The sequence below is a fragment of the Hermetia illucens genome, chromosome 2 (assembly GCF_905115235.1).
Source record: "Hermetia illucens chromosome 2, iHerIll2.2.curated.20191125, whole genome shotgun sequence".
NCBI lineage: Eukaryota > Metazoa > Arthropoda > Insecta > Diptera > Stratiomyidae > Hermetia > Hermetia illucens.
The window spans coordinates 10,097,064-10,158,083 of NC_051850.1; the positions used below are offsets into that span (position 1 = coordinate 10,097,064).

At 44.8% G+C, this 61,020-nt stretch overlaps 3 protein-coding genes across 3 annotated transcripts; all 3 read left to right on the forward strand.

The window, feature by feature from the left end:
* Positions 1 to 6,164: 6,164 nt before the first annotated feature.
* On the forward strand, positions 6,165 to 7,737 carry LOC119648120 (protein obstructor-E-like). Its single transcript, XM_038049642.1, has 4 exons — positions 6,165 to 6,321; positions 6,381 to 6,852; positions 6,966 to 7,074; positions 7,352 to 7,737. The coding sequence occupies exons 1-4, from the start codon at positions 6,315 to 6,317 to the stop codon at positions 7,607 to 7,609; spliced, it is 846 nt and encodes a 281-aa protein (XP_037905570.1). The 5' UTR covers positions 6,165 to 6,314; the 3' UTR covers positions 7,610 to 7,737.
* A 7,106-nt stretch (positions 7,738 to 14,843) lies between these two features.
* On the forward strand, positions 14,844 to 15,362 carry LOC119648123. The gene is made up of 2 exons (XM_038049645.1): positions 14,844 to 15,133; positions 15,203 to 15,362. The coding sequence occupies exons 1-2, from the start codon at positions 14,879 to 14,881 to the stop codon at positions 15,275 to 15,277; spliced, it is 330 nt and encodes a 109-aa protein (XP_037905573.1). The 5' UTR covers positions 14,844 to 14,878; the 3' UTR covers positions 15,278 to 15,362.
* A 14,489-nt stretch (positions 15,363 to 29,851) lies between these two features.
* LOC119648117 (probable zinc transporter protein DDB_G0283629) lies at positions 29,852 to 58,214 on the forward strand. Its single transcript, XM_038049639.1, has 3 exons — positions 29,852 to 31,232; positions 48,274 to 48,864; positions 56,500 to 58,214. Exons 2-3 carry the CDS (start codon positions 48,290 to 48,292, stop codon positions 57,152 to 57,154), a joined length of 1,230 nt encoding a protein of 409 aa, XP_037905567.1. The 5' UTR covers positions 29,852 to 31,232; positions 48,274 to 48,289; the 3' UTR covers positions 57,155 to 58,214.
* Positions 58,215 to 61,020: the final 2,806 nt, after the last annotated feature.

The following is a 61,020-nucleotide window of genomic DNA, read 5'->3' on the forward strand; positions in this document are numbered from 1 at the left end:
GTCTAGAAAGTATCTATCAATGTTTCCACTGAAAATTGGGAAGTTCATACATACTCGTAACTACCAACCTTTAAGGGTAGTTGAACTATCTTCAGTGGAATTCTTGATTGCAAAATATCGATCACGCCACAAGTCCAACGCAACAGCTTCGTCTCCGTTACTGCAAGTCGCAGTTCATTGTCTTTTATAGTCGGCCAACACTAAGAACCATAGAGAGCGACAGGACGGACGACATTGTGGTAAATTTTATATTTGAGACATTCGTTGATACGTCGATCACAAAGAAGGCCAGTTGTGGAATGCCACATCATCCAGGTTGCGTTAATGCGTGAAGCGATTTCATAACGTAGTTCTCCATTGGCTGACAGCATTGACTCAAGGTATTTAAATCGCTCAGTTCTGGGCAGGTCACTGCCGCTGACAATAATTGTGCCTGTTTCATGGGAATCGGTCGTCAAAAATTCAATTTTATTAAGATTCAATCTGAGTCTCATCTTTATCTTGTGGATACGTCTTGCCGAGGATGGTAGGTACCTCCCTATACATATGCATCCTCTATTCTTCTTCTTCTTTGGCACTATAGTCCGAAGTCGGTTATTGGCCTCTCCTCTTTAAACTGAAACTGCGAAAGCAAATTTGACTCAAATACCCGTCATGGGGAGTAAACAAGATGACAGCATCGGGTGGTTTTATAACTTCATGAAGAGACACCGTGTTTATCCCTGCGCACTCCGGAAGAAACCAGTTTGGGGAGAACCACAAGTTTCAACAGAACGTACAACGTTGACGAGACAGGAATCACAACAGTGCAAAAACCAGACAGAGCAGTTGCATGAAAAGGATTCAACCAAAGACGACATATATCCTCAGCTGAAAGAGGATGTCTAGTGACTCTCGCAGCATGCATTTCCGCGGGAGATGCTACGATTCCACCTATTTTACCCCAACAGACATGCGCTCTATCTATCAATTTAGCCACTCATATATCACAAGTGGCATCTTGATAGGTTGATTAAGTGTAGGTATGGGTTCATCTAGTATCAACAGATCCTTAGCTATGTTAGCTTTCAACGAGAGCTACCTGTCTGGACTACTGAGCTTGCGAAACCCATGCGTGTGGAATAGTACTTCTCTCTGAAAAAATTCAAAGTCAACACTGGAGAGATAGCGCCAGCCAGGGCGTTCCTCTACTCACAGCTCGAGTCAAGCTACTTTCTAGGTCAAATTGGACTATCCTGGTGGGTCGTATGGATACTATCCATTCCATAATACACCACTCGAATCCAATTCTGATTGAAGTCTCAAAGGCCGGATGGAAGTCAGGCTATACTGCTTGTAGTGCAGCGGCCACTCAACGGTCCTAAAAACCTCGTGAAGAGCAGTTCTTGTGGATTTGTCTTTGAAACAGGGATGCTGAGATGTGAAAATGGCTGACTCCTCCATGATCGCCTTCAAATGGATAACCATCGAATCTTATAGCCCAGCTAACTTTATCATCGGTAATTACCGGCTTGACAATCACACAAGACTCAACATACCCTCCAAGCAAGGTTCTCCCTGACAGTCCTCCCCGCTAGCAGGAGAAGTCCATAAAAACTAGCTGCAGAGTGTCACAAGACTATACCGTCCAGGAGCCTTCCGTGTTTTTAGGAAAGGAAAGGTCCTATTTTCCTTTGCTAGAACTTTACTGAGACTCACAGACTCCTACAATATTCTGGCAATAGTCCAGTAACCACCACTTCTTGGCAGTCTTGATGACTTACTTGCATGTCTGCCAGTCTGTAGCCTATAACAGATTTGGAGATCTCCCTGTTGAGCTTCCTGAGATTGGACAAATCTTGATTCTACCGCGGTAGCAATATCTATTTGCGGTATTTTGCAGGTACTCGACGATTTTGAATACCTTTTCCTGAGCTCCCATCTTTGACTCCAGTTCGTCTGTTGTGCAAATGTTGCCATTGCGAACACTGGAAAGTTTTTTCTCGATAATTTGATAAAACTTCTTCAATCTGACAAATCCTCTTTGAGTTCATCTTCCTAGACTATTTGAAAAGTAAAAGACCTTTACAGCAAGGTTCGGACTGGCGCTTATCATTCCGCTAATCAACAGACTATGGAAGGCCTCCGGTTACTGACTTTTGAGTAGAACTCCAGTGAACTTCTGCTTCTTCGCTGGTTTTCTTAACCGACATTCTCGCCAGCCTTTGTTCCTTTGGGGGACCCTCGGCGTCGACGCTTTTAGGATAGGAGTTTCGTGGTTCTGCCGACCCCATGAGTGATTCAGGATATACCTACCTTAACTAGCCCTGTCGCTAAGGTAAGAGTGTTAACTGAAACTGAAGGTGGCCAAGGAATTGAATCCACCAGAGGACAATCTTTCACTTAGCTACGCAACTCTCGACTATTCCCGTTAGCCTGAGGTCCGATTATTACCTTTTCCAATACATATATAGTGAAGGTGTCACGAGGCAGGTTATTGCAGTTTACTTGCGATTTATTGCGGGTTTTCAAGGGTGACCCATTCAGTTGGCGAACGCCAAAGAACCTATTTCCCCTCCGGGGTCCTCAATGATCCTTAACGGGTCGCTTACGATAATAGGAGTGACGTCCCCGAGGTGACCAGGCAAATAGTTTTGACCCCCTCGCTGGCATAATACCTGCGTCCTACGTAGTAGCCTCGGGAAAGTTTCTTGGTGAAGAGCGAACTGCTAACGACTGATACACGCCGGGACACACTCGAAGTCGCCGGAGCCATCGACAACTCCTTGTGGACGTCAATGGTGTAATGTGAGTTTAGCTCTGCCAAGATGGTAGTTGTGACATGTATCAGCAGCCAGCCCCTTCAGGACCCTAGTCGGGTAGTGTACACTTTCACTATAATGCAAATCAAAGCTGATTTATTGCTCATCTGTGAGCAGTACCAAAACAAGGAGGGGTCCTTGCCCAAGGCCGAGGGGACGGCTTTGTATGTTCGATATTCGATGTTTAAGGATAACGTTTTTCAGTATCTATTTTACGCCGAATGAGACGATGCGGATCTTCGACGCAGGCTTCATGCTCTTGAGGAGACTATCTTGGGCACAAAGGGGCGGATCCTGGTCGAGGGTGAGTGAGGCATACCTCACCCAAACTCCAGACGGAAACGAATTCCCGAAATAGCGGCGAGAACAGGACTGGTAGTTTTAAACACCGGATTCACCCCAACGTTCCGACCCAAAAGTTGCAGTGGAAGCACTTCAGACGTAACCTTCACGTAAGAATCACTGATGCCGCTGGTGACCATAGTGGGCGGGCGGTGAGTTCTGGAAGACTTCTCGGCAAGCGACCATCAATACATTGCCTTGGAAGTGGTTGACGCAAACTCTCCGTGTGCGCCACCCCGGCGCTCTTTCTGTGCATGGAACGTTGTAAAGGTGAGCACCGGGAGGTTTGTCCTAACCCTTGGAACAGGTGGGGCCGCACTGGAAAGTATTCCTGGGGGTGCTGACGCTGCAACTGACACTGTCATAAATTCAGTTATCGGCGGAAATTGCAGAGCTTCGGAAGGAGTATTACAGATTCCGCCGCTTGACACAACGTCAAACCACCGGGAGGAGGCATATTCCATAACGACAGAGTACAGATCAGCCAAAAGAAGACCCGGCAGCGCAATAAAAAAGAGCAAAGTTCGCTGCTCACAGGATTTGGTCGACGAGGTGAATGGGGAACCGTGGGGACTCGGTTGCAAACATGAAAAATCGGGGCTCTGCGGAAGCCCTGTTTACTTGAAGCCAAGCAGATGAACCGCATTGTCCGCCGCATTCAACGCCTGCCCGAAAGAGGGCATTTTTCCTTCTCGTTGGGAGGTGGCGAGGCTTGCGCTGATCAGCAAATAGAAAGGCTACCCTAAGTTGCCGTCTTCATACCGACACTGCTAGAAAAGTGCTCGAAAAGCTCATCAGAAGTAAACTCGCTGAAGCAATACGCATTGCCCGAGGTTTATCTCCACAGAGTAGGAAGATCCACAGTTGATGCTGTCTTGTAAGTCGTGGATACCGTTCATCGAACGGAGGCACATAGCCACCGGTTTCGACTGGTGGTGCTCCTCGTAACGCTTGACGTCAGAAACGCCTTTAATTCCTTAAGATGGAAAGACATTCTAGATACACTAGACAATTTTTGCCACGTGCCGAACTGTCTCTTAGGCATATTGACGGACAATCTGGCGCCCTGCTCTATGAAACGCTAGAGGGTCAGAGGAGGATGGAAGTCGTGTCGGGGGTAACACAGGGATCCATCCTAGGGCCGGACCTCTGGAACGCTACTTATGATAGTTTACTTAAACTGACATGCCAGAAGAGTGGCGCCTGGTCAGTCATGCAAGTGATGCCACTGTTGAACAGCGCAAAGCAGACTTGATATATTGATGCAACGGGTAAGCGGATGAATGACTGCTCGTGGCTTCAACCTTGTAAAAAATCAAAGTAGTCATCCTGACTGAAAAAAAAATTCCGACCATGCGTTCCATATCGTTCGGCAAGTCGATAATGGAGTCAAAATCAACGGTAAGGTACCTTGGACTCTTGACTCAAAGATGAGCTTTTTTGAGCAAATCAAAGCAGAAGCAAACAAATCTGGAGCTGGAGTTTTGGCGTTAAGCAGACTAATGGCAAATATTGGGGATCCTACGCCTGATGAGTACAACGCAGTCTGTTCTCCTCCACCGTGCAGAGGTATGGGCTGACGCTCTTGGCAAGGAGGTATATCGTAAGCGTCTCACACAAGTACAGAGACGGGGAGTTCTGCCGGTGGGGTCTGCGTACCGCACTCTCCCTGAACCGGCAGTGATGGTGATTGCGGGAGGGATCCCCGCTGTCCTTCTTGCTAAGGAACATCAAGCCATTTACAAGCGTAAGTAAGAAGAGCTAAAGGCGGTGGTTGGTCGTGAAGAACGGCAACGCACCCTAAATGAGTGGCAACTCTCTCGGTAAAATGAAACTAGAGGCAGACGGACTGCTTGGCTCATTGGTAACTTTGGTGCGTGGCTGAATCAGAAGCATGGTGAGACTGACTATTTCTTTACCCAGTTCTTAGGTGGGCAAGGAGGTGTTTGGTCTTACCTGCACAAGATTGGAAAGGCACGATCTTCGGATTCCGTGTTTGGCAATGGAGATATGGACGACGCCCATCATATATTTTTTGTGAAGGTGGGATGGGATTCGTCAACAGTTCCATTGTAACACGGGAGATTCTCTCCAAACAACATTGTCGATGAGATGCTTAGGAGCGCTGGGAGGTGGAGCTGTGTTGCCCATTACGATCAGGTCCTTCTGGTTGCAAAGAATGTAAAGCTCGATCGGTGGAGGAACCCGATGGCGGGGGTTCCGTGAACGGACAATTCCCCTCATCTTCTCCCCTCCCGTTGGCCAAAACAGTTCCCTGATTTGAATGCTCCGCAAGGCAGGAGAGCTCCGAGACTAACCCGAAGAAACGTGACAAACGGTTCCAGGCTAGCTCTCTGACGATGGGGAGCTGTTTTGTTGTTAGTCCGGTAGTGCGTACGATCACGGGAGTCCACTCTGTGCGTAAATGCATTCACTTACCCCTCCAAAAGAAATGAACCTATTTGGGAGGACAGGGTACTGGAACAATAAAGTCTATCTAATTATTTGAGAGTATCGAAGGGAGTTACTTGATGGATTGAGTTTAGCTCTAAAGCTTTGGACAAGCACGTGGGGAGTAGAGCGGTAAACTTTTACGAAATGGTTAGCTATGAAGTTGCTTTTTCAAAAGGGGACATTATCTGTAGAAGGATGCTATGACGGCTTGCAGTTCTGCCGAATTCCGGGGTGTTTGTATTAGCTCCCTATAAGAAAGGTACCCCCCAAGCTCCGGTCATACTACTCGTAACACCCCTGGATTGTCGGATTTAAGAAGGTCCCGTTGAGTTTTTCCAATACAAAAAAAAAAACCCAAAAGTACAATCAAACCCCAAAGAATCTTATGAAATTTCTCAACAAAGAAAACACAAGCGGTTCGGGTGCCCTTAAAATAATTAATTTAATTGAATTGTCTAAACTCAGTTTCCAAGAATGAGTTGTTTTGTTTTTTTTTGGTTTGGCAGTAAGTGATATTTGCAGTAGCTAGCTATTATCTATCAGAATATACCGAGCCATATAAAGATGCCGAAGACAACCTTCCCGTAGTATACAATCTTTGATAAGAGTTTCTCAATATAAAAACCTTGAGCTTGGACCTGATTGTTGAGTAGAGAGAAAGCGCTGGTTCGCGATATTAGTACACCTAGTTAGTACCGTACAGCGTCATCGTAAGCCATGAGAAGTATAAAACCTTTTAATCCCTTAAACCCTTTAGATTTTCAGCACGAACTCCAATTGCAGATACCCTTCTGTCCGTTTGCGCCCTCATACTCTTGGCAGGGTCTATTGAAGCCCAAGTGGTCAACGTTTGCTATGGCGCTCAGGACGGCCTTTTCATCCCAGACTATACCAATTGTTCGAATTACTATGCCTGCGTAAATCAGATCGGCTACTTGCAAACTTGTCCATCTGGCTATTCCTTTGACAGCAAGGCTCAGGCTTGCAATTACGCCACTGTGGTAACCTGCTCAACTTGCCCAAGTCCCGCAAGTGGTTTACAATTTATAGCTGTTCCAAATGTTTGTGATAAATATGTTATTTGCGCTGGTGGTTCGGCATTCATGCAAACATGCATGGATGGTCTGGAATATAACAACGAGACGACACAATGTGACTTTTCTAGAAATGTTAAGTGTAACCCACCACCAGCATCATGTCCATCAAGTACCAGCGACGTGTTGACTTTTGTTCCAAATGGCGGAGAATGCACCAGGTTGGTATTCTTTACCTTTATCGTCAATCAGGAAGAGACAGGATCACTTCAATCGAAAGTCTCGGGACCACAAACCCCAACGATACTCTCACGAAAATATCTTTTCTTTTCAGATACACAATTTGCTACAAAGGAACTGGCTACATTCAGCAATGTTCTAGCGGACTCGTCTTCAGTCCAACCCAAAATGCCTGCGTTCTTGCGTCATCATACACATGCCCCGTAAGCTCTAGAAGTTCTCATTTGAAAAGACATGCCAATCATCCGAAAGGACGAAGCCTCAAAAAACCCCATCCTAGATGTCCATTCTATGAGTACTTCTACGAATACCATTACGATTGGGACTATTTCCAACCGTGGTAGCACCGCTTTCATCCCACATATCCATCCAGAATCATGTACACGCCAACTTACCACATGCCCATTGTAGATCAATAAATCAACCCTTAGTTTTTAAAGCATGGATGCAACTTAATTACCCAACTCTCCTAACTTACAGACATCCACTTCTAGCACAGCTGCATCACGAAATAACAGCCCTTTCATTAGACCTGCACTTGAAGAAATTGAGCTGAATCCTTCTGCAGGATGCCCAGCTGCCGGGACGAAATTCCTACCCCATGTTCGCAGCTGTTCCAAGTACATCTTCTGCGTAAACGGAAAGGCTGCTCTGCTAACGTGTGCCAGTGGACTGCATTTCGATAGGAACGCCGAGGCTTGCCGACCAGTTAAAGATGCCAATTGTCAAGTGGCTTAATAAATTTGATAAAGGAGACGAATACGATTTACCCAGACTGTGAAGTAGGAAGAGTTTTCTGCATAAATTTAAAACTATCTAATAAATGTTGGCAATTGGAATCCTCTAATAGTTTAATAAAAACGTATTGACCAGAATGGTGCCAAGGCTTTTAAATTATGTACACAAATTCGAACATGCTTTGGGGTGGGGTTAACACGGTCACCATTGACGTCCAAATAGGATATACCGCGTCAACCACACCCATAACCCGTCTCCGCCGCTTCGATAAAATGTGTTCCAACTCCCTACAAAACTTTTCGAGAATGTTGCAGTCTTCTTGCACTCTTCTGGGCCTTGTGTTTCTGGGAGAACTGAACAATGAAATTGTCGTCCTTTCCTAATATGTAACACCTCCACTATCACTCAAATCGTCATCCTAAAAAGCATATAAGAACATCCCGAAAGCTTGATCAACAGAAAACACCTGCTGCTGATTTCTGTTCTGGATCCTCCAGTACCGGCCACCTTAACACCTTTCGAATCATATGTGAAATAGTGTAACTACTGCTTCACCTGCTCTTCATGGATTTCTAGAAGCGTTTGGACCACGTCAATAGGGAGTACATCTGGAATACTCCACGCAGGAGAGCAAACAGGAGAGACTAACAGTTTTCCTCATCCCTCGAATTGTATTTTTTACCGATACTTCTTCTTCTTGTTATTGGTGATGTCATTCATACTATCTTAGTTAAAAGTTGTGGACGAGTTCTGTGCTCCTTTGACCTCAACATCTCCGGAACTACATTCTTCGGTCTAGCGCTTGATTCAGATTCATTTGCTTCCTCAAGGACCTTGAGTAATTAAACATCGCTTGCTGTGGACCCTCCGCTATGTCCCCACATTCAGGGCAATTGTGCATCATCCAAACCAAAGCGCTGCAGATACTGCCTGTACCAACTACCAACGTGCCTTATGAACAACTGGGTAATGTGGTAGCTGTTCACTCCGTGCTTCCGCTTAATACATACCCTAATATTGCAAATGAATCTGCGCGTCCCACAACCTCTCATCCCCATGGTATAACACGCTGATATCTTTCGTCAGAAGGTGAACTGGAATCAAGCCCGCCACTACCAATACTTCCTCACCTGTTGTAATTCCAAAAGCGGTATAAACCCTCACCTGCTTTTTTCTCGTCGTCCATGTGAAGCACAATAGATCGCCACACTCTGGCTAGAAGCAACCTCCGACAGGGTTCCGGCCGCCGTAAGATTTTTGCAAATGCCGCAGAGCTGACAATCGTAGTTTCTTCTAGGACCAGGAAGAACAAGTAACCCATTATACATGACATTGCACAGAACCCTGCGCGTTTTTGCCAGATTCACCACCATAATTATTGCATTCACGGTATAGTGGACGAGCCGAAATCCATGTTGGTGCTTTGACAAGCCATTGCTTCTTTCGACGATAGATAACAGTCTGTTGTGGGTGAGCCTTTCTGACATCTTCCCTCTTGTATCTAACAGGCACATCGGGTACATTGCCAAATCTCCAGATAGCTTATTTTGGTTAGGAGACAACACCAACTTTTTCCAGTAAACAACTGTATGTTAGCGAATAGGTAGGGTTTAATCTCCATTGCTAACTTTCAAGCCCTCTTAGGGATGCCGTCCAAACCCGTGGCCTTATTGTTGCCGATTTTACCACACGTTCCCCACAGCTTCTCCTCAGTTACTGGAGATGTCACGCACTCGTTGAGCTGGACCGTCGTTTGCCTTTCGCTGTTTTGGTGGTGAGAAAACAAAATGGCAACAATCTCTTTCAGAAGGCGCATGCAAGTCAACTGAAGTGATCTTCGCAGCCCGTTCGGGATCACTTCAAGGGCTTACATCAGCATGCTCACACGAATGGCCTATTTTCAACGCTCTGCAATTGTCGGTGTGTCCTCTTTCGATCGCTACTGGATGTTTCCCTAAGCCTCTGGTAAACCCCCATTGCCCGCCATCATGCTACCCGAAAAAATGCGATTTCGTTGTTTCATCAGTGCAGTTGGAGTTGTCCCCTTCGGGACATTGTAGCATTGGATGCTTCCATCAGACGATTTAGGTGAATTTTTTCCTAGGCGTACGATCCAGTGATATGTCGGGGTTGAGCAACGCAAAAATTGTACCCCTAAAAAGCTTTCGCCGTACACGAGGACAATCAACCTTCAAGCAAAATTCGCCCTTGACTTTTATGCGGATTGGTTGATAATTACTGATACACTGACTTGCCAAACAACACTAATGACTAAAGCGCCGCTTTAGAATAAAGGCCTCTCTCTGAAAGTACATATGGTCCTAACATTCGCGAGTATCACGTTTAGCTCCCTGTATGCTTCGAGCAGAACACGCCCTCTCACATTCTTTGTAAGGCTGCCCCATTCAAAAACCTCTGCTATGATTTTCGGTCAACGTCATCCCGCGTCCAGAATCAGAGCACTCAGTATCTACTCATACTCGGCAAGTGTAGCGCTCGGTGGAGCTGCTATGCTATATCCGGGGGTCCCTATCATTTTTGCTGACCCATGATTTTCTGGAAGGCTTGGAGGTTGGACTCGGAGTGGATGTGATGTTAAATAAGTCAACCCGCTAGAGTTGCACCTTTGGTGAGGGTCCCGTAAGGGCGCATTCCTCCAGAAATCTTCCGTCTAGTTCGCCAGAAAAACCCCGTCTCTTCGGAGGCGAAATTTCCAATGACACAAGTAGTAGACACAAGGTAACCTGTCCGCAATGTGCCTATGGTCCACATCCTCCTTCTCTTTGCACAGTAAACAATTTAAATCCACAATCCTTACTAATATGGCCTTCCGCTCTACATCTCCTGCATTACTTCGACCTGTCATTCGAATTAGTAATATGCCTTTTTAATGTGATTAAAGCGGGGGCATCTAAAGTACCGCTTCAGTTCCACCTGCTTCCTCCTACCTCAACTTGTAAGCTGATAATTACAGCTTGTATTCCACCGTAAGTTTTCCTTAACGTTTTCACCGCTAATTCTTCTAATTCGATAAAGACGAACTACTTTTTCATGGTGATCTCAACCATGTATATCCTTGCAGGCTATAGTACTCTCGCGCTCACTAGTCCTTATGTCGGCCTCTGTTGTTCGCGATTATATCCTTGGATTTCTTGAACTCCAACTCAGGCCTAGAACCGTGTTATGCGGTTCAAATTACATTCCAAACTGTTGAGTTTGAAGTCTGCCTTCAATCTCCTAAGAAATGCTTATGCATGCTCCTTCACCTCGTTTGGAGTTTATGATAACGTCTGAGCTTATGTTCCAGGTGCTACCTTTTTTCAGGTTTCCATATCCTCCCTTTGGGCAATTTGGGTATTTAACAATTTCACAAGACTAAAGCTGCATACCCTCCATGCAAGGTTTTGACTCACAGTCCTCCTCGCTGGCGGGGAAGTGCGTCTAAACTAGCAGCTCCAAATTCTCACCGGAGATTCCTTCAAGAGCCTTCTGATTTCTTAGGAAAAGATGGGCTCCTAGTTCCCTTGTCAAAAGTCTTAGTGAGTCTCGCAAATTTGCTTGACAACCACCCAGCTAGAACCGCTTCTTGGCATTCTTGATGGCCGTCTTTTAACTTAGTACCTGCTGCAATGTTGATGACCTCCCTGGTCCGCTTCCTGAGCCTGCTTATTGCTGTTTTTAGCAGATCACTAGACAACGAAGACAATGGCTTTTTCGAGAGGCTCCACTTTTGACTCTACTTCGTCTAATATACCTATGTAATTACTTCAAGTACCAGAGAGTTTGTTCTTGCTGACTTTACCAAACTTCCCCCAGTCGACCCTTTTGGTTAGAGTTTGAGAGCTCTACAGCGAGATTTACACTGAAAGGTATCCAACTGTGATCTGAGAAAGAGCTCTGGCCAGATATTCTCCAGTTCTCAACTCTGTTTTCTGTTATTAAAATGATATCAAGAACCTTCCACAAGCACCACAGTTCTCGGGGCTTGAAAAATGAAAGTTTGGTTTACTGCCCGTGTTACACAACGATAGGTTTGTGTTGATAATAAAGTCAAAGAGAAACTCTCCTCTTTGGCTTCCAAGCTACCTCCAAGTGTATGTCTCGCATTAGTGTCGCAGCCTATCAACAGGTTGACCTTCTTTACTGTGATAGTAGGCGTCAAATGTTGCAGTTTTTCTGGTGGAGTTGATCGGTGGTGAGCCATGTAAGCCTGTTTTCCGTTCCCGCCTGTTCCAGTTTGACCACCGTTAAGCCCCTAAAATTCCGGTCCGGATACAGGAAAGCGTGCGAACTCTTCCTCCTGAGGATACAAGCTTTAGGTATCCCGATCAGTATTTCTTGTGGAACAAATTGTAATATCTCTTGTGGAATAAATTGCAATATTCACTCTAGAGGCCTTAGATGTCGTCGATGTCTTCCGCTCAGAACAGAGTAGCGGTGGTGTACTTGGAATTGTAGGGAGATCATAACTCCTCGGAGCGTTGATTTTGATCTCTTCGGGCAGCTCGTTGGCAACGACAAATAGATCTAGTTCATCGTTATGTTTCACTTTTATGTTCTTGACTCCGAACTACACTTCGTATTTACGCGGACTGCAGTAGGTTCGCTGTTCATTGAGATCCTTGATCACCACCTAAACAGAAGGATTGAACGAGCTTATCCCCCTATTTATATGAATCTTCGGAAACCAGATAATAATAACCGGCCTCCTAGAAATCTCATCGTATGAAAGAAAACGTCCCTGGAGATTGGATCCTCACATATGTACTATCACAAGGAATCCGGGGAGAAACTGAGAGAAATCACACAAAGGATATATCCCACTGGTTCCCTTGCAGTCCAGAAGATACTCGATAAGCATGCGTTTTCTGTTGAATTCTACTAAAATCGTCTGGCATTTAGCGCGCTGTTTTTCATACCGCTCGTCGACAGGTCAGGCATCCCTATACACAATCTTGATCAGTTGGTTGTTGAACAGAACTCCCGCGGACCTTCTTCGCATCTTCCCTGGCTTCCAGTGACCATCATTCTTATAGACTCTTGTTCCATGAAGGACCGCGACATCGACGATTTAAAGCTAGGAGTAGTATGGCTGAAACTCACGATGTCCAGTTCGACGACAGTGGTATCTAAACTAGAAACCACAATTCCGTCCGGTCTTACTTGAAACTGAAAATTCCCAACATATTCGGAGGCTGCATATTAAAAACCAAACTGCCCATTGGCGGAGTCCTATTAGCACCTTTTCTAGTATAATAAGGACCATCCCGGGACCACCGCCAGATCCGCTTGCCCTTAAAACATGAGCAGTAGGCAAACAGATGCTCTCCAGCTAGGGAAACCTACTCCCAGCAGGGACCGACACACTCTTGCCGCGTCCGAAAACCAGTTTCTGCCGCCGCCGTGGGCGATGATAAACACCGTATAGTCGTTACAAAACACCCAGAATGCCCTAGGTGACGATGATTCCAAACGGACAAGTTGTGCGATATTCTTGCGGTTCGAGAAAAATACTGGAATGATTTCTTTCGGCCGCCAAGTTTTTGACGGGTCCTGAATTGAGTTTCCCATTGAAATAATTAAATTTTGAAGGGATAATAGGGGGTCCGCTTAATTTTCAATCCGGGCCAAGATTTTCTCTCTACGGTACTCGCTCTTTATTAAGTTCCTTGACGATAAAATGTGGTTATGTTATATTAACCCAACAATAAGTAAGCTATTTTCCATTTTTCAGATTTTTTTGTATTTAAATAGATATCTTTTCAGTCACATAAAAATCGTCCTTAAATTGTTGAAATAGCATAACTTCCCTCTCCAACATCCATAATAGTAAGAGGGATACTCTCCCAATAGGTTCTGTGTGTTAGAATGAGATACTACGATAGAGCTTTTAAGCTTTCATGCTATCTCGCCCGCTCCGTCTCTTTCGCACTGTGAGCTTTCGGGTGTGGGCCTTGAGTAAGGGGTGTACCTTTGGTGGGGGCTTGGGGTGTGTGTCTTTGGTAGGGGCTTTGCGCCTTGGGCCTTGGCCTTAGGTGGTGTTTTGTGTGGGGGTGTGTGCTTTTGGCGGGGATAAGTACTTTTGCTGTGTGTCTTGGATGATACCGAGTTATGTTTTGGTTGTTTCTGGGATATGAAGCTTCAATGGGAGTCTTGGGAGATGTCAAGCTGTTTTTGGTGCGTTTCTGAGGTAGCGATCTTTTTCAAGTGTTTTCGGGGAGTGTCTAGTTTAATTTGGTGTCTTTATAGGGGGTATCGATCTTCTTGGTGTGCTTTTTGGGGTTTATTAAGCTCGTTTGATGTATTTGTCTGGGTATCGGTTTTTGTGGTGAGTGATATCCCCAAACGCTCTGTATTAGTAATTGTGGTCAGTTTGCGCTATTGGGCTAACATTTAACTGTATTGTACATTACCTGAACAGCGAATGCAAAGCATTATTGACAACGACAATTGGTGAATCAGCTTTATCGTACAATTCCTCTTTCCCATCTTTTGCTTTAATAAGTTGTACTTTTAGTCGAAGATATATGCTAGACAGATCGCGGTATGTATTGCCATGACCTAACGACACAAATTCTAAAATGGTAGTGTTATCTATCCATTATTAGATAAGTGCCAAAATAGGAAAATTTGGTGGAAGTCGTGTTCCATATAAGAGAGTGACTCACAACAAAAAACTAGCGAAGAAGATGGGGAATCATCGAGTGATGATATTTTTCCATGAGCATGGATCTTCCTCATTTATTGACCACAACCACATGATTGCTGACCCCAATGTTCAACGCAATATATCCGAAATAATAGGACCTTCATATTAGTTGAACTCCTGGTGTCCTTGTAGTGAGCTCGATACTCGAGCAATCTGCAAGCAATTGTAGAGCGGTGAAAAGTTAGAATAACCGAACGCTTTATCTGGCAAAAAATTGACAGAACCCTTGACTGCTCTATACAGCTACCAGGCTTTCCCAACTTTCATTAATATTTAAATTGATTTTGCTTAATCATTCATTTTACTTATTCCATTAAGTATTGAATGAAGAAGCGCTTGATTCATAAAATATTTTTTTATATGAGATAAAACAGCTTAAATCATTATTATTTGATTCAGATCGAGATAATCATAATAAATATCGAAGTCACAGATATTTGTATCCAAAATGAGGGGAAGCTTTATTTAATCAGCTGGTATTCATTTACCTTTCCCGAATATTAATTTTTACTATAAATACCAGCCATACTGTGTCCACAAGGCCAGTATTCTCCGGTGAAATGGCAGCCAGATTCCATTCCAGTTGTTTAGTACTTTTGATTTTTATCTCAGTCCTTGCACTTTCCCAGGCTGGACGTCACCAGGCTGGACGCTACCAGGCTGGGCGTTCCCGATACTCAGTGTGTCCAAAATGGGAAACAAAAGGGACAGTTTTGCTACCTCACCGGGACTGTAGAAAGTTTTATATTTGCGACCGTGGACAGAGGGTGCAAATGGAGTGCAAACGTGGACTCCATTTCAATCCTCGATACCAGGTGATGGAGACAAAAAAAAGATATTTTGTTAATTGCTAAACTGTATTGGAATTTTGTTAATTTTTTTAGGTATGTGACTATCCCAGTCAGGCAGGATGTGTTCAGAAATACAGAAAATACGCAAGGCGGCTAATTTGTAAATAAATTCAAGAATTTCATTTCAAATATGGACTCATCTCCCGATAATATTTGATGTAATCTTTCAAATAAATTAATAATCCATTATCAATCGCTGCGAGCTAATCCCTTACCGGAATATTTGAATATATCTCCTCAATTTACTCTACAAAAAAAAAACAATAAATTTTATGTAAATGCAGGATGGAGAAGGTCCTGTGGGCTTGACGTGAATACCTGGCATGTAGGCATAATCCCAGGAACCTCTTTGGACACGAATTAATTTGGCAACCACAATCAGAGCCCCGCCGTGATTGGCACCAGGTTTGTACCAAGTGAAGACTCTGCATTTATACCAGTAGATGTGATACCCATCTAGTAGCTCTATCACAACTAAGACGCTTGAGCCCAAAAGGAGCTTTGCTCTCAATATGGGTCCAATCACAACCACGATGAAAATCCCACAAGGGGGCCTACCACGAATAACCGGACCGACAATACATCACCCAGGAATTTGCCTGCAGTATATGCTCTCAGAAGACCATTGCGGTTCTCATGATACCAGCTAACCTCTGATGAGGCTCCGTGGCAAAAGGGAAATGGCTCTGAGTCGCTTGCACCCTCAGGTCCTATCGTTCTCTTCAAGTACGTAGGGACGGCAAGAGGAGCAGCCCCTGAAAAGGCTGGAATGGAAAGTCTAGTTATGTTAGGAATAAGTAAGAGGAAAATTTAAATGGGGTTAATAATGGCCTAGACAGTGCCTTCCTTGTGAGGTTCTTATTAAGCCTTTCCTCCAATATTTCGAACTATTCGTAAAAAATGAATGGGTCGAAAATTTGAAAATGGAAGTTATAAGTTAATGAAGGGCTATCCAGATACCCTTCTACGAAATTCGGCACGCGATGTTTAAGCGAAAGCATCAAAGACCTCGTTGGAGATGTACTTCGGACCTTCCTCATTTCTAAGCATGCCCGTACAGTGAGGAGGTGAAGGCTTGACTTGAAACATAGGCTCTCCATGTGTCCTCTGGAAACCTTAGGTCAGTTAATCCGAAAGTGGTCAAAGATCTCGTCAACTGGTTGTGGCACAAAACTTTGACCATTTGCGAGGTTGCTTTGTTAAATTAGATGATGGATTTCAAGGACCTAAAGGCGCTGTTTACTCGGCTTAATGCCGTGTTGACATGCGGAATATTAAACAGAAATCGAAATACCTAGATAAACACCTTATGCAATGGTAGGGATGAAAGTTGAATTGATACTAAAGGGCAGGCTCTTGGTATTAGAAGTTTAAAGCCAAGGTTCCGCCTGGTAAAGTGCCAGTAAAGTGCGCCAAACTAGGACAATCCTAACCGCACAAAATATCTTTCATGGACGTTTAGACGATAAGGTCATCAACATATTGAAGGATCTTGATTGAGTTGTGCCGGAAAAATGGCTTAAAGTTATTCGCTATAAATAGAGCAAAAGGGGTTGAAAAAAGTACGGAACCTTTCGGGATTCCAGCACGATATAAGTCGTGAGGACATCTAAGAAAGAGAGGATTAGCTTCCATAGGTGGGAATAGAAATCAAGGATCCAGCTTGTAGACGAGTCCATATTGCTATACGGACACGACAGACTTCTTGGTGGCTTGCGATTAATTCCATTTCTGGCCGTTCGTCCTCGTCTTATCTTTAGCAAAGTTAGGGCATTTGACAGCTGGCTGCATGCAGTCGCATATGATGCAGCGATACTGACGGTAGCAGTCAGTGCTGCATGTCCGACACATTAGCACTTTTCAAACAGCCACAAAAAGGATCAAAGTACGGTTTATCGCCTGAATGGAAGGAGATGTCGATTTCGAAAGAAGCGTTAAATAATCTAGAGGATCATTGTTTTCTCCTTTTTTGAAGGCGTCAGGGGTTTGGAAGGGTTTAATGAAAAGCACGCTAGGGGTATCTTAGGCTTATAGGCTCGATATGCGGTGTGGAGTAAGAGTGCTCCAGGCCAGGAAAGATCGTTTACTCCTTTTCACCGTTTTATGGATACATCGATACAGTCTCCACGGGACAAGCATTAAAATGAACACGAACATCCCTGACGAGCATGGTTCGAACCCGAAACAATAAGAGCGTAAGGCTGACCCTCATGCAACCCCACCATTTCACCATCAAGCCACGAAGTATTGATGGTATCGTTTCCTCCGAGTGGAGAATATACGTATTTCTGGGCACTGCTTTGTCTACTTCTTCACGAGATGGTCATTGCTCGCGGACCCCTGTTTTTGAGAAGTATTTGGTGATTGAAGTTTCCCGCCTTCCGAATCAAGAAGTCCTTAATAAGGGGCCAGGGTGGTAATGGCGGTATCCTTGCGCCATTGTGGCTGTTGTAAGGATGTGAAGTCAGTGATAGAGCGAAGGTTGTTTGGATTGTTGTCTCCAAATAAGCAATCCTTGCTTGTAATCCACGGATCTTACGCACTTTGATCGGAAGGCGAAAGTGGCAGTGGGTAGGTTACACATTAAAAAGAGACAACAATCGCGACTACGCCAAGCAGAGGAATCCACTCTCCTAAGATGGTGGGGCGCCCCAAGGGCACTTGGCGCAGAACTTTAGAGGAGGAGTACCTGCATCTCGGGAAGTCGTGGGGGAAATTGAAAGGCATTTCAATTAACCGCGTAACGATGGGTAATGGGTGTGGTCGACGAAACGAACGACGGTCGATAAATAACGAAATAACTCCTGAATACCTACTGCGCCCCTACTTGGCTGTTAGGACCTCCCAGTATAATTTCGGTATTATACCTGGGGCAGGCTTCGACGATTCATTACCTCGTAAAAAGTATCCATCTCCAACTTGGCAATCCCCTCTATAAGGGGGTTAACTTTAACGAGGCTTATATTCCGAAATTTGTCTGACATAGTGCATAGCTGTCCACTCAAGTTTCTAAAATCGAAATCAGCAGGTTTCATTTTTCGGCTGACTAGGAAACACAGACAAATCACGTGGTTTACTGGATAGCCACGATGGTGTTGATTGATCAGGCGTTTCCCAGGTTTTGTGTTCCATCATGGGTACCAGTCAATGTTCTTGTCCGTTCATTACGCCGTTGATGATGATGATGACGGTATCATTTATAAAAATTAGTTTTATTTTTTAGCCTAGTTACATATTGTCCTCGGAGAGGGGTAACTTACACTTAAAACTAAGGAAGGAGACAGAGCGAAAGGACCCAAGCTGTAAGGGGTTCTAGGACCGGCATAATCTCGGGATTGGGAAGTGAAAGTTGATGTCGAACTCTGCGCATATGGTTTCAAAAATCCCCACACTAAGTGTACTAAGAGAGGCAACGCGGAAAATAATATCGGGGCTGGCAAAGGAGTCCATCAGGCTATTACAGGGTTTGAAAAGGGTACAAATATCAAGGAAGATTTTTCATTGGAGATGCAGAACCGTGACGAATAGTCCATAAAGGGAAGGTCGTTTTTGAAAAAGATGGTCTTGAAAGGAGGTCATTAGTGAAAGGAGTTGTTCGCCAAGAGATCAAGGAAAGGATGTTGGAGAGTGCTTAAGCAAATAGAATATGCAGTGGCATTTACTGGCATTTAATGTCAACTTGTTAATCGACAAGACCAATGATCAAAATTGAACTGCAAGAGAGCACAATCCAACGACGAGACGAAACAGAGGCAACAATTTAAGGTCATCCCCGTAAAGCAAACACGGACAGGTCAGGGTAGAGGGGAGGTCATTGATAAAATATAAGAATAGGAGAGGGGCCAAGTATAGAACCTTGGGAACACCAGAAGAAGAAGATGAGTAACCATGCAAAAAAAAACCTGCAGAAACGTTACGAGAGGTAGGAGGAAAGCCAAGAGACGATTGATGGGAGAAGTTGACTAGAGGGAGTTTGACGAGGAGAATATTGTGCTCAACGGTATCAAAGGCTTTTGGGAAATCGGTATAAAGAGCGTGTACCGCCTATCGTTAAGGCATTTAGCAAAGAAGGTTTGAAGCAATAGATCGATGCTTCACGAAAACATGCTGTTCTTTCACAATGAGTAGAGCGAAGTGCCTGGTCAGCAAGCCGTTAACGTACCGCTCGAGGATTTTGTAGCAAGAGAGGTGGGGATAATAGAGGCCTCTTTCCAAAGATGATAAATGTTTGTTCTTCGATGCTTTTGTTGAAGATTATACACAGAAGGCGGGAAGCGGGTGCTTTACAGTTAACAAGGAAGAAGTTAGGAAGCCCATCGAGAGCAGGTTCGACATTGTTGTAAAGATTACCAATGAGGAATTCAACTAAGGAAGACGTAAGGACAGGAAAGGCCAGAGATCCGGAGCAGTGTGCATCTGGAAGAAGTGTAGAAGGTTGAGGTAGTAAACACGGAAGAGAAGTAAAAACAGAGAAGGGCGCCGGATTGTCGTGGAGAGGTGACAGTGAAGTCAGTGAAATTGATGGAAGGGAAAGATTGAGTAGGCGTACGGGAATAACGAGTGTGGGACCAAAACGGTGTCAAGTTAGTTTAGGGCAACGGCGGCCTTGACGCTCAGCATGAATTTGACCGTAATGCGCATAGCCTTAAAATAAACTACACTAAGGCTGAGTTGAAAACGTCAAAATTGGCTTTTCGGAAGTTGAGCTTAACAGATTTACGCGCAGTTTTGAAGTTTGAACGAAAAAGATCCGTTTAAAATTCAAATGGGGACTGTTGAGCGTTACCTTTGAAATTTGTGAATGTACAAGGAAATAGAGAGAGTTGGCGCTCGGAGAGGTGGAAAAGGAAGAAATCAATACTGCGGCCCAGAGGATTTTAGGTAGTGTTGAAATTCAGGGCAGAACAAGTATTCATGAAAGAAGAGAGTAGAAGGGAAAAGTGGAATAGGTTGTTGGGACTACTTGGAAGACAAGGATGTGAGGTGAAAATAGTGAGATTAAAATCTCTTCAGAGGAAGAAAAGGTGGGAAGGGAATTTGGCAGTAAGGAGTTCCGACAAGCTGTCAAACAATTCTTTATAGAGGTGAGAAGAGCAAGCACATGGGACGTATATTCAAGATACAGTGAAGGCTAGAGAGTTGGGTGGAGAGGCATGTAAGGCACTTTCATAAGGTGAACCAAAGGAGGAAGAAACGGGTACGGCACGGAGTTGATCTTTTGTGGCAATTAGGACCCCACCACCAGTGAACTTACGTAATGCAGCCCGGTCTCTATGCCAGCGGAAAATGAAATACACTTCGGCGAGCCCTGAATTCAACAAATTATCATCAAGCCAAGTTTCAGAGATACCAATTACATGATGCTCTGAGCCAGCGTGGATAACTTGAAGGCCGCTAGTTTGGTTCTTCAGCCCCCAACATTTTGATAAAATAGGCGGTCAATGAACACAGATCCAGATAAATTGATCGGTGAAGCAGGCTGCCCTGACATTTACTCGCATACGTTTGTATGGCTTATTGAACACACTTCCAGACCATTCCTGCGGATAAGTGACTTTAAAAGAAGCTATTCCTGGGTCGGAGTTGCTGTCCTCTACCAGTTTGACATATGACAGTGGTGAAATTGAGCCAACCTTGGTTTTTGTGTACTCCAATACCTTGTTCGTGGAAGTGGCGAACGTGAGCCTGCAGGGAAATAATTGTTTTGGTAAGAAGGCCACCAATAACTCGGGACGGCGTTTAGAGCAGCGATGGAAAGTGGAGCTTTGTCGGCGGCGAGAAGGATGTTAAAAGTTTGGGCAACTGTGTTACGATTCGTAACAAGAAGAGGAGATTGCGGTTATTGTCCCATTGAAGCATCAGTGATTTTTTCCGAATAGCTCCGGTGGTCTTTTGCATACCAGGCTGTGTTGTTGATGAATATGAAGGCGGACCGTTACCTCTATATGGGGACATAGGACTCATGTGGCTGTATGCACATACGTTACTGTCACTAGGCCGATATTCACTTGGGCATCCATAGTGCAGTCGATTAAATTGAGGCAATAGCTTCACTACAAAGAACCATATGTGTGGATATCACCAGAAGCATGAACGCTATATATGACGCGACTCTAGATGAACTACTCCATTTGCAACTGCAGATATATAGAGCATTATAATGAGATCAGCTCATAGACCATATCATTTAGGTCTGTGAGGAAACAGCGGATGTAAGGGACACAGAGGTTTGGAAGAGATATTGGAAGAACTAAGTACGGTTCTTGTAATACCTTTTAATTCTGGGATAACAAACCTCTGTTTTGTAGAAGATATAAGACCTAAAGTACTCATGCCAAGTGGCAGAGGAACAAAGGTCTATCTCTGGGCTTTTCTAGAAGATAATATACAACGATCTTTCAGGATCAAGTACATGTGATCATAAGAATGACAACCTTGGTTGAAAGGCAACCGCGTAACGATATGAAGCAGCAATAAAGCAGTCTTCAGGGCGTTGAGCAGTCTTACCTATGAATAGGGATTATCTTTTTACAATAGTTTTTTTTTTTTTTTTGTACTTTAAATGGAAGTGATTGCTTCTCGGTCGTTGGTACAAAGAATTTTTATTAACTGTATTCTTTATAAAAAGTTAATTTAGCAACTTAAAAATAAAATTGTTTATAACTGCTACATTATAAACTTATAGTCTCAGGATATTTCCATGGTCTACCAACTGTGTTTCTGTAGTTCAACTCACTTAACATTGCATCACCTACTCCTCTCTTTATTTTTTTGACTTTAAGTCAAACCACTGCACAACAATTAACGCAAAGTGAACCGCGATTTATCCATGGAAGAGGATACCCACAAGCCTGAAACAAAAAAAATACTTCAAGATTAAGGAAACTGATCCAGGTCAAACTGTCCTTCATAATTTTTGGCAAATTTCGATCGAAATCCAACCGTTCCTTTCCTCATTTCATAAAAAGAAGAATTCGCAATTAGAAAGCAAACAACTGGTTCCCGAAGCACGGTGAATTTTGAGGGGATTAAAGAAATATTTGACCAAGAAAGGGAAAGTGTTATATTTTTCAACCCCGGATTAATAACCAACTCTGAATGTTATTAATGGGAGAAAGTAGTTACCTGAAGTTGAGGATTAAAGTAGTGATTCCTTGGACACTGCATTTCCCTCAATATTCCGTAGTAACAAATATAATATTTGCGGCAATCAGGATGTGGCAGGCGGATCAATGTTTTTGTCTCCCGGCATATAGGACGAATGATGGTCCGATTTTGACAAGTTGCGGGCTGTAATGTCACCACAACTAGGATCACAAGGACGTAGTAGCGAATCACCGCCATTTGGATCTAAACTAAAGGAGATAGGACCAGTGGGCTTGGTATTTATAGTGTCAGACAGTTGTAGCTAATCCAACTGATAATGAACACTTCCATAAAATCCATGATTCAAATCCGGTCACGCATATAATTTTTAGCTACAGTTTGCACTATTCTTTAATTGTTATGGGCTGTGATTAGACAGTATCTATTATACTCCAGATAATTACTTTAGATTCATCTAACAATCGGGTACATTCCTCGTCTATCTCTTACATTGAGAAACACTGAACTGGCCCACCCAGCAGATGCACTTGTTAGAAATCCAAGAATAATAATCGCAAATTTTTACAAAATGAAACAAATGTTCTGTAACAAAACTCGTTTCAGCAGAAATACACTGTAATTAGTGATAAGGCTTCATTGATAACGACATTGACATTCAGATTTCTTTCACAAAGAGCGATATGTTTCCAAGCAAATGCATCCATGATGGTGGCTTGTTGGAGATGAGACGATGATGCAATTCTACACAATATCCGCTTTTCATTGTCGCATTTGTTAGTTAATTAAGGGCTCTTCCAACCCCACGAACAAAACTTTTTCAAACACTGCTTCAATGAAACGCCCCGAGACCTTACAAAAACATCTACCTGCATGGATTGTATTCAGGCCTGACGTGAGGGAGGAGGAAAGGGGTAATTCCCCTCGGACCGGCGGGGGGGGGGGGGTGGATTTTCTCTCTAAGATCCTACTCACGAATAAATACTTCACGCAAAAGGATATCGATCGCTCCGTTCAATACAGAAGTTGTGAAGTTGTAGGGATAAAGGATATATTATCGAAGGATGAGACCCGATTTTAAATTCATGGCAACGATCGTTGTTTATATCCGAGTCAAGTCAGTCCGCGTCTCCATTTGGTAGCCCCGGATAACTGCCATGGGGTGGTCGGTACTGAAGACGCCAATCCGGGATGGCTCGGACTTCTTACTTGTCAAACGGTTTGGAATAGGTTGCCCATGAGCTCACAACTCTTACTATACACCAGACTTCTAGGGAAGAGCTCTCAATCCAACATTACAGCTGCCTCTTTCCCGATAACAACCTTATCAGGGCTGCAAGTACATTCAAAACTACGTCGCTATTAAGTTGGCAGTATAAATTCAGTGGAGATGAAATCCTAACTAACGCCTGAACCCGGCTTTAACACTAATTCCTACGTATATTTCCCCTGCCGCAGGGCCCTCCTCTATTCGAGGATTTCTCAGACAGGTTATCAAATGTGCTAATCGTTTTATTCCTCTCTCTTCCTTTCATCCTCTGTGTATACTTGACCCTTCCGACACTCTCCAACTACTCCCGTCTTTCCTTCTCTCTCCAGTAACTCCACCAACCCTTCCCTTCCTTTATCCACTTTCATGGACACCTGTGCCGGGCTCCAATTTAACGTTTCCAAGAAAAATACAAATCCACTATTGATCTTGTCCTCTCTAACCTCCCTGTGCTTTGCATTTTCCAATCCCTTCCAGACGCATATGCTCAGATCGCCCGACTCCATTTTCCTATCGCATGCAAGCCTTCCAAGTTTAACTTTCGGAAGACAAACTTCGAAGGTCTAAACTCAGCCATGGCCACAGGTAAATGGCCTCCTACCCTCTTCCCATTAACGTGTGACCAACCGCTTAGCACCTTCAATACCATTTTAATAGGCATTTTTCCATCTTACTAACTCCCTGCGCTCTGACCCTATCTGGTACACCGCTGAAGTTAACAAAAATCAACTCACTGCTTGGAAATAGTTTCTACCCTCTGGAATCTATGCTGAGTTCCTTTTTTTTGAAAACTTCGCGTTCTTCGGGGAAATCCTTAATACTTAAGTCCAGGAAGGAATATTTGGCTGGTGTTGAAGACTCATTGGGTCTCGAAAACCTCAAATCATTCTGGTCCGACATTCGTAACTCCCCCAGTCCCGCCCACCTACCTACTGCTTCCATTAAATACTCTGGCTCCTCCACTAACTCCCCCCTCCCCTTCAACTATCTTGCAATTTACTCTGCCGTTACTTTTCCTCAGTCTACGTTCTCTTTCCTCCCTTCTCTTCTCTCCCGCTCTTGATACAGCTTTCACCGCAACTCCTACCATTCCGCTTCTTACCTTTCTCCTTGTCGAGTATCTCGTTGACACACTTGACGCCAATGATACGACGATCTACCGAACCTCCTTTTGCTTAAAACTGGTCAGTCCATCTCCCTTCCCCTCTCCAACAAGAACCTCAAAGAGAAAAATTTTCCTAACTTGTCGAAAGAGGCTCTTATCATCCCCATTCCTAAAAGTGGCGATCACATCATGCTGTGAAATACCGTCCCATTTCGCTCCTCCCCTCCTGTTTCATAATCATAGAAAGATATGTCAGCAACTGGTTATCCTCCCATTTTGGCAACCTCATAGTGAATGAGCAACACGGCTTTGTTAAGCGTATATCCACTGCCTCCAATCTGCTCTATTTCAACAATGTGTGACCAACTGCCTAAATTCCCGGCAGGAAGTGCATAATATCCGCACTGGCTTTTCTAAAACCTTCACTACTGTAAATCAGAAGTAACTTCTGTCCAAATTCTCCTCTCTCAGCATGCCAATATCAGTTGTTTCATGCCTCGCCTCTTCCTCTTCACCTTTCCGAACGATCCTGCCGCGTCTTTTTTGATGGCACCCGTTCCTTCTCCCCCTCCTCTGGCGTCCCACAGAGATCTGTTCTGGACCCTTTATTGTTTTTATTATTACCACCGACCTTCCCTCCTCCTTACTTAACCCTACTTTCTTTATGCCGACGATCTTAAGCTGTTTTCCACTATACCATCACCTATGGACAATGTCTCCCTCCAATCAGGTTTAGCGCTAAACGTCGAAGAGTGTCACTCTATGTTCTACTCGCTCAAATTCTAACACACTCCTTTTTCATACTCTCTTGACGGATGGTAGGTAGGCAGGTATTAGTGGCCGCTCCGAGGAGCACAGTTAGCGCTTTGGTGTGCCGTTTTGATGCCACAAACTCCTAAGACCGGGACTGTTGTTATGGAAGTAGGGAGGCAGAGCCTAGCCGGCTCGGATCTTCAGAGCCAGCCCGTAACATTCACGAAAGAAAGCAGCTCTCCCACCTGGCAGCCAGAAATCTCTCTGAGGTCCCCAAAGAATGGTTTACCCAGTGTCCGTAGCCTGACTCTAACTAGAGCTCTTGCCAATCCCTGGCCGGAAAAAAGATTGAAAAACTCGCCAACCAATCGGACACGATAGTCGTCGCACTGGGGAGGATGAATCTCATCTAAAAGACAACGGCAGGGTAAGACAGGCTACTCCAAAAGTGCGGGGCGAACTTACGGAAAATGAAGGCTGATACCGTCGTCCAACGAAAAATCTCTATGGGTGTCAAAAATTGCGTAATGGAGACAAATTCTTGAACCTCATCGCACAGCAACATAACTCCTGGAGGACCACCGAAGAGTATCTAAGGGAAAAGCAAATTGCTGGCCCAGCCTATAATGGCCGCTAGTACCATTACTGCTAGCTTCGATAGCTCCCTATGCAGCATATACTCCAGAAAAGGAAAAGGAAATAGTTAAGAAATAAGCAACGCATGACAACAATTCTGAGCAAGAAAATCGGGGGATAGATGGACGGTGACAAAATCGAAAAATCACAATTGGATCTACTGCAAGGGTCAGGCGAATGATGCATCACACACCTTTTCTCCTGAAGAAGGTAAGGAGCGATCTCCTAGTGGTGACAAAGTGCCAGATGTCTCCGGATATTAAAATTGAGACGCTGTTACAGAGTAAGAGCACGTGGGGGTGTGGTCCCACACTGAATAACCTGCGGTAATGTGCCAAACGGTCCAGCATTAGTATCTTGGACAGGACTTGTGTGCTCAAAAAAAATACCCAGTATTGAGGTAGGTGTCAACTGCAAGATAAAATTAATTCTACCTCAATTTTTGAAGAGCTGCTCAAGATTGGAAATTCCAATCTCTCTCTCTCTCTCTCTCCAATCACTTCCGAACTCAGCCCTAGAGAAATCGTTGCAATTATGTACGGATTAGACAGATGGAGCCTCAGCATGGGCATACGGCAAAAAATACGGAATGACAAGAGGCAGCCTGTTAGCTATGGTACCTCGTCTACCATATGTGGACTTATTTGACGGTCAAAAATATGCGTCACCAGCCTACTCTCCGATGCCTCTGATTGCTGCTGACCAGCAAAAACCTAAGGAAGCGTAGTTCATTTAGGATGTAGACATTAAGCTAGCCAGCAAAATAGGAACCGAATAAAAAGGTCTGGCTCGGTTATGGGACTGACATTCGGTGGTGCCCCCTTCTTAGCGAGCACCAGGTAATTTTATTCCTACTAGAGAGGAAACCTGGAACTGAATTAACTGAAACTAAACAAATCTAGCTAGAAGACAGTGGATAGCTATCGCGGCCAGGTGCAGAAGGTGCTAGGTGACCAAGCTGATGTGAAAGCTCAGAAGCAGCAGTGATAGAGTGCAAAGACCTAGACGGGGTCACATCACGAGAAGATATCTGTGCTGCGCTAAGGGAACAATTCAACCTTAGCGAAATAGGAGAAAGTGCCATCAAAAGGATGAAGAAGATGCAAATCAACCTCAACCATTGCGAGGCAGCTCAAAACTTGCAATCGCAAACCATTCGAGAGTCGAATGTGGACGTGGCTTTAATACGTGAACCTTACCGAAATTACGGTAATGCGGTGGGTGAAAGACTCATCGAGAAATGCGGCGATATAGGCATGTGGACGGCAAGCCACTCAAGAAACCGTGGCACTTTCGGGAGCCGGTTTTCTAAGGGCAAAATTCAACGACGTCCATACCTACAGCTGTTATGCCCCTCCTTATGCAACATTAGCACAATATAAGGAGATCCTACACAACTTGGTGCTGGACGCTAGCGACTACAGCCCCAAAATCATTGCCGTCGATTTCAACGTGTGGGCATTAAATGTGTCCACCCAGCCAATGTTGGATGCGTGCCCACCTTCCGAGGCAGGGCGCTAGGCTCGATTGCCGATCTGACGTGCCTCAGTGCCTCGTTGAGGAGAGGATGATCTGACGGGTGAGTGAACACTACACCCACAGTGACCACTAGGCCATCTTTCCAACATCAGAAACGGGGGAGGCGACGGTCGAATAAGCAACAGAAACGGAAAAACCAGGGTACTGAGTGGTCCATTGGAGCTTTCTTGGAAGACACTTTCCTAGCGGCATTAGAAGGAAGTCATGACCCGAAGGGGATGGCGCTAGAAAAAGTAAGCCAGCTACTTTAACGGGTAACTGAGGCATGCAACTCTACAATGCCGCAACGGAAGTTCCACCACAGTAGGCAACCAAAACACTGTTGGAACCAAGAAATCACGCTGTTGACAGCATCCTGTCTGCGAGCGAGGAGGCTTTGCCAAAGGACAAGAGGTAACCAGAACATCGGCAGTCAGAGGAAGAATATTGTAATCTTTGAAGTAGCCTTAGGAGTACGAGAAAGTAAGCGGAATTGCTAGAAGCAGTTTTGCCTTGAAGCAAATACGAATCCGTGGGGTGCCGCAGTTATAACGAATAAGCTTCGTGGGCAAAAATCAACACCAAGTGACGTGCCCGCGACTCTTATTCAAAATAATTGCACTCCATTTCCCCCAGCAGGAACAAAATGGACCTTAACTAAGGGTGCAACAGAACGTCTTCACAATCCCCGGGGTTACCGAGGAGGAACTTCGAGGCATTTCTGGACTAATTAGGGATAATAAGGCTCCGTATTAGATGGGATTCCGAACAAACCCCTGAAGTTAGCGGCTAAAATCAAGCCCGCATGGTTCATAAGCACGTTTGAATCGTCCATGGCGGGAGGAGCGGAAGAGGCTGAGGTTGGTTCTGCTAACGAAGTCCCAAAAACCGCCAATAACAACAACAACAGGTTGCTTTCCTTCTTCGAGCTCTGCGATCGTATCCTTGAAGACAAGCGTTCCCTTCTCCGTGGCCTATCACGATCTGTTGACTTGCTCTGACTCCACAAACTGTTGCTGGACTCGTTAACGTGTGTCAGGATCTCTCTCGAAACGGCAATGAGTTGAGATAACAACTCGTTTATTACCGATAACCGTTGGGGGGGGAGGGGGGGACTGCCCTCACAGCGAAAGAAGAGGGCCAAATCGGAGAGTCGGCGATTGTATGTGTTGCATCAAAAAGTTCTTGTGTGATACCCACTTTAAATATTTTCAGAATATTGCGCACATTTTGCGGGGGTAGGGCGAGCCATTTGACTTTGAGGAGATCTTCTGAGGGATTCGTTACTGCCAGATCTGCTATTTGCCTGTATAATGGCGAAGGGTTCTTACCTCCGAGCTCCAGTTGATTCAACATGATCTCCAGCTTCTGCTCTGCTAATTCTGCAAAGCATCCTAAGATACGTGCTTTTAGCGCTTTGCATCTCTCGGTTTCCGGAGGTAGGCAGAATGTCGGAAATTTCGCGAAGACCAGGGCCTAATGCGCCTACTGTCAGATGGTACTGCAAATCGTCTGACTTAATACGGTTTACCACAAATGCGGACTCAAGTTGATGAAACCATAACTTCGACTACTCACTCCAAAATGGTCGAAGCTTGAACGACGCCAGTACTGCGACATTTCCGCCACATTTCAGATCTTCGTCTTCTGCCACTTTTGATAACACGTTGCCTAGCGTACGTGGGACATTTATAGTTTATGCATGCACTAATTTCTTTTATCATATCACATATTTATCCAATTACTCACAGAACACATGATTTTAAAGTTTTCGGGGTCAGCAATGTAGAAATATCCTTTGACATGTGTGAATGAAGTTTCACTGCGCCCGAGGTCCTCCATGAGCCTCACGCGCGTGCTCGCAAGAGAAAAAGCAAAAGCAAACGTTTTCTAGAAAGTACAATTTATTGTAAATATCTGTGTGTGTGATTTTTGGACATTGCCCAGCTCAGGCTACAAGAATGTAAGCACCACGTCCGCTCAGGACGACTGATGAAACGAGAAGAAGAAATGTTCGAGCTAGACGACAGCAGGGAGCAACAACATTTGCCCGTCGAGATGCTCGCTGCACATCTTTTGACAAGTGTGTGCGGTTTCGCAGGGGTGCCACACAATAACCCTTGCAGTCGTTGAATAATCCCCCTAACGGACATTTCAAATCTCCACGACTTTCAAATTAACGTCGTCCTTAAAGTTCCAACCCTGCACATAAAAGCCTCCATCACAAGGATATCACTGCGCAGGTCCCCAGCTTCCAACTAAAAAGGTATCATCTTTCAAATCCACGCAAATACATTCACAGCAAACGACTGTCGCGTCTGGAAAAGCCTTATTGTATATTCCGTATCCTGGCACGATATCCTTGTTATCTTTTATCCTAAATTAATCAATCGAAAGTGCTAATCGTCTCAATTCCAACAAATCACAAATGAGTGAAACGTAAAATGATGAATCCAATTCGTTGCCACCGGCCCCCGTTGTGTTCCTTTCCGGAAAATCCATCTTACGAAATGTCCTTCCTCCCAAAAGGATGAAAAATCACCGTTGAAGGAAGAACTCTTGAAAATGTGATCTTCGCCGAAGAAAAATCATTCACGAAAAGACAAGAGAGGCCAGAATTTCAAGGATATATGGCTCTTTAGGGAAAGTGTAGGAGGAGTGCTATTGTGTGTAGTGTCAGAATAAATTATTTGCATTACTTCGCTATGTAGCAAGTACGTGTGTGTATGCATGTAGGCGGGTGCATGTGGACAAGAAGTGCAAAACGCGCTTAATTGTTGTTGAGCAAAGTGAAGCCAGGTGGCAGTGGACGGGTTAAAGCCGAACCATCAAAGTTGCATATGCGTTCGTTGAATTATTTGCCTGGGCTTTAAAGGTGAACTCCCCATTGAAGCAACCCCCCACGCATAGTCTGTCTTTCCAGGGGGGTGGGATATGTTTTTTTCCGTTCGCCCCAGCTAAGATTGCTTTTCATATTTGATTTTGAATGAGCGAAACAGTCGGAAAGTACTGAAGTTTTCCAAAGTAGAAGATAAGCATGGAAGGATAATAGGAAAGGACTATTCGACCCGGGAAAACGTGATGGATCATTGTGATAGTGTTTGAGAAACGTCTTCATGTCGGTGCATAGTTTTTGGTAGTTCGACTTAGATTTATTCAATGGTTTAGAGACTAGACCACGTCAGTTAATTTAAATATTGAAATATGTGATATTTTACGCACAACCCACCCGAAATTTCAAACAAGGATTCCACTTGTACTAAAATCCACTATCTTCCCCGCTTTTCAAGCAAATTGTCTGTGATTATTGTTTACGATAATTTGAGAAGTGAACAGTGTCTCCCAAATGTTGTCTTTACGCTTTAGTTCTTTAGTAATAAAGTAAAAGGAAACGCCACTTCTGCATAGAATCATCTCCTATTCATGGCCTCCTTTCGTCCCAAAGCATCATAGGGACTCACACGTGAGTGCGCTTCGGTTTAAGGACATAGTGAACAATTCAAGTGTCTCCCTTTCACCGTGTCACGTTTCATAATAGTATAGAACCCATAAAAGAAATTGTTCCAGTCATTTCTATGTACTACAATTACTGCCGTAACTGCTATAATCAACGTTAAGTGAAAAGGATCCTTTTATCATAACAAGTACATAGGCCGATTCGGATAGATATCGAAAAGGTAAGTACACAGTTAGCACTCAATTTCAGACCTTCTTGGGCAACTTTTTTCTATTGTATTTGGTTCAAATCACTTCTACGGCTTGCCAGGATATAAAGGACCGCCCGCTCCATCTGTTTTAGGAGCAGATGGAGGCCCATCCGGGCCTATAACCGTCAGGAACTTTAGTACGTTCCCTACTTCCAGATCTTTTAGCTTTGCATCTGGTATTAAGTGTTCTCCCAGATGCCTCGACCTACTTTGCACAACTGCCGGACACTGCCCCAGGACGTGTATAGAGGTTTCGTCCTCCTCCTCATAAAACCTGCAGGCAGTGTCCGTTGATATCCCTAGCTTCCCTAGGTCATAGTTCAGCCGACAATGACCACTGCAAATTCCCACTATGATTCGGAGGTTCTTGTTGGTGAGGTTTAAGAAATCCTTTGTGCGTATGGGTTCGTATCTCCCAATAAGCACCCTGGACTGCTCCATGCCTCAACCGTTCCTCTTCATTTCTTAGATTCACAGCCATGAAACCGTTTCAGATTCAACAGAAGGGTTCTGGCCCCTGTAAAGGCGCCCTGCTCCCTTCTTGGCTAGTTCGTCCGTTGCCTCGTTGCCTTCCAACCCAGCATGGCCTGGAACCCAAAGTATCCAGACCTTGTTGGACGACCCAAGTGTATGCAGTCTATCATGGCATTCCCACACCAGTTTAGAGTTCACCTGGTTGGACCGAAGTGCCTTGATCGTTGCTTGGATATCGGTGAGAATAGCTATGTTCTGCCCCCTGCAGTTCCTTTGCAGATTAAAGGAGGCACATTTGTCTATGGCGTATATTTCCGCCTATTGGCTCAAAGTACATTTTCCTTGAACGAATGACACCGGCTCCCGCTCCCTCTGCTGTGAGGGAACCGTCAGTGTACCAAGTAATCAGTTGCTGGTTTAAGCCGTATGTCGCAGCTACGCTCTCCCAGTTCGCCTTGTTACTCCAACGTGTTTCAAACTTCTTATCGAAGTGAAACCTCGTTGTCATGTTATCCCTCGGTATTAGTAATTCGGGATACCGCCTAGAAAGAATGTCAATTTTCCTTTGATTAAGGCAGCCCCTCGCCTCACTGATACTAGCGGCCATCCTGAATATTGCCTTCCTTGCCTGCATCTGTATGTGCAGATGGAGAGGGGTTAATCCCAGAAGGACTTCCAGGACTGCCGTTGGGCATGTCCTCATTGCCCCACTGATACACACGCAAGCCACCCTTTGGAGCTTATGTAATTCCCTGGCTTGTGTGCTGAGTTCGGTTCTTTCTGCCCAGATTACCGCTCCATAAGTAATCACTGACCTCACTATTGCAGTATATATCCATAGTATTATCTTCGGGCAGCAACCCCATTTTTTTCCTGCTACGGACCTGCAAGTCATCAGAGCCCTCGTGGCTTTCCGACAAGTGTTTCCGTCATGTGTCTTCCAGAGTAATTTTTGGTCTACCGTAATTCCCAAATATTTGACCCCTGTTTCTCGTTTCACCTCCATAGTGAATGTTACTATGGTGGTTTTGTCTGGATTGATCCGCAGTCCTTCCTGCACCAGGCACTAGTAACCCTTAGTACAGTTTGGATTCTATCACATAGGGTATCTTCATATTTGCCCCTACAGATTAAAACAATGTCATCCCCGTAACCCTGGACTTGTATTCCAGTATTTGTTAACACGTCCAGGACTTCATCCACTACCATACTCCACATCAGCGGTGATAGTACCCCACCCTGTGGACAGCCTTGAGTGATATTCACTACAATAGAATTTGTACCTGTCGTCTATTTGCCTGCTTTCTAGCATTTTGCCCATCCAGAATGCCAGGGTGTTTCCCACTCCTTTGCGGCTCAGGGCATCTTGTATCTTTTTGTCGAACGCTCCTTCGATATCCAAAAACGCGCACAGTGCAATTTTTTTTGTGTCTATGGCATCCCATAGTACCTCTGTCAGGTGATACAGAGCAGTTTCAGTTGATCGTCCTACCCGGTAATCGTGTTGACAATGATGTAGGGGATTACACTGCCCGTCTCCATGCCCTTGGTATGTATCCCAGTGCTATACTCCCCCTTACCACCCTTAGAAGAGACTCTAAGATGATTCCTAGGCCTCTCTGGATTAGTGCTGGGAAAATTCAATCTACTCCGGGTGATTTCAGTGGTTTAAAAGTTCCCACTGCCCACTTTAGCCTAGCTTCTGAACATACCTCTTTTGCTAGTTTCCAGTTCTCCTTTCTTCTCCTTTTATTTGCTGTTGGGGTGTGAGGCAGAAAGTTGTCGCCTGCCACCGTGGGGTAGGACCCCGGGAAATGAGTTCTGAGGAGCAGGTTTACCCTGTCCTCCTCATTATCGGTAAATGTCCCATCTTCTTTCTTCAAACAGACAGCGGATATTGCCCCGTCTTTGGCTACAGCCTTGTAGAGCTTGGTTGCTTCTGTGATCTGTTCGATCCCTTCAAAGAATTCCCTGAAGTTGTTCCGTTTTCCGTTTCCGTTTTCTACCTCTGCCAGTCCCCGGTTTGTTTTGCCCGGTTGAAGAGTTTTCGTGCCTCTGTTCTCATTCTGGCCAAGTTCTTGTTCCACCTTGGTACATCCCTTGATGACTTAACTGTCTTAGCCGGACAGCTGGCCTCATATGCGTCAATGCCGACTGTGTTGAGGTTTCCACCACTGTTTCTAGTTCCAGTTCACTCCTGATGTCACCGCCCCCTTGAAGATGAGCAATGTTATTGCTCAAGTGCGTTGCGTAGGATTCCCGATCCCTTCTCCTGGGAGTCCTTATTATTCTTTCTATTTGGAGTTACCCTCAATGTCGAATCTGATTATCCTGTGATCAGACATAGAATGTTCATCCGACACCCTCCAATTCCTGACCATTCCGTTGATTAGAGTATTTTCTAGAGTTATTTCTAATACCTCCAGTCTGGTGCTGGTCACAAAATTTGGAGTGTTCCCTAAGTTATATATTTCTAACTTTTTGCTAAGAATAAATTCAAGAAGGTACTCACCTCTACGATTGGTGTCACTGCTTCCCCAGACTTCGGGGTGGGCGTTAATATCGCAGCCGAGGAGAAGTGGAACCGCCGTCTTCTCACAATACTTCGTCAATTTTGCGACTTGTTCCCGGATTTCGTCTCCTGGGAAGTATCCCGATGCCACGACTGCCTCTCGAGTGCTCCTCGTGGCTTCCAATGAGACTTGGATAGTCACAAGGTCCCCGGTTAAGACATGTGTACTTTAAATTACGTTTAAAAATTATGCGAGCTCTTGGTTTTTCACAAGAGGAGTCCCAAATTACCTGGATGCTTCCTCCTTGCAGGCCGTGAATCTGCCCCCGGTACACCCAGGGCTCCTGAGCCAGCACTATTCCAATATTCTCCTTGGAATTTGCCCTTGCAATCACTGCAGATGCAGCTTTCGCATGGTAGCTATCTTAGTGCAGGCCATTGACTCCGTTATTGTTTGGAGCTCTTGTCCACTATCGGAATGTCGCCATCCTCCTCCGATATGGCGCTTTCCTGTGCATCGCTGTCCACCCTGAGCCCTAGGAGTCCTAGGTCTAGGTCGTCCAGCTTTTGCTCTTCACTGAGCAGCAGGTCTACTTCCCTGGTTGATCCAGTTCTTTCCGTCTCTATGGCTTTCGAGACTTCTTCGGGGACCTCGGTATGTTTTTCACCCGGTGTCTCCTCCGAGGTATCTTTCGTCGGCTTTTCCCTGTGCACATGCACGGGTATGTTGCCAAATCGGTAGTTGATATGGCAACTCCGACGTTTGGTTGCCTCCAGGGATCGATCATCTACCCCCATCGTAAGGAGTTTACCCTTGCCCTCCACATTGCTTCTGAAGACTCTCCATAGTCCAGTGTGGAGATCTTCATTCTGAGCGATTAGGAGGCCCATAAAGTCTTCCGTTTCTATTGTCTCGACTTTTGGCAGAAAAACTATCACCATGTGGGCTGCTGGTATATCATCCCCAGCACCCCTTTCCAGCCTGGCAATCTAGGAACTATGGTTCTAATCGATTCTGCGGTGTCCTCCGTCGCGCAGTCCACCGGTATAAGGCCTGGTCGAAAGCGTATCCCGGTGAATACCAGCTTCCAAGTCCAACCCTCGATCATCTGCCTGACGACAAGGTCCTCAATGGTCAGTGGACGTCTGTTATATTTATCTCAGACGTGCTTTTGCTGGTCCCTGCTCTTTGAACAGTGGTATTCGTTGGCTGTTGTCCACGCAGTATACCAATGTTGACCTTGGATCCACTGCTTGAAGTCCCAACTTCTCTGGCTCTCAGTAATTCGGAGATGTGCCTCCGCCTGATTAACCAATTTTTGTACGGTACGGGGTTTTCATTTTCTTTTTTTTTTTGTACTCATTTGATTAACACGAGTATGGGGGTTAGGAGGTCCGCCGTGCCATAGTCCCCCGTAGCATGGTAAGGTCTAACTTACTCACTGAGGCGACCAGGTATCAGTGAGCAGCATCCGCTCTAACTCAACTGCATAATCTTCAGAGTATACGCAGCTCCGAAACTTACGCGATAGCATCCACTAAAAACCACTAAGGACTCTCCAACCCTGCCCTTACGGACAACCATTTAAGTGTTACTTCGCAATGCGGATTTGCTTTTAGACTCTCATGCGTCGAGGTGATTATACGTTGTCTCTTGTTTCCGTCAGCAGCTCATTATACAACTGTTGAATTGCAAAGGAAAGCGCAGGCCAGTTGACCTCCGATTTGGTATGACACACCAAACTCACTTCTGTATGAGAATGTCGGCTGGAATTAAGTTCACTACGAGGAGTCGATTAACCAAACTGACCTGCGTCTGTGCTTTTTTGCAAATGCCTTCAATCACACCAGTAGCTACGAACAATCTCCAGTCCACTGAACTTCGTCAACCTTCTGGCAAGTGTCGCTATAGGACTACCTTTTTGGGAGCATACTGCAGGTGTCTCCTAATGCTTATCTTGATGCCAATCATAACCATGCCATATTTGATAGCAGTCACTTGATAATTTTTTTTTCGCACTGCTTTTTTATCATGTACCGTCGGAACGACCAGCGTTTCAACGCTCAGTCTCCAAAACACAGTACCCGTCAAAATTCACCACTTCTCTTACCAAGTTCACTACCACAATGTTTATTTGATCCATAGTGAAATGGGCGCATCAAAACCCTCCGACAAGTCCTAATCGTCGCGCACCATAGTTAGCAACGCTCCTATCGCGGGGGCCTTCGTATGGTGGATGCAGCGGCTTCCGGGGAGCGTCCACCCTAATGATGGCTTACGAGCATGTCTCGAAGTCCCGAGGGGTTTCTCCCTTTAGCGTTGTATGCCGGTAAGGGGGAGTCGGCCGCAGTTTCGAAACCGCGTCCCTGAGCAGACGCAGCATGCCGGAGTCACTTAACCTTGTCCTGATATCCAGCACAGGGTCGATGGGAAGTCGCAGACACTCGTCGTACACCATCTTCGCGGTGTTGGCAGTATACTCCTTTTAATGAGCTATGCGAAGGCTGAGAAGGACAAAAGGCAAGGACTGCGATCACGACGTATCGTCATTAAGGCGGCCTTTAGTGTCCTATGCCAACGTTCCAGCATCCCATTGGACTGCGAATGGTATGGTCTTGTGACGTTTGACACCCAGGAGCCAAACTCCGAGAAAAGAATAGATTCAAACTGCATTCAATGATCCATGATGATTATAGCTGGTACACCAAAGCGCGGGATCCATTCTCGACAGAGGGCCACGGTACATAATTGTGCCGTAATGTTAGAACTATTGCTTCAGGCCACCGCGTAAACCTGTCAATGATTGTGAGGCAATACTTGCATCCGTGCGAATCTCGCAAAGGGCAAATGATGTCGAGGTGGATAGTGTGGAAGCACTTGGTGGACGCCTACGAATACGCCTACTTCCTTTTTTAAGCGCTTATTGATCTTACACTTCTGGTGGTGCTCAGAGGTGGCGGTGAGGAAGACAAGGCAACACTGTTGGCCACACCAAATCCAAGTGGCCGAGGAGAACCTCCATAGTGGGGGCCGTGATGCAATAGGCGAATGCTTCAAATCCCTAATCAGGGCGATCAGACCCGAGTCTGCACGGGGACTCATCTGAAGTGGCAAATTGGTCACGAAACTTTACCAGGGATATACTGGTAACATGGGAACCGGGATAGCTCCTGGACTCTGATACTTCGGGTGAACTCCCGTTGTATGTGAGTACAGCTCGGTTATTTGCGGTAGGCCCCCTAGTGGGAGTTTCATGGGGGTTGTGGTTATGACCAAGCGAGAAGACCTCGGCGTGGTGTTGCGTTTCAACACGGGTGCCGTATTCCTTAGTTCGGTAAAAATTTAGGTATGTCTTGGATCCAACAGTATGAATGCTAAACCATGCACTTGGTATAGACTGGTATCGTTGTTGCTTGTCCCAGCGGGGCTCTGATTGTGGTCACAAAATCAATCCATGTCTTAAGAAGACCGGGGGATTAAGTCGCAAGACCGGTGCTCACGTTAAACCCTCAAGGACTTACACTTCTGGTACGCGATGCACTGTCTGGCCCAAGAGTTTTCGTCCTTGTTCATGGACGGTAAAAAGGCTTTTCCAGTGACTGTTCATCATCCTAATCCCTGGGTGCGCAGGATCGTGTACTGCGTAGAATACTTCCTTGCGGCCTAGGTCCCTTGTCTGAGGTCTCGCAGAGTAAGTAGCAGTTTAAGCCAAATATAGGAAACTCCTTGAACTTGTATTTAGAATTTGCCCTCAGGCTCTAAAGCTCTACGTCGCCTTTGTGCGCCTCGGTGATTGCCATACAGTCGACCACGGCGGGGACTGTGGCCTCCGAGATTCCTAACAAAGCGTTCGCAAACATGGTGTCTTCTCCAGACACGGGTTGATGTCGGGAGTAAACTGACAGATGAAGTTCAGTTGCCGAATTTGGCGAGCTTTTGTTTAAGCGCGAAAGTAAGGGACTTGTGGTCCGTGAACACGGTGAACGGTCTGCCCTCAAGGGAGAAATGGAAATATTTAATGGAGAAGTACGCGGTGAATAGCTCACGATCGTAGGCGCTGTAGTAAGGTTGAGCTGAGATGAATTGTTTCGGAAGGAAGCTCACCGGTTGCCAGGTTTGGTTCATCCTTTAGTGAAGAGCGGCCCCAACCGCTGTGTCCGAGACATCGACAGCACGACTCGACGTGCATCTGAAAGAGGAAATTAGTATTGTAGCATCAATAACCTGTCGCTTGATCATTTCCAATGCCCGGACGTCCTCAGTAGTCAACGCAACCTAGCGCGAGCCTTTTGTTTTGGGCCCAGACAAGTAAGCGTTTAGGATCGCTTGGTGATGAGCAGCCTTAGGCAGGAAACGACGATAGAAGTTCAACATGCCCAAGAACCTTTGCAGATTCGTTACTATGGTTGGCAGGGGAAAGCTTCAATTTTGTTTGAGTGTGGCCAAGAAATTTCACCTGCTTCTGTAGAAATTCGCATTTGTCAACGTTTAGAATGAGCCTAGCCTCAAGGCGAGGTTGAAAAATGCACTCAAAATAGTCCAAATACACAGAATCGGAAGAGGTGACCAAAACATTATTCATGTAAACCGAACAGAAGTTTAAATTTCGTAGGACAGAGTGGATGAATCTCTGAAATGTCAGTGCAACATTGCACAAGCCAAATGTCATCCTGGTGAACTCGAAGAGTCTGAAAAGTGTGCAGATAGCCGCTTTCGATATGCCTTCGGGAGTAGCAGGCATTTGGTGATACGCCTTTGTCATAAAAACACTGCAGTCTGTCACTGAATGCGCAAAGTCTTGGATGAGTAGAATAGAATCTCAGTAGAAAATTGACTGATCATTCAGACGCCTGTAATCTTCTCAATCTCCTTCCATTCGCCATTTGGCTTAGGGATCATATGGAATGGAGGTAACCAACAGCTATTGGAAGGTCTGCAAATACCTTGTTTAACGAGATCATTGAACTCTTTCTTTGCAATGCTAACTTCTGGAGTGATAGGCACGCACCTTTGAGAAGATTGGGGAGCAGGCAGTGTTGATGTGGTGCTACACATCGTGCTTAACCAACTAGGAAAAACTACTTTCAATAGTAATGCTGCGATATCTTCGGAGAAGTTCCGAATGCGATGGTCGGCAATCTCCTCGAAAACAATGGGACGAGTATCGTTCGCGTATGTGGAAATTTTTCCTGACTACTTTAAAGAGATTGCGAATTTTATTAAGGCTTTGTTCTCCAGGTCCACCAACAACCCATAGTGACATCAATGTCTGCCCTTACAATGGGGGGTGTCAACGTCCGGCAAAACGAATCGCCACGTAAACGCTCGGTGCAATCCGAGACTCACGTCCACCTGCCTGTAGCCGTAGGTACGGATGGAAGAGGAAGTCGCAGCAGTCAGTTGCAAGTTTTGCGGTATCAACGTGTTTGGACGGGGTACAGGGAAAATCGACACCTCTACGTCCGTGTCGACCAGAAAGCAACGGCTGCTCAGAAGGCCAAAAATTGTAAGGCGACGTGGTACTGCGCTGACGCCTAGGCACCCAGCGAATGTATCCACGGCGATTTGCCGAAGAATCGGTGATAATAAAGCTGCTCCCAATAGAGTCCTAAAACTCGCTGTTAAGACCAGACTAGTATTTAAGGCATGCATGACAGAAGAAGTTTTCCCCGATCGGTGGAAGAGGCGAAAACTAGTTTTGCTCCCGAAGCTCAATAAGCAACTGGAACTTCCATCATCATACCGCCCGATTGCCCTTATCGTCACCGCAGGAAAGATACTTGTAAGATAATAATAGACTCCTCCCTATCAAAGAATATAAGGATGGCCACCGATATGACAGTTTGGTTTTCGTCAAGTTCATTCAAAAATCACGCCGTATATGTGGTTTTGATGCTGACTCGAGATGCGATGACCTCCAATAAAGCTATGTCGTGGTAACATTGGTCGTCAAAAATGCGTTCAGTTCAGCCAGCTGGGAGTGGTTATTAAGTTCATTGACTAAAACGAGTGTCCTTAGATAAGTGACTATGCTCCTCGAAAGTTATTTCTCGGAAAGGACACTTTTATACGAGATGGATTAGGGACCTAATCAGTACATCATCATAGTAGGAGTACCACAGGGGTCAATGTTTGGTCATCTCCTGTGGAACGTGGTGTACAACGGGGTCCTTATCCTGCCAAAGATAATCGGACTCGCAAATGACCCGTGGTTGTCATCACCAAATAGCTGAAGATGTGAAAGTGTATGCTAGCGAAACCAGTAGCGTGGCTGGAGATTGTTCAGTTTGACCTTGCTGAACAAAAGACGGAATCAACCTTGATTACCAACCGTAGGAAAAAGAATAGGATTAGCATTCGTGTTGGTAGTTACATCATCACTTCAAAGCCGATTTTCAAATACCTGGAGGTGAAAATTGACGCGAAGATCAATTTCAAGGAACGCCTGGACTCTGCCTGTGAGAAAGAAAGAAATATTAACGTATCGTTAGCCCGGATGCTTGCTTAACATTGGAAACCCAAGGTCCAGCCGCAGATCACTTTTGGCCGGGGTGGTTTGCTTTACACTATTATACGCGGCACCGATGGACTTTCTGGCAAGTGAGGCACGCCGTCTTTACCAGAAAAGGAGAGCGAATCTACTTGAGAAGGATGCAGAGTATCGAAAGCCTTGCCGAACAAGAGTCGCTAGAAAAGTAGCAACAACGGTGGTTGCACTGCTGAGAACCCGGAGCATGTCGTGTTCTACAATCAAAAATTTTGCTAAGAGAGGACGAATCTGCATAAGTCCTTAGAACAACGTCGGGGAAATACTGAAGTCAGAAGCAAGCTAGTGTGCACAATCAAAGTATTCAGGCGGACCTGGGAAAAGCGGAGCGTGCAACGAAAGCGCGATGGGCAGAAGGCTTGGTCGCTTAAATCGTAGTCTTCCCCGCGCTTCGGTTCCGCGTTTAATGACGAAGGAGAAACTTGGGTGGTTTTACTGGTTGGGAATTCCAAACACTGATGAGATAAGTCAGACAGACAGAAATACAGACAGCCAGTGAACCGATTTTTGGACAAAATCTTTTAAAGAACGACAGACTGTTTCGCCCAGTTCGGAGGCAACCCACCCAAATCTGCAGAACAATAGTTCTTCACTTGGTCCTGCTAATTTGACAACCGCAGCAACCCACACTTGAGTTCCTCCGGTAAACCATTTCCTGAAAATATCAAAAAGCAATTGTTGCTGTGACTTAAATCTGAAAACTAAGCTAAAATAGGGGCCTATGGCATCAGGCCTAACGTCCTTGCCACACGTTATAAAGGGCTTTGTAGGCAAGCTAATAACAATCTAATGCTCATCAGATCATATTTCTTCCGAATTTCCTGATTGCTTTGTGTTCGCTTCCTTTCAAAGAAAAAAGGATCCCAACAAAGGAGAGTATTGATCCCGAAACCTTGATAATATCATCAAACACTATAACATCTCAAGCATAAAACTGAAAATCAAAACTGTACCATTTCTTTCAGGGCTCTCGAATGAAAAGCAAAATTAAGATTGAAATCGAGAGAATTTCAATAATCCTTGAACTCATTTTCCTTTTTCTATTCTCTGTGACATGAACTAGAAAGAATCCTCATAGAGAGAGCTGTTCAAAATTGTTTATCCCCTCCCCGTTATGGTGTTGTGTTTTTTTTTCTTCTTACTTCTGGTAACCTGGAAATTTAACACATAGTTTGCAGTTTTCTCCTACCGCATTCCAATAACAACTATAAGGATCAATGAAGCACTTATCGGTTCCAAGTGGGGTGTACCATCCATACTCCATGTCCATATGTGAATAGGTGGATATATGACGAGCCACAACCAGAAATGTACATATGAATGAGCTGGTATTGTCATTGATACGTACATAGATGTACATATCTGGACAGAGTAATTGATGGAGCTGTACAGTAAGCAAGGACAATGAGGATGATGCACCCCATCGACTGCATTTATGCACTAAATTCAATGCTTGTTCAGGCAAAGGGTTCCTTGTGATTAGATAATTTTCTCAACAAAGTGGTTTCAGGACATGAATGCATGTGTATCCATGCATATGGGGGTGTATGATTACAAAGGAACCCCAAAATGTAACTAATTTATATTGCCGAGAAATATTTGAAAGCTTCGCTTGAAACTGGGATGAAATTTACAGAAAACTTGATCCTAATATAATTAGCTACAGAAAATGCAATTAAAAAAATAAGGACATCCCACCCATTGAAGACCATGGTTCAAATTAGCTAGAAAGGGAGATCATAAATAAAAGTGCCTAAAAATACATAAAAAGGAATCCTTCCTTACGCGAATCCTAATACAAACTTGTTTGAAGCATTGAAAAAAAGGAAGAAGTAGTAAGAGAACTGTTTCGTTGAAGGCTTCCTCCATGTGCCTGAATAGTAACACGTTCACAGCCACATGGAACATGGAAAAATAAATCAGGACAACAAGAAAATGTCCCTTATCATTGTTGTGGAAATCGATGAACATTTAAGGATTCTCAAATAGGGAATCCCCAAAAATTCAGGCACATGTAAGTTGCTACTGCTCAGTTAACTAATTTGAATGTGGGTGTCATTTGTTTTCCCCCCTCCTTTCACCCTGTACCTAAACCATAATACCATAAATAGCGGGTCAACAAAAGGCTTTTATACCTGGCTAACTATGTGGACGACCTAACATCCAAAAAGCAACCCAAGGTTCACTGAGATGTGCTTCAGTTCCGTCCAGGTCTTCTCAAGAAGGTTATACTCCTCCTCAGCTGTTCTGTCCCATGTGTTCCTAGGGAAAACCCACCCGCCAGGAACTTTATGATAGTGAGTTTCATTGCGTCGCATAGCGCACAATGGAGTTGTCATTCCAATTGCATTAGTAAAAAAGTTCAAACTGAGATCTAGATTTCCTATCCTTCAACTTCGAGGCTGCTTTAGACAAGTTTACAGGCTTCAATCCCCACTTACATACATGCCAAAAAAGCTACATACAGTGCGGTCAGACATAAGAAACTAGCCTGCAACAGAGAAAATCTCCAAATCAACATGAATGAAACACTTAAACCAAGGAGCACACCAAAATCCAATGATCATACCAGATCCACCAAGTATCCAACCATCCAGCTGGCGACTACAATCACCTGACTACTGAAGTAGCCTACAGTCCTTCTAATATTCCAGACCATGTATTTTTTGCACAACCCACTCGTCGGTCATTCTGGGAATTGTCTTCCTTTCGGAATATATGACCCATCCACATCCGCCTTCTCATGATTCATCCACAGGTATCTTGCCTATATGCCAAGGGAGTTCTCCATTCGACATGTCCAGAGTATCCCTCTAATACCACGGAGCCAAGTGTTGCCTACGGTTTTAAGCTTTTGAATAACAGTGCCGATCACTTTCCATATTCTACACCCATATTGCAGAAGAATGCTGAAGTAGAAAGCTTTGCCCATTGATACTGATAAGAAAAATGCAAAAACCTAATTTAGTGAAAGTCCATGACTGATAAAGAGAGCACAGCAGATGTCATCACCGTAGTGGAGATATATGAGTAAAGATGCCATGGCTCTTTAAAACCCTCTAAGTCCTCCTACCAAGACAACGTGAAGAACGTCATCGATTACAAAGGAATAACAAGGAACCTTGATGGAATCCAACCCTGGCAACAGATGAAACGGAGGCCTAAGCGTGGTAAAGACAGGACGATCCAGAGCGGAAACCATACTTTGATGAGTTCCGGGATTATTACTAGTTATAACCTTTGCGACACCAGAGAGGACGCTAAAACAACTCCAACTGTCAAACTTAAGAAGATCTTGAAGATTATTCTTTTCTTCGGCTTTACTCTGCTTAACCGCGTTGATGCCCGTGTTTGGAAAAGCAATGGATATACGCAACCGGATCGATCAGTCAAAAACCAGCTGACCTTATGATAGGCTCGGTGCACAAATAATGTGCCCTAGACCTTGTTCAAGCCCAAAAAAAGGCTGTCAGAGCCCATCTTAGCTTACAGATCATCCAAGGTGATCATAATATCGCCTTTGAAAATCCTCTCTTGGACTACGTAAAGCTGTTGATATGAAACATTCCTCCCGCCGCTATCCAATTTTCTACCTTAGAGTCCCTAAACTGTGATAACAACTTTTTTGCTTAAAGTCCAATTGGAAAGAAATTTTCTGCCAATTTTTTGGTTCCCGGACCCTTCTTTTCGGACTAAGTGCCCTAATTCCCCAGTCGTCTTTTTTCAATAACTTGCGGTCTCCTGCAGAGTAAATGCAACTCACCAGACACTACCTCACCTCTGCCCTGAAAGCAACGTGTCCGAAAGCGATTGTCATATATGGTTGGCTTCCCAATCCTGTGTAAATAAGACTGAAAACCTCAATGCCCGCTTAAAAGTTGGGTAAAGCAGTAATCAATCTCACAGTGCATTCGGTCCAGCCACGGATCTAAATTGTCGATGCGCCACGCAGTCCATCTGCCCCTTGGCTCATTTTGCCAACAGTTCTCGCCTTAACGGTGGTAGACAGCTTTACGCTCCTTTGCAAAGAGGGCGCGATCACCATCATGGCCGGTCCGGGGACAGTTGGATAAGCAGACGCTACTCGCAAAGCTCCCTGTCTCTACACTTGAGTAAAGCTCTTACGATTCACCTCCTTGTCAAGGGCATCAGCCCATCCCTTCGCGCTATAGAGCAGAACCGACTGCGTTGCTCCCATAAGAAGACATCTCTTAATTGATATAGGCCCCCAACATTCACCATTAGCCGGCTCCAACTGCAGCCCTGTCCGCTGCTGCTTTGCTTTGCTCAAAGAAGCTCATCTTGGAGTCGAGCATTAAACCAAGGATTTAACCGCTGTTTTTGACTCTATAGTCAACTCACCGATCGATATGGGACGCAGGGTCCAGATTCTCCTTCTGCAGACTATCGTAGGAAGCGTTCCAGAGGTCCGGCCCTAGGATGGATCCCTGTGCTACTTCCGACGTGATTTCCATCCTCCTCTGACCTTCTAGCATCTCATAGAGTAGGGAGCGGTCTTTCAGATAATCCCTCAATATCCGCAAGGGATAGCTTAGCACGTGGAATTCGATTTCTAATGTATCTAGCATATCTGTCCCGGAAGTGAAGGCATTTCTGACATCAAGCGTTATGAGGAGCACTATCCCCCAAGATCAACGACTGTGTGCCTCTGCTCAATGAACCGCAACTACGACCTCCATAATAGCATCCACTGTGGATCTCCCTGTTTAAACCCGAACTGCCTTGTGGATAAGCCCCCGGCAGCGCGGATCGCTTCAGCGAATCCACTCCTGATGAGCTTCTCGAACACTTTCCCGGCCATGTCAAGCATAAACAGCGGTCGGTATGCAGATGGGAGTTCCGGGTTTCATTTACCGTTGCTGATCAGCGCGAGTCTGGCCACTTTCCAGCAACAACGAAAATTGCTCGGGGACTTCCACCACCGCGAGTTTTTGGTCTCGAGCATTTACACAGGTGATACCTATCCGGGCATTATCTACTTTTTTTCTGTGAAGCAGTCAAGTTCCCGGATTTCTAGAGAGCACATGGGCTCTAGGTTAGCAACAAGAGCCTTCCCCCCAAAAACCCCTTAACCACTTCGCAGAGCGTACTCTTGCTAGTCGCTTTCCGGCCCAGTTCGACGAGGACTCCGCCACTCCTCGTTTTCCGTATGGAAGACACTTCTGCTTCGTTATCTTCGGGTTTCATCCTGTAGCGGATTTCACTAAGGACTTCCTCAAATGTCTTGCCTTGCGTCGGCTTAATGAGCCGAACGGTCAGTTTAGCCCTTCTTCGTTTCCTGGTCTTTTCTGCTCCTGGCTTTTGATTTGCAGCCTCCTTGTCTTTGGACAGACGGGTATCTGGTAGCGTAGTCAGTTGTTTCCTTTTTTTCTTTTTCGCCTTCTTTTTTTGGGCCCTGGAAACTACTTTTATAAAGTCTCCTTCAGGCAAGTCTTCCTCTTTCCGTCTTTTTTCAGTTCGCTTTGCAGTGAGCTATCTGCGGTCCGTTTGACGCAAGCAGCTTTCTCAGCAGGGAATGTGGCTGTTTCTGCTCTCCAATCGTTTTCCGCTGCTCTCCACGTTCACCTATAGAAGGAGATGCAGTCTAATTGTTCCTCCAGTTCCATCAGCCCGTTTTTGAGGCCTTTGCTGACATTCATCTCGAGGAACGTTGCGTCCGCATACGCTTCATCACTGCTGCGTATTTCCTGATGAGCCTTTCCTCTTCGGCTCTAGCTAGGACAGCCGAATGCACTTGCACTTGGTTTGTGTCCGAATCCATCTACTCAGGACTAGCGATTCTGACTGGGCTTTTTTTGGAACAGAGGCACTACAAAATATTGGAGTTGTCATTTCCGCCCGATCAGTCACGGCACGTGATAAGGCTTCCTCTTTGTTTGGAATCCCGGTGTCACATCGGGCATGTCAGCCTTCGCTGTTTGTTTCGCTAATCGCTGCGGTGAACGACATATTTTTGTGCTGCACCCAAACGCACTCAGCTCTTCTTCCTTCCCTGTTATTTCGTTGATTTTTTTTTTTTTTTGGTTTCTCCATGGAAAATTCACAGACCACAATAATTAGGAACGGGTGTACCGGGTTCCTTGAGGCCTGACCTACGCTTAGCTGATCCTGGGTGTACCGAGTTCCTTGAGGCCTGACCTATGCTTAGCTGATCCTGGAATTCACGGACGAATCAGCGCTCGCTTGGGACAAAGCGGTCTACTAACACCGGTTCAATGCACACTACGCGACCAGGGTCCCGAAGAGGCTGACTCCTGATACACATCACAACTATTACCTTGGCAGAGCTGGGCTCACATCACCCCATCGACGCCAACAGAGAGCTGCTGACGGCTCCGGAGACTCCCAGTGTGTCCCGATGTGTACCGATCATTCGAGGTTCACTCTTCACCGAGAGGCTTTCTCAAGGCTACTAGGACGCAGGTATACTGCCAGCTAGGGGGTCAGAACTTCTTACTCGGGCACCTCGGAGACGTCACACCCCCTATCGTAAACGACTCGTTAAAGGTCGCTGACGACCTATGAGGGGATATTGAAGGATAGTATTTTATGGACTAATCACGCTTCTGGAGGCCCTAAGGCTGTCGTTAGGAAACAAACCCCGTGAGTGGCTAGCAGAGAACTATGACAGTCTCGCAGCTTTGCACGAAAATGAACTATCACACTTGGCTAAATACAAATATTGTTTACTCAGAGATCGATCTGGGGTTGTTACACACAGTCCAAAAACACAGACCACCATCTTCTTGTGGGCCAGAAATCCCTGGTATTGCGCAAGCAGACTCTCCATCTGTTTGAATAAAAAAAATAGCTTTAAATAGGGTTTTTGAGCACGTCTTATGAAACAACTGCTTACCACTCATTTTGAAAATTACTTTCTGGACTTTCTCCTCCTAAGTGAATGCAGTGAAGTCTTGAATGTTATTTGGAAACCTCATCATCGGCAGTATCCCAATGTCAGGTGATGGATGACGAATGGGATAATGATTACCATTGTTGGACTCTCTGAAATTTGAGTTTCACAACAAATCTTGAAGAGCTCCTCCCTTATAAGTGGTGATATGTCACCGTTAGAGATAGCCCTAGCATTAAAATCCCCAAAAATTATAATGTTTGGTCTAAAATTTCGATAGGCAGTGGAGTCTAATGACATCGTTAAGGTCATCATTGGACAAGTGGAGGAAAAATGAATTTTATCTAGGAGCTTTAGAATTTGATTTAAAATTCTTTGGTACTCACTTACAATAAAGGATGAGGGATGTTCTAACAGCGGGAAAGAAGGACCCGATGTTATGATTGGAGCTGTTACCCAAGAATCGTTACTTTATGGAAACTTTACATCACATTCCTCTACAAGACCTCAATATAAGCATTGAAACTTCTATCCTCCGCATAGTTTAGCTTTCCCCTTTTCCTACAATAATCATCTAACCTCCTTTATTTTTTAATTTTTCAGAAACTACATCAACACCATGCATTTCTGGATTGATAAGCGCTCACAAACGTGTGGCTTCGGTAGAGCTCGTGTTGCTGCTTCACTAGGAGGTGGAAGTGTTGGACTAGGTTTTGGACCACCACCGCGACGCATCATTTCCAAACCACCATCCTCGGCAACAATACACCGACTACAATCAGCCAACGATAGACCCCATCCAAACAATAACAACAGCCACAGTACTAGCAACAATAGCAACAGCAGTAACAACAACTCCGTTACACCGAATAGCACGAATAGCTCCAGCACGACAAACAACAACAATCCTAATCGTAACAATCGAAGTAGATTGAATCATAGTAATGGATCGAGTCCATATCAGCAACATCGACACCAACAATCACATCATCATCTCCATGAAAACAGCCATCAAAGTCGGCATTATCAGCAGCAACAGTTGCAGCAACATCAACATCAGCCGCATCATCAGCGACACCAAAGTAATCCTATGGATCACCATAGTCCACACAATCTACCGCGAGCATCGGCTCAACTGTTAACGGTTAACAATCAGGACTATCATATTCCTGTTGCACTGCCATATAGCTATGGGTAAATTATTCCTTTTTTTTCTTTTCCTTTACGTACCCGTTGGGGAGTTCCGTCCCCACGTACTCAAGGAGGGTGATCAGACCCGAGTCTGCAAGAAACTCATCTGAAGTGGCTCTGCCACGAAGCCTCACCGGAGGTTATCTGGTACCATGGGAACCGGGATGGCCCTCTGAGAGCATATGCTCCAGGAGAATTCCTGGAGGATGTGTTCTCGGCCCGGTTATTTGCGGTTGGCCCCCTAGTGGGAGTTTCATGGTGGTTGTGGTTATGCCTACATTGCGGGCAGGGCTCCTCGGAGCTCAAGCGTGGAGTTGCGCTGTACAACTCGAGCGCCGTACCCCTTAGTTGCGGCAGAGGTGTTAGATAGGCCTCGCATCCACTGGTATGAATGCTGAGCCTGTACTCAGTATAAACCAGGACCGCTGTGCTTGCATGGCGGGGCTCTGATTGTGGTCACAAAATCAATCCGCGTCTGAAGAGGACCGTGGGATTAAGCCTTAACGGCAGGTACTCACGTTAAACCCCCAGGACTCTCTCCTTTACGTAAGTGATGAATCTGGAACGAAATACGAGATACGAAATTCGACGAGATCCTAGGGCTGAAAAATATATCACATTCACCTAAAAACCTTCACTTGACCATTGACGTCAATAATTTGGGTCTTCTATTCGGTATGGTGAACGGCGAAATGAAGGCCTGTGTAAGGTACATCGAGTGATTTGCGAATGCTATCAACTTCTTTAAAAACAAGAGAACGGGTTCCTATGCAAAAAAAACAAGTTGTGTGCCCATCTACCTTGAGCTTTATGGCGCTGATGCGGTTTACTGAAATTTATTTGCCTGGACAGAACCTGGGGCAAATAATTCCCCCGGGATGCAAATAGTTGTGCCTAACAGCACCTTTGCAGGCCATCCTAAAATGCCGTCCTGAGGCCCAGTAGTGTAATAATCAGACATTAAGGTCCAGAGAGTTTAGCGTCAGTAGCTGCCATATGGGCATGATTCAGCGCTCCTGTTCTGACATGGACTGATTTGGAGACCACAAATAGAGCCACGCCGTGACAATTACTGCGGTACTAGATTCAGCACTCATACTAGTGGATGCGAAGCCTACCTAATAGCGTGCAGGCCAACTTCACGCTTGAGTCTACAAGGAGGTCTGCCTGCGATGTAAGCTCAACCACAGCCATGAACTCCCCTCCCCCTTCCCATGAAGCTCCCAACAAGATGCAAATAACCGGACCGTAACCTCATCCTGAAGGATATGTTCCCAGAGGACCATCCCAGTTCCCATGATATTAGTTAACCTCCAGTGAAGCTTCGTGGTAAGACCCACTTCAAATGAATCCCTTGCACACCTGATCTAATCGTCCATCTCGAGTACGGTTGGCACTTCCCAACTGTAGGGTAGAGTCTATAATGACTGTACACTCTTCATTGGTAGTCTTACCTAAAGCGTCTAGGGTGACGGCATCGAAATAGGTACATAATATATTAGACAGTCTAACTGAAGGAAACCAGACCGGGGATGCGTTAATGCCTGAGGTATTCTCGACAACGTCAGAAGCAGCTCTCTTCCGTTGTCTGCTATAGAATTTCTAAGTGGCTACAAACTTTTGAAAAAAAAAACCCAAGGTACGCAAGGTCCTGCCTGGTTGTAGCTTTTCCAGGATAGCTTCAATGATGTTTTTAAAGCATTGTTGCTGACGACCAGTTGCCTATCAAGATGAAGAGAAGTATTCCAGGCTGCGTTGGTCAATAGCCTTTTTACACAACTGGAAGGCTTGATCTCTTCAAGACTTTAAGATAGTCTCCCCTTGTACGCTATCCTTATTGCGCACCATGTGAATCTAGCTTGTCCACCAACTGGAAAAGCTTGTCACCGTCTAGCCTTCATCGACGTTCGAAGTCTGAAAGTTTGGGATAGCTATGGTGCATTTAATTGACATTTCGGATAGCTGGCCGGTACTGATGTTAGGATCGATCCTGGCGCCATTGAAGGAATTCCTCGAAACGTTGAACCAGTTCTTCACTATCGAATGAGCTCATTATGGAACTACTATATTTAGGGAGCCCCATTTTGAAGTTGATAAACGGATCGGTCAAGGACTTGCTCTGGAGGTCAAGTAGAAACCCATTTCTACTTGACCTCTGTTCCTAGTACGGTATGAGGGATGTTGGCAACGACAGAATCATAAAAGTAGTCTCGTCGCCGTCCAGTATTGAGTAGATATTGTTATACGCCGAAAGTACATAGTAATAGACGCCATGTTATCAGCGTAAAGTTTGAAATCTTATTGAGGCAGATTTTTACCCTGTCGACATGTACCGGAAACACAACTGTGCCTGCGTCAATCAAGAAGTTAGATTTGGTTTACCGGCCGCGTCAGCCCAGAAGCAAGTTTACCCCAGGATCTACCCTCCTTCATCTGCATCGGAAGACATTTGTTTTTCTGGATTTATCAGAAGAGATACCAATAGTGGTCTTCCTCATCTAGTCATTTGCGTAGTTTGGAATGAGTGAATGCACTGTTGCTGGCTGCAGGGAGTCTCAAGGAAGATTGGCTGACTATTAAGAGCTAATTTGAATATGGCACCGTTAAAGGTGTCTAGTCCCTGCAGTTTCTGTAAGACTATCCTGATAGCTTGGTTTGGTTTTCACCAAATTTCGTGACAAGTGGTTTAGCCATTTCCGAGTAAATCTGGTGTATCCAACAGGTAATAAGGTTATTTTTACCCAAAACCTTAAAACGGACGACTGATAGTTTCGTCCAGGGCAGAAGCAACTCATTAGTATGTATGGCAAACACGTCATGGATGTGAATCATATCCAACTGAAAACAATAAACTATGGACCCAAGCTAGGCCAAAGTGCGGGTAAGGCAGTTTCTGATGAGTTGCCCCTTGACGAAACCATCTGTCGTCCTTTTTGAATAAACTTAGCTATTTAGCCCGTGGTCCACAAAAAGGAAGTTAAAGGAAACTCCGGCAGATTTTCATTAGCAGCCTGGACACGGGCAATGGTGAAGTTCGTGCAGTATGCAAAGAGTGCTTTAAACCGATGAAACTTCGTTGTGGCGACCATTAGGGAAGCTCTTTGGAGTCTAGTTTTTCTACGCAGATAATCGGAATTCGTCCTTGATTACAACATATCCTTGGTGTACAGCAGCCTCTCGGAGGACGCTGGTGTAAGTAACTCAATTTTATTAATTCCCTTCAGACATACCGAGGATATCGTCAATATATCCTTTTGCAAGAGGTAGCCTACGCAGCATGTGATTGATAGTCTGATCCTTGATTGCATTCGTTAAACCCAAGGATGTAAAACCGAATGTTAAAAGCTGTCTTTACGATGTTTTCTTCGTCGATCCAAACTCGATAAAAGGCTTTGCATAAGCCAACTTTTAAGAAAGTATCCCTACTTCTTTCCTACTGTGGGTCTTGGATATGAGGAAGGAGTCTAGTTTAGTACAGGAATTAAGACAGCGATGATTCCTCGTTAAGCGCCAAGAGCCATCCTTACTTCGTACCATTTGGGGCAGACTTACCCACTCACTGGACTATTCCTTTCTCTAGAAAATGTACGAAACTTGTTTTGTAACAGCGTTCAAAGACCAGGGGCCTGGGAAGACTGGCTTGATTAACAGACAGTCCGGGTATCGGGGGTCGAAAATATCCTGGTACTTCTAAAAGATTTTTTCATAACGTTGGCCTAATTCGTTACGGTCATATGATAGGGAAACTGGTTGAGATGCTACTGTAGTTATAGCATCCCATGACGCATCTTGATGAGCAGGTCAATCAAGCATTTGTTCTTGATGGCAACCAGAAGCTCATACTTCTGGTATTGCATGACGGACTTCGACAACGACGAAGTTGCAGACGGAGTCTCAACGCTAAATTGAGTAAATATTGTTGTAGACCGTTCGTAATAATAGGCCACGCGTTGCCAGTGTAAAGAATCAAGCCTTCTCGAGGTTGATTCTACCACATCGAGGAGCCACGATTAAATATAATATATATAAATAAATCAGAAGCTAGTTTTGGTGAATCAGACGCGTAAGTGCAGGCGAATCTTGTCTCGGAAACCTAATCTCCTTCATCATAGCTGGGGGAAGTCCAAACAATTTCTCTGATACTGATTAAAAGAGTGTAGCCGTCTGCAAGAACGCACCTCAGAGTCGAATTTCTTGTTGTATCAGTACCAACATTACTGATCTGGATCTTGTCGTCTACCTAGTCTGCATACAGACAGCAGCTACTTTTCACTACAGGCTGCTGGAATCCTGAAGATTAGTTAGCTGACGTTTGACTGCTAGTTTACCAGTTGGCAGTTTTGACGGCTTCTAATCTGAGATTCGCTGCTATGATGCAGCTGATGGCACTGTTATCGATCTGATCTGTGGCCTCCTGTGAATCCTCAGGGTCCTGCGACTTGAATATCTTCAATAGATTCTGCGCGCTATAAAAAATTATCGACTTCCATTTGATGGGCATTGGTTTGGTTCTAGTACCCGGGAAGCTTTTCATCTTTTGACAAAATTCCGAAGGCGTCATAGTTGCCTAGCTGGAAGACCGTGAACACGCTATGCAGTCTATTCTCTTTGGACTTGCTGATTTGCTGCGGAGTGCAGTCTCTTCAGCGTCTTGTATTTTTTGCCGAAGGTTCCGTGCTGAAGGTTGACCAACAGGTCAGTAAGTTCGTCGCCCATCTTGTTCGTCAAGTAGGCCGAGAACTGAATATCATTGTCGATGTCGAGCACGTATTCGCCAGACAAGAACCATACGTGCAACACATTGCATCAGAAGAGAATCATCTTGTATCATTCGTCGTAGAAGAACCAGCCGTGCTACTGGTTGCACCACTAGGGAATCATCTTATATTATGCTATGTTTGTTAAGTCCTCGCCCTCGTCCCTTGGGCCGTTGATGGGAACAGGAAATTGTGGTAAGATGCGAGCTCCAGCATAAGTTCCGAGCAGGGAAAATTTGGCACCGTGGTTTATGCAATGAACCCAAAACCTCAAGGGATGATACGCGAGATAATCCTTCAACTTCCGACAAAAGATATGTACAAAACAATCAAAAGCGCAATTGCCAAGTGATGTTTTCCAAGTCTTAAGATGTAGAAGACTCCTCCAATATGAAAACATAGGCCACAAAAACCCGTCTCAAATCTTTCGATCTCCAGTCTTCCATCAGCAACAGCATCCTCCGAACGCTTTGGTTAAATCGTTTACCCCTAGCGCGAGAGCAATTCTGACGAAAACGGCACCACTTGATCAAGAAACGGATTTGACAATTAAAACCTCACCTCAGGAGAGACCAACAACCCTCAGATTGCAGAGGCATCAACTCAAAACTCGAAAAGAACCTTAACGTCAAGTCAGTTGTCTCCGAGTGGGTCCTCGATTTAGATGTGAATTTTCAACCCCCGCTCCCCCCCCTTTAAAACCAAGCTTTTGTTAAAAAATTCTGATCGAGACCTTTCGTTTGATATCCCGGATGATCTGCAAAATTGTTACCCTTACTCTTTCCAATGTAAATGAGGTCAATTATTGCACAAGTGAGGGTTCATAATTTGAACATCTTCATTCAAATTCCTAAACAAAATTCATGACAGATAGTAAACCGACTTAAATAAAACTTTGTTTCATAATAATAATAATAATAATATCGCATTGATCCGAAACTAATAAAGTTTTTGGCGACAGTCATGGAAGGGTGGCATACCACCTTATCAGTCCGTACATCTGAGGGTGCTAATACCTCAGAGCCCATCCGTATACGGCGGGGCATCTTCCAGGGGGATTCATTGAGTCCCCTTTGGTTTTGTATGGCACTGAACCCCCTTTCATGGCTACTGAATGATGCTAGAGGGCATGGTTTTGGAATAAAATATGGCGAGACAGACTTCTACAAGTACCTAGGAATTCTGCAAGGAACCCATGCTCGAGTTGGTGATCTGAAAGAAGCTCTGCTGTCCGAATTCCTGCGACGTGTAAAGCTGGTGCTGAAATCGCATCTCTCGGGGAAGAATAAAATAAGCGCGTTGAATGTATTCGCCATCCCTTCACTGGCTTATGCATTCGGAATATTGCCGTGGACGAAGATCGACCTGGAAAACGTCCAGCGGCGGATACGAACAACTATGTCCAAATTCCGAATGCATCACCCAAAGTCTGCCGTGGAGCGGATGAACCTGCCTCGTGACATCGGAGGTAGGGGCGTGGTTGACGTGGCGGCACAACATCATCGCCAAGTCGACTCCCTGCGCGCTTATTTTTACAGTAAAGAGCAGGCGAGCCCATTGCATGCGGCTGTCTGTAAGGCAGACTGTGGACTGACTCCACTTAACTTGAAGGATCGATCTTTCAATCCTCTGAGTGGGGTGAAGTCGGACCAGGAGCGGATCGAGGAATGGAAGTCGAAGGCAATGCACGGTAAACACGTGAATTGTCTTTGGCAGCCATTTGTCGATTTGCATCTGTCGAACAGGTGGCTGTGTGCTGGGGAACTCTTTGCTGAGACGGAGGGGTTTATGTGTGCCATTCAGGATGGCGTGGTCGCCACCCGAGCTTATAAAAAGCTCATCATGAAAGAACGGGTGGAGAACGACCAGTGCAGAATGTGTGGTTCGGCATTAGAGACGTTGGACCATCTCATTTCTGGCTGTACTGTTATGGCACCGGTGCAATACATCACCAGGCATAATGCTGTATGTAAGGTTATCCATCAAAACCTTGCATATAAGCATGGGCTGATCATGGGAACATGTCCGGTTTACCGATATGAGCCGCAAGCAGTACTTGATAGTTCTGCTTGCAGCATGTATTGGGACCGGCAAGTTCTGACTGATCGCCATACCGCACACAACAAGCCTGACGTACTGTTAGTTGACAAGACGGGTCGCTCCGCGTATGTTATTGATCTCGAGCGGGTGATCGTAGTTCCCATAATATTGTCAGCTACAGGTATTGTACCTAAATCCCTAACAGCTTCCCTTGATGTCCTGGGACTTTCGCACAGTCTGGTTCAAACCATGCAGAAGTACACCATCCTACATACGTGCTCGATGTTGCGGGGAGTACTCGACGGATTCTCCCACTGACCTACCACCGGCCACCACCACCAGTGCCCCTTTAGTTTTTAAGTAGGTAGGATCGTCCGAGCCTAAATGCTTGGCACTTAGTGCTAGTATTAGGTAAAATCCGGCATCTGCCGAGATTGTGATAACTCGGATAATAATCGTTGGCGCAACAATCCATGCTGGATCAGGGCCTTGAAGTGTGTCAGAGCACTTCATTCAAGACACTAATGGTACACTACAGTACACTATAGGAGGCAATGTCGTCAGCATTGCGCTCGCCCGAGATTATTACCCTGATTTGACTCAGGTACTGATTCACAGCTGAGTCGACTCGTATCCGACGTCAAATCACGATACAAATTCCACTGCCACCAGTGAGATTTGAACCGCGACCTTCCGTACGACAGCCTTGCGCTCTAACCACTCAGCTATCCGGACACTTTGTTTCATACGAGCTTTAAAAATTGACCAGCAAACTCGTTCCAAATTCATCTAACATTTCTATGTACTTCAAAAAGAAAAATTAAAAACAATTTCATTTCAGAGGACCATCGCACACTCTCGATCTGGAACAAGGTTCACTTGGCATTGAATCACTTTCGGTAAGGACTGCAAGCATGGCGGCAAACCATCACATAGGACCAACAGTATCAGACCCTCACCACGGACTGGCCGAAGTCTCTACCGAAGCTCAGCTACTTCCACCGCATTTAAAATTTGGAATGTGCGCATCCTTGGTCCTTGCTTCCGTGTTTATTGCCGGAGCCAAGTACTACTTCGACCATCAAGGCGGCGGCATGGATGCGTTGATATTTTGTGCTTTCCTAACAATCTCATTTCTGGCACTATGTGCAATTTCGTTATGCCGCTACGTCCCGCGTGATCTGACTGCATCGCCATCTATAAGTGTTGATGGCCATTCAAGAATTCTAGATGGACACGTCCAACATGGTAGCGGTCGTGGAACGGATCAAGGAGGATCTGGTGGACATATCGCAGGATCCCCGCATCCGCAAATATATGCACAGAATGCAGAGCAAAGCGGTCAAGATTTGCAGATGTCCCATAGTCCGATAACGAACTCTATTGCAGCACCTCCGCCGCCTTATCATATTGCAATCCTTTTGCCTCCGGAAAGTGGGAAGGAAATGCAGTTAGACGAATCACCACCACCGTCATATGATAAAATACTGATTTAATAGCGTTTAAATGCAAATTAATAAAAAATCTAGAATTGAATTAACCAAATACGGCACATTTTTCGAAAATCAATCGAAAACAAGTGAATTAGATACAATATGAGATTAAGAGTTTCGTTCAATTCAAGATGGCGGACAGAATCTCATGCAGCCATATTGGAGTTTCCTTTCTATGACAACAAAAAAAAGTATTCTTTAAACAAAATTTGCCAAACCAAAAAGCAAGGAAACGGTAAGTGATAAGATCTGAAAATAATAAAATTATATTTAGAAAATGTAGACATCATGTTCAGTATTATCAATACTAAAACAAAAAAAAACTGTTGTATTTTATAGAATTTTTTTCTCTTGATGAAAATATCTGGGAAAAATAAAAAAGAAAATATTTAGTAGATAACTTCGATAAATATGAAAAAAAAATCGCATTCATATGTGTGAAATGATTTTTAAATTTGCTACACAATCCAAGTCCGATTTATCACGTTATCGGAAAAATAAAAATAAAATAAAACATCATAATTCGGTCAGAATTTCCAAAAAAAAAATATAACGACGCATTGGATGTGTAAATCAATTTTACATTTCACGGTAAAGTATCTCAATTGATGAGAAATCGTTTCGGTAGATTTTTATTAGGAGTTTATGTTAACAAAATCTTTTACTTTTGACCATTTTTCTGTTTTTTATTTATTTAAAAAATACTCCAAAATGATCATTTAATCCAGTAAATTTTTCAAGTGTTCATTTTTAAGCTTTTGTCGTTTAACGAATCAATAAAATCAACCATAATAGAATGTAATATTGTACTGTAGAGATTTAATTGAAAATATTATATTATATAATGAAATATTATCATTATGAAAATATTGGTACTGAATGGAAGCCAATTCACGATTTATTGTAAATATAGGGCCTAATTTTATGCGCTCACGATGAAGCACAAATAATAATGATATTCTTACTTACGTACATGAGTATATGTATCAGTGCGGATATCTCGAATAATATTTTACGAAGACTAACGATGATGTATAAAAATGAAATTATAAAAAAAGGAAAATAAATAAATAACTTATTGAAAATACGTTTATGAGGAGAGCCTGAAAAGCACTTCTACTGATTTAAATGCTTCAGGGAGGATCCAGGTCCTCTGTAAGTGCAGCTCAACTGAAATGTGCCGTCGCTACGAACTTTCATGCGTCCATGGTAACTAGGCTCGGAAATTTAAGGCAGTCTGTTGGACTAACCCATCTTGCGCAACTGCAGTTCAGTTTCATTATAATCCCATTTAATGCTATGAAAGTCTTCTTCTTCTTCTTCAGCCTTTGTCCCCTTCACAAACGGGGTCGGCTCGCATTTAATGCTGTCAAAGTGATAAGCCTATAGCAGCGAGAAGGCACAAACACGACTGCAAACATCCATGACAACCGGGATTCGGAGCCGTGTCAACGAGTCCAAAAGGATGACATTCGACTCTTATGATCCACACACAATTCGGGTGGAAAGGAAACTGAGAGCAGACTCCTTTCCAATCTCTCATCAAAATTGCGACGATAATTGAGGGGTCTAGTTTCAAAAGTTGTTCCAAAAACGCCTTTTTACAAGAAACGCGAAAAACTGATTCTCAACACATGTTACCGCTGATTGTAAAACTGACTTTTAAGACCAACTTCACCCTGAAAAAAGCCATACAGAAAAAGGAGTTTACGAACTCATTTTCAACTATTTTGGAACAAGTGAAGTTCCCAACTAGACTCCTCATTGTCTTACCAGTAACCTGATTATTGATATGAAAAGGACTTCTTTTAGGCTGCCATAATTTTTTGAAGAGGATCAATCGCCAAAAGTTTTCAACAGAACTAAAGAGAGAGGACGTCCCCCAACTCATAGATACTTTCCATAGATAAAGACCGCTCGGAGGAGCCTAATTAGCATTGTGGTGCACCGTTTTGATGCCACAAACACCTAAGATCACGACTGCTGTTCTGAGAGCAAGGATGCAGAATCCAACCGGCTCACATCTTCAGAGGCAGCCCATAGTTCTCAACAAGGAAAGCAGCTTTCCCACCCTGCAGCCACAGATCATTCTGGAGTCCTCGAAGAATGGTTTACCTAGTGCCCATAGCCTGACTCCAGCTAGAGCTGGGCAATCGCAAAGGAAGTGCCTGATAGTTTCCCCTCTTCTTCGTGGCTTCGACAATGCGAATTGTAGGGAATGTCAAGTCTGGCAACGTGGCCCCCTGAAGGCATTTGCACTCGTTTGGCACAAGAGCTCTCGCAATCGGGTTTTGTTATAAGCGGGCCAAACCCTTCTCAACTTGGAACAGATCGTGAGTCTTCGGATTCTGAGGTCCGCGACTTCGATCTTTGATCCATCGGTAAAAAGTACTGTGTGACAGCCTTGCCGCCGGTCCTCCACTCTGCCCTGGTTAGAAAGTCCACAGCAAAGTTTCTTGTGAAGTTCAACTTGAGTGTGGCGTAGTTCGTAGTGAATGAACAGATTTTCCGAGGTTCTTCATCTAGGATGTTACTATGAGCGTAAGGCTCCGCTGTCCAACGTCCGGATTCACGTAATCTGACAGCGGTCGTACTTAATATGGAGGTCTAGGGCAGGAGATGTAGGTGTACATTGAAAATAACTGCCTGGCAGGACTGCCAAGCACCAGCTTCGCGACGGGAGCGGAATCTCATTCGCCTCTTTTTGAATTAATTTCATCAAATAATGCATTTCGTAATGTGCAATTACCCTAACGTTCGCCGCAGATTGCCAATTATTGAATGCAATCGAGCGAATTGGTCTTGACAGGGGGAATGATTTGCCACATCCGTAGGCGCACGCACATGTTGCTTCAACATGAACTCTCGGAGTTCAACAGAGTTCAAGGCGAGCATAGCGGCATGCGGACCGGTTTGTAGGTGAACAGCTCTGTAACGGCCGGAGAGATGAAAAGAGAGGTTCTGGTCGACACCGGGAACGGCCGTGAAGGGACGCTGTGGAAAAGGATTTTGAGGAGGAATTTGGTTTTTTTGTGGCAACCTTTTGGCGTCGTTCAATCGTACACAATGCGACGCATCGAAAACCAGCCCTAGAAGAAACAACGAACTCTTAAAGTGATTTTGAAGGGAAAATTCGGTCGAGTTTTGGTGTCTCGAGGAAAATCGACATTCGTCACGAATTTCTTTGTTTGTTTTCTATTTTTAAATCCAGTGCGTACCCACGTATCGGTAGAAACGCATTAATTTTGTATTAATGGCACGTGAGGGATCAAAGCGCTCAAAGGAAACCCCCATATTCCCGAGACTGGCTAGCACAGAGGCATGCAAGAACGGGTTAACCGAGCACTTTAATGGAGCTTCAGTCTTTGCGGGAGGACTTTCACGTCAATTTCGCCAACTTTTAAGGTTTCTGGGATAGGTCTTCCCTCTAGGTCCTTCTCGGCCACTTAGGAGGATCGTCTGATTCTCCTATTTCCCTTAAGTTCAGCACAGACACCTGCAGAAGTGGTTCTTTCTTTGAATCCTATTAAACTTCGTTATATTGTACTTCTTGCTCGCTTGTCTTGGTGGTGAATATCATCAGCTCTGTTTTGGTTGGATTTATGCCGAGTCCGCATCTTGCCCTTGGACCACAGGCACTCCTTTCCCAACGCTCCTTCCATGATGTCACTCATAATGCAGGGGAACATCCCTGACACTAATATCAATAAGCCTTCAACCCGCTCCTGTCCGATATTCGTAAAATTTCGTCCATCACTCTTAGCCAAAGTATAGGAGAAATGGAGCGTCTGGTCAAACGGCTGCCTCCCAGATCAGACTGAATTATCCTGGTTCCTCCAATCCGATACTGGTCCTTGATGGCGTTGATA

Coding starts and splice junctions, on each gene's coding strand:
- LOC119648120 (XM_038049642.1), top strand. Junction 6,853..6,965: donor AATGGCGGAGAATGCACCAG/GTTGGTATTCTT, acceptor TTTTCTTTTCAG/ATACACAATTTGCTACAAAG. Junction 7,075..7,351: donor CGTCATCATACACATGCCCC/GTAAGCTCTAGA, acceptor CCTAACTTACAG/ACATCCACTTCTAGCACAGC.
- LOC119648123 (XM_038049645.1), top strand. CDS start 14,879: ATGGCAGCCAGATTCCATTCCAGTTGTTTAGTACTTTTGATTTTTATC. Junction 15,134..15,202: donor ATTTCAATCCTCGATACCAG/GTGATGGAGACA, acceptor TAATTTTTTTAG/GTATGTGACTATCCCAGTCA.
- LOC119648117 (XM_038049639.1), top strand. CDS start 48,290: ATGCATTTCTGGATTGATAAGCGCTCACAAACGTGTGGCTTCGGTAGA. Junction 48,865..56,499: donor GCACTGCCATATAGCTATGG/GTAAATTATTCC, acceptor ATTTCATTTCAG/AGGACCATCGCACACTCTCG.